General features: G+C 43.7%; 3 protein-coding genes and 1 non-coding gene across 13 annotated transcripts in view; 1 reads left to right on the top strand and 3 right to left on the bottom strand.

The window, feature by feature from the left end:
* The window catches only part of LOC106591416 (A disintegrin and metalloproteinase with thrombospondin motifs 17), a 199,407-nt gene extending 194,954 nt beyond the window's left edge, over nucleotides 1–4,453 (bottom strand). For both annotated transcript variants that reach the window (XM_082957904.1, XM_082957903.1), the window contains exons 1-2: nucleotides 4,299–4,453; nucleotides 3,311–3,687 (exon numbers count right to left, since the gene is read on the bottom strand). In XM_082957904.1, the coding sequence (XP_082814030.1) occupies nucleotides 3,311–3,687; nucleotides 4,299–4,371 (450 nt within the window). In that variant the 5' untranslated portion in view covers nucleotides 4,372–4,453. The remainder of the gene's footprint in view (nucleotides 1–3,310; nucleotides 3,688–4,298) is intronic.
* Nucleotides 4,454–11,766: 7,313 nt separating this feature from the next.
* LOC106562609 (ceramide synthase 2) lies at nucleotides 11,767–32,813 on the bottom strand. Of its 4 annotated transcripts, none has more exons than XM_014127560.3 (12): nucleotides 32,303–32,813; nucleotides 31,976–32,064; nucleotides 27,493–27,666; nucleotides 25,450–25,567; nucleotides 23,760–23,878; nucleotides 23,590–23,647; nucleotides 23,006–23,056; nucleotides 19,608–19,700; nucleotides 18,949–19,077; nucleotides 18,058–18,164; nucleotides 16,867–17,020; nucleotides 11,767–12,616 (listed from the first exon to the last, which is right to left on the bottom strand). In XM_014127560.3, the coding sequence occupies exons 3-12, from the start codon at nucleotides 27,663–27,665 to the stop codon at nucleotides 12,422–12,424; spliced, it is 1,197 nt and encodes a 398-aa protein (XP_013983035.2). In that variant the 5' UTR covers nucleotide 27,666; nucleotides 31,976–32,064; nucleotides 32,303–32,813; the 3' UTR covers nucleotides 11,767–12,421. The 4 variants fall into 4 exon arrangements, with proteins under 4 accessions (XP_013983035.2, XP_013983034.2, XP_013983036.2 ...); XM_014127559.3 differs by having other exon boundaries at nucleotides 32,263–32,813; XM_014127561.3 differs by having other exon boundaries at nucleotides 32,223–32,813.
* A 494-nt stretch (nucleotides 32,814–33,307) lies between these two features.
* Nucleotides 33,308–39,060, bottom strand: LOC106562608 (uncharacterized). 6 transcript variants are annotated; one of them, XR_014379386.1, is made up of 5 exons: nucleotides 38,424–39,051; nucleotides 38,188–38,277; nucleotides 36,169–37,956; nucleotides 33,483–34,514; nucleotides 33,309–33,324 (listed from the first exon to the last, which is right to left on the bottom strand). It is a non-coding gene; the product is annotated as an uncharacterized LOC106562608 (transcript). The 6 variants fall into 6 exon arrangements; XR_014379385.1 differs by having other exon boundaries at nucleotides 36,169–38,277; nucleotides 38,424–38,574; nucleotides 38,923–39,048; XR_006757566.2 differs by having other exon boundaries at nucleotides 36,169–37,557; nucleotides 37,815–38,277; nucleotides 38,424–39,039.
* A 151-nt stretch (nucleotides 39,061–39,211) lies between these two features.
* On the top strand, nucleotides 39,212–46,572 carry LOC106562481 (ankyrin repeat and SOCS box protein 7). Its single transcript, XM_045689473.2, has 6 exons — nucleotides 39,212–39,492; nucleotides 40,414–40,524; nucleotides 40,981–41,085; nucleotides 41,203–41,356; nucleotides 43,379–43,984; nucleotides 46,108–46,572. Exons 3-6 carry the CDS (start codon nucleotides 40,999–41,001, stop codon nucleotides 46,245–46,247), a joined length of 987 nt encoding a protein of 328 aa, XP_045545429.1. The 5' UTR covers nucleotides 39,212–39,492; nucleotides 40,414–40,524; nucleotides 40,981–40,998; the 3' UTR covers nucleotides 46,248–46,572.
* The last annotated feature ends 11,469 nt before the right edge of the window (nucleotides 46,573–58,041 follow it).

Consider the following 58,041-nt stretch of genomic DNA (forward strand, 5'->3'; position numbering starts at 1 on the left):
TCAATGACATAAGATGCTGTGTGTAGTACAGGGTAGTTATTATGGTGTGTGTAGTTCAGGGTAGTTATTATGGTGTGTGTAGTACAGGGTAGTTACTATGCTGTGTGTAGTACAGGGTAGTTATTATTGTGTGTGTGTAGTACAGGGTAGTTATTATGGTGTGTGTAGTACAGGGTAGTTATTATGGTGTGTGTAGTTCAGGGTAGTTATTATGGTGTGTGTAGTACAGGGTAGTTATTATGGTGTGTGTAGTTCAGGGTAGTTATTATGGTGTGTGTAGTACAGGGTAGTTATTATGTTGTGTGTAGTACAGGGTAGTTATTATGGTGTGTGTAGTTCAGGGTAGTTATTATGGTGTGTGTAGTACAGGGTAGTTATTATGGTGTGTGTAGTACAGGGTAGTTATTATGGTGTGTGTAGTACAGGGTAGTTAGTATGGTGTGTGTAGTACAGGGTAGTTATTATGCTGTGTGTAGTACAGGGTAGTTATTATGGTGTGTGTAGTTCAGGGTAGTTATTATGGTGTGTGTAGTTCAGGGTAGTTATTATGGTGTGTGTAGTACAGGGCAGTTATTATGGTGTGTGTAGTTCAGGGTAGCTAGTATGGTGTGTGTAGTTCAGGGTAGTTACTAGCGGGTGCGGGGGGTGTGTGTAGTACAGGGCAGTTATTATGGTGTGTGTAGTTCAGGGTAGCTAGTATGGTGTGTGTAGTTCAGGGTAGTTATTATGGTGTGTGTGTAGAACAGGGTAGTTATATGGTGTGTGTCGTCCCTAGGCAGTTATTATGGTGTGTGTAGTACAGGGTAGTTATTATGGTGTGTGTAGTTCAGGGTAGTTATTATGGTGTGTGTAGTACAGGGTAGTTATTATGGTGTGTGTTGTTCAGGGTAGTTATTATGGTGTGTGTAGTTCAGGGTAGTTATTATGGTGTGTGTAGTTCAGGGTAGTTATTTTGGTGTGTGTAGTTCAGGGTAGTTATTATGGTGTGTGTAGTACAGGGCAGTTATTATGGTGTGTGTAGTTCAGGGTAGTTTTATGGTGTGTGTAGTTCAGGGTAGCTAGTATGGTGTGTGTAGTTCAGGGTAGTTATTTTGGTGTGTGTAGTTCAGGGTAGTTATTATGGTGTGTGTAGTTCAGGGTAGTTATTATGGTGTGTGTAGTTCAGGGTAGTTACTATGCTGTGTGTAGTACAGGGTAGTTATTATGGTGTGTGTAGTACAGGGTAGTTACTATGCTGTGTGTAGTACAGGGTAGTTATTATGGTGTGTGTAGTTCAGGGTAGTTATTATGGTGTGTGTAGTTCAGGGTAGTTATTATGGTGTGTGTAGTACAGGGTAGTTATTATGGTGTGTGTAGTTCAGGGTAGTTATTATGGTGTGTGTAGTACAGGGTAGTTACTATGCTGTGTGTAGTACAGGGTAGTTATTATGGTGTGTGTAGTTCAGGGTAGTTATTTTGGTGTGTGTAGTTCAGGGTAGTTATTATGGTGTGTGTAGTACAGGGCAGTTATTATGGTGTGTGTAGTACAGGGTAGTTATTATGGTGTGTGTAGTTCAGGGTAGTTATTATGGTGTGTGTAGTACAGGGTAGTTATTATGGTGTGTGTTGTTCAGGGTAGTTATTATGGTGTCTGTAGTCCAGGGTAGTTATTATGGTGTGTGTAGTTCAGGGTAGTTATTATGGTGTGTGTAATTCAGGGTAGTTATTATGCTGTGTGTGTGTAGTACAGGGTAGTTATTATGGTGTGTGTAGTACAGGGTAGTTATTACAGTGTGTAGTACAGGGTAGTTATTATGGTGTGTGTAGTTCAGGGTAGTTATTATGCTGTGTGTGTGTAGTACAGGGTAGTTATTATGGTGTGTGTAGTACAGGGTAGTTACTATGCTCTGTGTAGTACAGGGTAGTTTTTATGGTGTGTGTAGTTCAGGGTAGTTGTTATGGTGTGTGTAGTTCAGGGTAGTTATTATGGTGTGTGTAGTACAGGGTAGTTATTATGGTGTGTGTAGTTCAGGGTAGTTATTATGGTGTGTGTAGTTCAGGGTAGTTATTATGGTGTGTGTAGTTCAGGGTAGTTTTATGGTGTGTGTAGTTCAGGGTAGCTAGTATGGTGTGTGTAGTTCAGGGTAGTTATTTTGGTGTGTGTAGTTCAGGGTAGTTAGTATGGTGTGTGTAGTTCAGGGTAGTTATTATGGTGTGTGTAGTTCAGGGTAGTTACTATGCTGTGTGTAGTACAGGGTAGTTATTATGGTGTGTGTAGTACAGGGTAGTTACTATGCTGTGTGTAGTACAGGGTAGTTATTATGGTGTGTGTAGTTCAGGGTAGTTATTATGGTGTGTGTAGTTCAGGGTAGTTATTATGGTGTGTGTAGTACAGGGTAGTTATTATGGTGTGTGTAGTTCAGGGTAGTTATTATGGTGTGTGTAGTACAGGGTAGTTACTATGCTGTGTGTAGTACAGGGTAGTTATTATGCTGTGTGTGTGTAGTACAGGGTAGTTATTATGGTGTGTGTAGTACAGGGTAGTTATTACGGTGTGTGTAGTACAGGGTAGTTATTATGGTGTGTGTAGTACAGGGTAGTTATTATGGTGTGTGTAGTACAGGGTAGTTATTATGGTGTGTGTAGTTCAGGGTAGTTATTATGGTGTGTGTAGTACAGGGTAGTTATTATGGTGTGTGTAGTACAGGTTAGTTATTATGGTGTGTGTAGTACAGGGTAGTTATTATGGTGTGTGTAGTTCAGGGTAGTTATTATGCTGTGTGTGTGTTGTACAGGGTAGTTAGTATGGTGTGTGTAGTACAGGGTAGTTATTACGGTGTGTGTAGTACAGGGTAGTTATTATGTTGTGTGTAGTACAGGGTAGTTATTATGGTGTGTGTAGTTCAGGGTAGTTATTATGGTGTGTGTATTACAGGGTAGTTATTATGGTGTGTGTAGTACAGGGTAGTTATTATGGTGTGTGTAGTACAGGGTAGTTATTATGGTGTGTGTAGTTCAGGGTAGTTATTATGGTGTGTGTAGTTCAGGGTAGTTATTATGGTGTGTGTGTAGTACAGGGTAGTTATTATGGTGTGTGTAGTTCAGGGTAGTGTTATGAATGGAAGTGACAGTCATCTGTGTGTGTGTGTGTGTGTGTGTGTGTGTGTGTGTGTGTGTGTGTGTGTGTGTGTGTGTGTGTGTGTGTGTGTGTGCGTGCGTGCGTGCGTGTGCGTGTGTGCGTGTGTGTGTGTAACAATAGAAAGCTACGGTATGAATTCCTGAACACTTAAAACTTCCCAGAATAATATCAGGTGAAGGAGAAGTAGTTTACCAGACCGCCGCAGGTGTTGAGGGAGGCAAAAGAGTCGGTGTGGTTGACAATCCATCCCGAGTAGAAGCAGAGCTGGTCTCTGGCCAGGTGCGACAATTTAGGGGGGTCTCTTTCGCCTCCCCTCTCCTCGACCACAAACCCCTCAGACAGAAAAGCAGCATCCCTTTTCAGGCGTAAGTACAGGTCTTTTCCAAAAGCAGGTAAAGAGAAAAATAAGCTGTCCTCCACAGAGTTTAGTCCACCCCGGGAATCGACAGAGCGCTGGCCGCGTCGACGCGCGCTGCGCCTGGATGAGTCATGCAACAGGTGAGCTTCCTCTCCAGAGAGCTCCACGGGGACCACCATGTCCACTAAGTCCGTGTCATAACAGGAGTGATCTATGGGAAAGGAGAAGGGAATAACTTATTAAACATTGAGTGTAACTTTCAGAGCTTTCTGTGTCAACGTCTGTTAGAAAACAATATGCTATTGTTTTCATATTGCCAAGTCGCCTTGAGCTGTCTGTGGTGTGATGTAGGCTAGTTATTCAATGACATAGCAGCCTATTTCACAACAGATGGGGAGAATTGTACTATGTATTGGCCATTAAATAAGGTATATTTGGGGTCATCTAAGTTATTCAAGTCACTTATTCAACTCATCTCGCATTGTGCGTAACTTCGTTGTGAGAGGGGCGCTGGAAAACCGCAGAGAAAACGCAGCCAAAGCTGCAGCAAAGTTACTCTTGCAGAGCAGCACAGAACATTTTGAGAGAGAGATAGACGGAGAGAAAATAAAAGAGGGCGAGAGAGAGATTCCCCAAGCAAATAAAGCCCATTTAAATTGAATTGAGAGAGAGAGAGAGAGAGAGAGAGAGAGAGAGGAGAGAGAGAGAGAGAGAGAGAGAGAGAGAGAGAGAGAGAGAACCGACAACCGCTCCAGGCTCCCTGGCAAAACAATGATTCAAAGTTACAAAGTATCTACAACGCTGGTGTTACGTTGTACTTACCAGTCATCGCCTTCACTCCGAAACAGAAGAGGAATATAGACAGGAAAAGCTGCGGAGCATGGCTGTCATACATGATAAAGACTAGCTGAGTGACTGCAGAGGGTGTACGCGCCTGCAAAGCGAACCAGGACTGCAGGGAACTTCCACAAAGTTAATCGGAACTCCAGGCAAAGTGAATTTGAAGCGCTAGACACGCCTGTCGCACTTCGGCACTGCCTCTGTGACCACCGGATTGGTTAGGGTAGTTTAACCAAAACATCTATAACGTTTGATTGGACAGACACAACGTTAATCATCGGGGGGCTGCACCTTAACACGTGGTTTTAGTGTAGAGGAGAAAATATTTGGGAATGTTATATTTAGGAACGTTTTCTTTCATGGGTTGTGCAGTGCAGTTGCAATATAACCCACTGTTATTTGATATATGCTTGTTTATGAACTTGTGGGACAAAGTCCACATTAAATGTGTAGGGCCTGTAATAGCCTATCGACAGTATTTTCAGTCCAAGTGATAGGAATCAATAGGCAACTAAATGAAAGCTGTGAATGAATTCATGCAGTGCAATTGTAGCTTGTTCAGCCTGCATTTGCTAGACTGATTGAGATGACTGTAGGTCCAGCTGGCTACATGTCTGTTCACAGGCCAAGAAACATGTTGCTTCAATTCAAGCTCTTGGATAAAACAAAATGCACAAGAAGAAAAGCATGCAGAAAAACCACAGTACAAATCACATAAGGGGGCTTTAGCTGGGCTAGCTAATGGACTGTTAAAGTCTCTCATCAGCTTCTAATTGCAAATGGGAAGAAAATGTGTTTCAATTAGTGAGGGAGATATTACACATCAGTGGTTGGCCTCTGGCAATGTGTCCCAGTTTGATAAGTCAGGATGAAATTCCCAGCCGTCCTGAGTGTGCTTACATTGTCTAGTGTACCACAACAAGGGCCTCTGTGTGCCGGTCTGCCTCCCTGTCTGTCTGTCTGTCTGTCTGTCTGTCTGTCTGTCTGTCTGTCTGTCTGTCTGTCTGTCTGTCTGTCTGTCTGTCTGTCTGTCTGTCTGTCTGTCTGTCTGTCTGTCTGTCATGGTTCAATCTGTCTGTCTGTCTGCCGGTCTGCCTGTCTGTCTGCCTGTCTGTGTGCCTGCCTGCCTGTGGGCCTGTCTGTCTGTCTGTCTGTCTGTCTGTCTGTCTGTCTGTCTGTCTGTCTGTCTGTCTGTCTGTCTGTCTGTCTGTCTGTCTGTCTGTCTGTCTGTCTGTCTGTCTGTCTGTCTGTCTGTCTGTCTGTCTGTCTGTATGCGTGTCTGTGTGCCTCTCTGCCCATCTGTCTGCCTATCTGTCTGTCTGTCCGTCTGTTTGTCTGTGTGCACACACTGCTCTTTTCATCAACAACCAAACGGTTTTCTAGATGATATAGCCTACAGAGATAAAGGGTGTGGAGAGGGCAATCAGTTTGCCTCTGTCTCCAGCAGGCAGCACAGCCTCTGCATCAGCCACGATCGAACACTGCCACCAGATATGGATGCAGTCATTTACAATAGGCCAACCCGGTCTATCCTAACCCAGCCCAGAGCCAGCCCCACACACAAAAATACTATTCTGTCTATCCAACTACACTGGCAGTCATTTGATTGCCTTTACTGCTTCATTGGTTATGGGGTGTGCTTCAGAGCATCAATCACAAACAAATAGACTCAGCCCATTGGAAGACACTTTAACAGATCAGCACTGACCGGACAAAAGCTGATTGGTGGCACTACTGCCGACTCACGTTCCTGTTCATTCGAGTAGAAAAATGGCTGAAGTAACTGAATTGTGTGAAAGAAGCATGTGTGTGCGTGTGTGTGCGTGTGTGTGTGTGTGTGTGTGTGTGTGTGTGTGTGTGTGTGTGTGTGTGTGTGTGTGTGTGTGTGTGTGCGTGTGTGTGTGCGTGTGTGTGTGCGTGTGTGTGTGCGTGTGTGTGTGCGTGTGTGTGTGTGTGTGTGTGTGTGTGTGTGTGTGTGTGTGTGCGTGCGCACGCACGTGCTACACCAGGACTACATCCCAAATGGCACTCTCTTCCCTATATGGTGCCAGACTTTTGGACCGAAGTAGTACACTATAAGTGGCAATAGGGTTCCATTTGGGACGTGGCCATGGTTCAATCTAATTCCAGTGGTAGCCATGGTTCAATCTAATTCCAGTGGTAGCCATGGTTCAATCTAATTCCAGGAGTAGCCCTGGTTCAATCTAATTCCACAAGTAGCCATGGTTCAATCTAATTCCAATGGTAGCCAAGGTTCAATCTAATTCCAGTGGTAGCCGTGGTTCAATCTAATTCCAGTGGTAGCCATGGTTGAATCTAATTCCAGGTAGCCGTGGTTCAATCTAATTCCAGTGGTAGCCGTGGTTCAATCTAATTCCAGTGGTAGCCGTGGTTCAATCTAATTCCAGTGGTAGCCGTGGTTCAATCTAATTCCAGTGGTAGCCGTGGTTCAATCTAATTCCAGTGGTAGCCATGGTTGAATCTAATTCCTGTGGTAGCCGTGGTTCAATCTAATTCCAGTGGTAGCCTTTCTCATAACTCTCTCTCTTCCATCAATAGTCCATACATCATCCAGATCACAGGAGTCTGCTGGGGGAGGACCACTCATAATAATGCCCGGAACGGAGCGAATGGAATGGCATCAGAGAGTTATGAGAAAGGCTACAACTGGAATTTGATTGAACCATGGCTACCACTGGAATTAGATTGAACCATGGCTACCACTGGAATTAGATTGAATCAAATCAAATCAAATCAAAGGATATAACCCCACCCACTTTGCCAAAGCACAGCCCCCACACCACTAGAGGGATGTCTCCAACCACCAACTTACCGTCCTAAGACAAGGCCGAGTATAGCCCACAACGATCTCCGCCATGGCACAACCCAAGGGGGGGCGCCAACCCAGACAGGAAGACCACGTCAGTGACTCAACCCACTCAAGTGACGCACCCCTCCCATGGACGGCATGGAAGAACACCAGTAAGCCAGTGACTCAGCCCCTGTAAAAGGGTTAGAGGCAGAGAATCCCAGTGGAAAGAGGGGAACCGGCAAGGCAGAGACAGCAAGGGCGGTTCGTTGCTCCAGCCTTTCCGTTCACCTTCACACTCCTGGGCCAGACTATACTTAATCATAGGACCTACTGAAGAGATAAGTCTTCAGTGAACCATGGCTACCACTGGAATTAGATTGAACCATAGCTACCACTGGAATTTGATTGACCCACGGCTACCACTGGAATTAGATTGAACCACGGCTACCACTGGAATTAGATTGAACCATGGCTACCACTGGAATTTGATACCATTCCACCAATTCCGCTCCAGCCATTACCACGAGCCGGTCCTTCCCAATTGAAGTGTCACCAACCTCCTGTGATCCACACCCATATCAACACAGAGATTGTTTTATCATACCTCTGGTTTCCTATCCTGGTCCTATCTGTTTGTACTGCCTTGCCAACTCGTTCATTGTGACACCAAACAGACAGACTATAGGATCTGGCAGGGCAGCAAAGATCTAGGACCAGGCTATACTATTTTCCTCCGAGAGTGACTGAAAATCTTTTGTCATTGCAGTTTGGTTTTGTTTCATGGACCATGGTTAGACTGTGGGGTAGTGAGTCTGGCGACAGTACATTTCTTATTTTGCCCAAGTGGCTTGAGACCTGACAGACAAGCCCCAGAGTATCAGGACTGAAGGAAGCTAAGCTGTCTTTTCTAAGGAAGGAACAGGTCCTAGACTAATCCTCTATGGAGCCTGTCGTCTGTATAGACCCTCTGTGTGTGTGTGTGTGTGTGTGTGTGTGTGTGTGTGTATGTGTGTGTGTAACTCTGGAATGAGTCTCTAGAGTGAGTCTGTCTCAATAGACTCCGGCTTGTGTGTGTTTGAGTGCTTGTGTGTGGATTAATCCCAATTCCAGGGCTTTGATTTCTAACGTTCTAAAGCTAGGGGAACCTCCAAGGACCTCTGCTTTCTCTCCAGGACAAGCAGCCAGCCACCATGACGGTTGACCCTAAACACTGATCTGAAGTCCGTCAAACATTTTCCTTATAATGGTAAACGATAGGATTCAGGGAGGGTAAACTGATCCCATATCTGTGCTAACCAATAAAACAGAGCTATCCCACTATAGCAGACCCAGGGACCATCAACTAGATTCAGCCGCCGGCAGATTTTTTTCTTGAGCAGATGGTCGGGGGGCCGTAATGTAATTACAAATAAATTGTAGGCTGCAGATTGACCGCAAAAAGCTGAAACAGATACAATATTTGACAAAAACATAGTAATTTCAAACCTTGCTTACATTTGTATACAATCACGTGTCTACTATGCGTGGGAATATTTACAAACAGATTTTCTAAACTAAAATCACTTGGAGATGATTTCCAGGTGTTTTTACAGTCTTAAGTTTACTCAGAAAACTTGGGGGCCAAGTAAAATCACCCATGGGTCAAATTCGTCCCGCGAGCCGCCAGTTATGGAACCCTACAGTGTCGAGTGACTGGGAAGTGATTTTCATCACTGATAGACTAGGACAATGTGATCAACTTGACGCTTTCAAATGACTCCACATCAATCAAATCAAAATTATTGTTCACATACAGATATTTAGCAGATGTTATTGCATGTATAGCGAAATGCTTGTGCGATCACGCATACACACACACAATCTGTGCACCTCACTTTGACATTATAATCCCCAAGCCATAGGGCCCTGAAAAATAACTTATGTCATAGCAGGCAGTAAGTAGTGCATCCCAAATGACACCCTATTCCCTATAAAGTGCACAATAAAGTGCACTTCTATTGACCAGAACCCGATGCCATTTGGGACAAAGCCTCTTTCTCAGTCTTTTATCCAACATTTTCTTGCTGAATTCAGGGGTGTGTTCATTAGTGCACGTGACTGAAAAAAATTGAAACAAACTACTCAAATGTCTTATTGGACAAACCCGGGTAAGTCCCTCCCTGTTTCAGTTAGTTTTCTTCTGTTTGGTTGAACACGACCCAGGTAAACAGTCTCCACCTCTGACAGACTACGGCCAGCTTTCTATTCTCTCCGTCTCATCCAGGTTTGTGACTCACCATAGTTATACCTGGCTCGTATCAACAATCCTTTCAGCGATGTCCGTCTCTCTTGCCCACCAATGGAAAATGTGTAATTCAAAACTGTTAAAGAATCTCTCCACCTTGTAGATAAGTGTAAACAAGCCTGGCTTGAACCAATGACCATGCAGTTCCTATCAGAACAAGCACACTAACTCCTACGCCTTAAAGGTCCAGACCTGCACTCTTCCTACAACATAGTATTCTTTGTTCCAGCCCAGCACTAACACACCTGATTCAACCACCAATTCATTTAACATAGGTGTTTTAGCACTAGGATGCACCCCACCCCCATCCCTGTATGTGTCTTATTTGGGCTCCAGACAGTCAGGCGGTAAGACAGGCCAACGGATAGAGAGATGGAAATGGACAGACGGAGACGGACAGACAGATACAGACATACATATACAAACAGACACAGTACATGCAGACAGACAGAAACAGACAGACAGAAGCATCTCTCAGTCTGTGAGTCTGGCATTCCACACGGTGAAGTACAGTTGTGGCCCGTGTAATATTCATATGTGTAAACATACTGAATTATAATTGGATGCATTTTACCGCCGTATCATACTGTGCTATGATTGGTTAAGACCACCCAGATGGTTAGGTCATGGTCAGTTGATCATGGTTGGAGATAAGTGAACATGCCAGTTGTAGCTAGCTAATAAAGAGCTACATTAAGAAATATCCTGTTGTACTGCATTTTATTATTTTGCACAAAGCGTGCAAAACAAGACAGCCCGCATTTGCTGTTTTCAAGCCTGCTCATTCTGGTGGGAACAATCCTGGAAGCATTCGGTGTCAGTCAGGAGTGTGTGTGTGTGTGTGTGTGAGAGACTTTCAACCCAAGTATGAAAGCCATGACAGGGGAGGTGGAGTTTGAATTTAGTCACTGAATGTGTTGAGAATGATTTCTGCTTCTCAAAGAGGGCTGTCTTTGACTGAATGGGTTACCCTGGGAATCAGTGGTCTTGGATATACAACTCTTAAAACTGCAGAGCCAGCAATCTCCATCCAAGTTGGTTTGACTGAAGACTGTGGGGATCTACTCCCTCTAGAGGCCAGTTGTGGTAACACAGGACTGGTACTTCAAACAGATGAATGACACAGAAAAGACAAATGGCATGATAGTATATAAAATTAAAATAAAACATCAAAAAGATGGCGTCCAAAAATTGCACCTTACTCCCTATATAGTGCAGCAGGGTCCATAGGGCGCAGGGCAACATTATTGCACTATAGGGGATTGGGTACCCCCTGTATATAGCCTCATTATTGTTATTGTGTTACTTTTTTCACTTTAGTTAATTTAGTAAATATTTTCTTAACTGTTGGTTAAGGGCTTGTCAGTAAGCATTTCACGGTAAGGTCTACACCTGATGTATTCGGCACATTTGATTTGGGGAGACATTTGGGACACATCCCATAGATGTCATCAGATAGCATGGCTTTTGAGAATCTCTCAGGATATTCCCTACAGAGCCATTCCCTACAGAATCTCTATAGTATACAGCTCAATTCCTGTTAACACAGTGCACCTACTTCAATATGATCTTAACACCTTATAAATGTGTTGGGTTGTATAAATCAGATGAATAGGAAAGATTTGTTTTGGACCAGTAGAAAGATGTCACACACACACACACGGTGCTGGTCGAAGACAGGTTTATTGCAATACATAAAACACACGACACTAGACAGTTATAGTTTCAAGGTCACGTGCACAAGTACAGTGAAATGCCTTTCTTTCGAGCTCTAGTTACAGTGGGATGTTCACTATAACATCCCAATCTTCACCTTTTAGAAACCCGTTTTACAGTGCTTCATTAAAACAGTAACATTGTTTCATTGTTACGTAAATGTTTCTTCAGCATTCTGAACGACATAGGATTTTTCCTCTGGCTCACACGTTCTCATACAATCATATGATTAAATACTACATCAAATAAATGCACTTGTAAAATACAGACCATAGTTACTGTATGGGTCAATCAATTAGCCAAATATTGGCATGTTGTTCTTAAAAAATCTGAAGAAATGTACATAAAGTACTAAAAAGTGTTGATCGTATTCAATAAAAATGCTTGTGGCAAGAGATGGGGAGAAAGAAAGAAAGAAAGAAAGAAAGAAAGAAAGAAAGACCATAAACCTCACTCTTTCATCCTCTCTGACAGGTACAGACAGACACAAACTCCCTACAACATGAATCATGGTGGGAAAAGTAGAAGTGGAATGCTTAAAGGTTTTGTAAGGGAATAGGAGAATGAGAAGGAGAGAGGGATGAGAAGGACTTGTAGAGACACAAACCTACCCCCCCCCCCCCCCCACCCCACCCCCCACCCCTCTCCAAAACACACATGTCAATATCATCTGGAGGAGTCCATTGTGATATTGCCTCTCATTCATCTCCTGGTTGTCCATAACAAACCCCCATAGCCAGCAGAGGTTGAAGTAAAACATGTCGGCCGCTAGTGAATGAACACAGCCCATAAACTATAAACCCTTGCCAGGCCTTGATGGATGAAGGGCTCAGGCGGAGCGTCCGTGTGGCACCGTTTTACGGTGTGCTTGCGCACCACCTTTCTGCAACAATACTGAACAGATTAAATATGACGATGAACAAAAACACAAGGGTTTTAGTGTTTTTTGGTTTTGGTTTTCTGGTCTTTGTCTCATTGCTGTCTGAGGAGGGTTCCATGTGAAACTGTGCCATCGTCAACATTGTTTTCCTTGAAGATGAGAGGAGTTTGGACGTAGAAGAAACTACAGGCCAAGAAAAACGGTCTCTTTCTGTGTGTGATGTATTCATTTTTTGCCAGGCTACACTCCAATTTCTAGAGTCATAAATCTTAATCTAAATGTTTGTCTGCTTGCTGTTGTTTTTCCATATGGGATGGAATCTGTTTTGTGTTGTTCCAGCTTCTCCTATGACCTTGATCCCACCACTCCCTGCCTCTGGTGCAAGGGCTCCGCCAATCATGACGCGAGCTTGGTCAGTAGACGGTTTTTGATGGACAGACGTTCTCCGAGAGAGATAAGTGTCTGAAGCAGCCGTTGTTGCCCTCCTTTGTGCCCAGTCCAGAACCGTTGCCGTTGGTGTAACAATAACTGCCCTTCTCTTTTTCCTCTTCAGTCAGACTGCTTTCTTCACCATCCTCCTCAACATCACTTCTTTCATCTCTGGTCATCTGGAGTAGAGAGAAAGAGACACAGAGACACAGAGAGAAAGACACAGAGAGAGAGAAAAAGACAGACACAGAGAGAGACAGAGAGACAGAGAGAGAGAAAAACAATGTACTCAGAACATACATGGAGATATAATGCCACTTTCTACCTCAGAGACCATCATCATCATCATCTCTAACACAGTAGTTCCCATAGTTCTCTCTCTAAAGTCATTATTTGTGATCCAAGAAAATAAAACCAGTGTCTCAAGCCAGTACTCTGTCAAAAAATAAATCAGCTGTGCCCAACCATTTTGGAATCGCTGCTACTGCATCACATGCAACACAGTTCTGTGTAGCCCAATATCACTCAGAACAAAACATTCACCTAAAAGTAGCATTGAAACCTGGGGCTGCATGTATTGAGCATCTCAGAGCAGGAGTGCTGATCAAGGATGAGTTTAGCCTTTCAGATCACAATGAATAAGATTACATGGATAGCTGATCCTAGATCAACAGTCATACTCTGAGACGTTACATACATACAGCCCTGAGCTATTTCAACCAACGCTGAAACCCAATTGGCCGCCTTCGATCAATCAAAAACACCTGGAGTTTAATCCATGGTAGGTCAGGTCAGTCTTTCAGACTTACCATAATAGACTCTATTCTCTCTCCTTGAGCCGTCTGACCGCTCTGAGCCAGATTGTGTTTTCCAGAAATATAATTATGTTCGGCACAATGCTAAATCACCAATAATTAGGTCCCAATGGCAACCCACTGTTGTCTTGTGACCTCGTGGGGGTTGAGTAATTGCCTCTGGCACCTTAGCTGTTTTCTGACATTGCCGTAGTTGACAGGGATCGAGCACCTTGCCAAGCCCAACACAATTGCACACACACACACACACACACACACACACACACACACACACACACACACACACACACACACACACACACACACACACACACACACACACACACACACACACACACACACACACACACTGTTCTAACTGCTCAGTTACTAAGTCTACATGGACAGAACAAGAACAATGAAACAATGAAAAAAAGGAGCGTTGGGTCTTAGGCTAGATTCTAGACCACACTGACAGAGAACAGACACTGTAGTCATCTGACAGAGAACAGACACTGTAGTCATCTGACAGAGAACAGACACTGGTGGAGTCACCTGACAGAGAACAGATGCTGTAGTCACCTGACAGAGAACAGACGCTGTAGTCACCTGACAGAGAACAGACGCTGTAGTCATCTGACAGAGAACAGACGCTGTAGTCACCTGACAGAGAACAGACGCTGTAGTCACCTGACAGAGAACAGACGCTGTAGTCATCTGACAGAGAACAGACGCTGTAGTCACCTGACAGAGAACAGACGCTGTAGTCACCTGACAGAGAACAGACGCTGTAGTCATCTGACAGAGAACAGACGCTGTAGTCACCTGACAGAGAACAGACGCTGTAGTCACCTGACAGAGAACAGACGCTGTAGTCATCTGACAGAGAACAGACGCTGTAGTCACCTGACAGAGAACAGACGCTGGTGGAGTCATCAGACAGAGAACAGACACTGGTGTAGTCATCAGACAGAGAACAGACACTGGTGTAGTCATCAGACAGAGAACAGACACTGGTGTAGTCATCAGACAGAGAACAGACACTGGTGTAGTCATCAGACAGAGAACAGACACTGGTGTAGTCATCAGACAGAGAACAGACACTGGTGTAGTCATCAGACAGAGAACAGACACTGGTGTAGTCATCAGACAGAGAACAGACACTGGTGTAGTCATCAGACAGAGAACAGACACTGGTGTAGTCATCTGACAGAGAACAGACACTGGTGTAGTCATCAGACAGAGAACAGACACTGGTGTAGTCATCAGACAGAGAACAGACACTGGTGTAGTCATCAGACAGAGAACAGACACTGGTGTAGTCATCAGACAGAGAACAGACACTGTAGTCACCTGACAGAGAACAGACACTGTAGTCATCTGACAGAGAACAGACGCTGTAGTCACCTGACAGAGAACAGACACTGTAGTCACCTGACAGAGAACAGACACTGGTGGAGTCACCTGACAGAGAACAGACACTGGTGGAGTCACCTGACAGAGAACAGACACTGTAGTCATCAGACAGAGAACAGACGCTGGTGGAGTCACCTGACAGAGAACAGACACTGTAGTCACCTGACAGAGAACAGACACTGTAGTCATCTGACAGAGAACAGACACTGTAGTCATCTGACAGAGAACAGACACTGTAGTCACCTGACAGAGAACAGACACTGGTGGAGTCACCTGACAGAGAACAGACACTGGTGGAGTCACCTGACAGAGAACAGACACTGTAGTCATCTGACAGAGAACAGACACTGTAGTCATCTGACAGAGAACAGACACTGGTGGAGTCACCTGACAGAGAACAGACACTGGTGGAGTCATCTGACAGAGAACAGACACTGGTGGAGTCACCTGACAGAGAACAGACACTGTAGTCATCTGACAGAGAACAGACACTGTAGTCATCTGACAGAGAACAGACGCTGTAGTCACCTGACAGAGAACAGACACTGTAGTCACCTGACAGAGAACAGACACTGTAGTCACCTGACAGAGAACAGACACTGTAGTCATCTGACAGAGAACAGACACTGGTGGAGTCACCTGACAGAGAACAGACACTGGTGGAGTCACCTGACAGAGAACAGACACTGGTGGAGTCATCTGACAGAGAACAGACACTGGTGGAGTCACCTGACAGAGAACAGACACTGTAGTCATCAGACAGAGAACAGACACTGTAGTCATCAGACAGAGAACAGACGCTGTAGTCATCTGACAGAGAACAGACACTGTAGTCATCTGACAGAGAACAGATGCTGTAGTCATCTGACAGAGAACAGACACTGTAGTCATCTGACAGAGAACAGACACTGGTGGAGTCATCTGACAGTGAACAGACACTGGTGGAGTCATCTGCACCACAGCACCAATCAGAAGCTACTGACCCATAACACCACATGGACGTCAATGCAGGAGGGCTGAGGTCTCTGTTACCCTCCACCCACATCAGACAGCACTGAGTTTCAAAGAGACCACCTGTTGGCTCTGTATGATCTAGTCAGGCCAGTCAAGCAGCTGTAGGCTGGGGCTCTATGTGTGTTTAGAGCCATGTTTCCCAGACCTCTCCTATAGTAGGATCCACTTACATCTAACATTTTAGTCATTCAGTAACTTTAGTGCATTCATCTTCACATAGCTGGGTGAGACAACCACATCAAAATCAAATCACATTTTATTGGTTGAGTAAACATATTTTGCAGATGTTATTAGGGGTGTAGTGAAATGCTTATGTTCCTAGCTCCAACAGTGCAGTAATACCTAACAACACAAAACAATACATGCAAATCCCAAAAATAATTGAATCAAGAAATATTCAAATATAAATATATATATACTGTAAAGGATGGTGTGTAGAGACAGTATGGACAGTATATGAATAGAAAAAGTGTGTGCAGCAGTAGTTATACTAGTACACCCGTTTCATCTGGACAACCCCTCATCAACCTCTGGTCAACCCATCATCAACCTCTGGTCAACTCATCATCAACCTCTGGTCAACTCATCATCAACCTCTGGTCAACTCATCATGAAGTTGGTATTCTGTCAGTTTGTACCATCACAGTCGTAGCAAGATCATGTTCTGTCAATAAAGTAGTTATCAAAGTCAGTGCTAGTAGGAAAATACTTTTAAATACTTGATTCATTTAAGGTACTATTTGAAGAGGTAGGGTTTCAGGTGTTTTCAGAAGATAGCCAGGGACTCTGCTGTCCTAGCTTCAGGCGGAGGCTGGTTCCACCATTGGGGTGCCAGGAGAGAGAAGAGCATTGACAAGGCTGAGTGGTAGCTGACATCCCCCCCCGTAGGTTATTCCACTTATTTGTCTTATACAAAAACCAGCAAACCTAATTCCAACTAATCAAGAACGTGATGATGAGTGGACCAGATGAAACAGGTATGCTAGTACAGGGTAGATCAGTGGAAGACCACCTGTTGATGGAAGTAGAATGGCTGGGGGTACTCAGAGAGCGGTTTGGGGAACACTGGTTTGAGTGTCAGACTGGAATGATTCAGGCCTGCTTTAAGTGGTGACGTTGTGACCAAATGATGGCTGTCATAAAGGGAATGGATGAAGAATGGAAAAGAAAGAGTGAAATAAACCACTGCCAAAAAGATGACTCACTTTGCCAAAGAGGAACTTGTTGACCATGCGCAGGATGAGGTAGGCCCAGAAGATGTGCAGGAACAGGAGGACCACCAGCATGACGTTGAAGAAGTAGTAACCAAAGAACGGGGGGTACTGGAGTGTGGGGTATACCCACGTACAGTGGATCAGCCTGGAATGACATAACCAACACAATGATGGTGATGATAATGGTAATGCATTTTATTTGCAAGATACTTTTTCACAAACCCGAAGTGCTAAAATATAGATTTATATGATACATACTACTAGATATGATAAGCTCTGTTAAACATTTAAACTTGTCCTGGGTGGTGTTCAGTGTGCATGGAACGTGAGAAAACGACTTGAAGCAGAGGCAGTATAACCAGTAAGAATTCAATAAGATTATTTTTCCTATTCAAAAAATGTTTTGCTTTTCATGCCTATTAAACATAAGCCTTTGTGAAGGAAAATAACGGCTAATCTTTGCTTTATGGGGATTTTTCATTATTGAAATAAGTAGGTAAATACTATGTAACTATCTGTATAAAAATGATAGCTAAGAAATCTGGTAGTCAATTTGTAAGTAATGTCCATGAGAGAAAGGGGACATTGTTCAGCTTTCCAGCTTTCGTGCTCATTCAATGGTGTCCAACGCAGGAAAGATTAACCAGTTGCGGAAACACTGGGTCGTATTCAATAGGCACCAGACTGAAACAGGAAGGGAAAACCTGAGCCTGACCAAAAATAAACATTCGTTTTTTTGGGGGGGGGGGCTGACTACAGAAAAAAAAAAATCTAGAATTAAAATATGTGGGGGAAAAAAAATCAAACGTTTGTTTTCGCTTTCAGTTGCATAACCTTTTTCTACGGTGTGCACTAATGAACACGACCCTGGTTTATTTTCTCTGCAGAGAACAGAACATGATGTTTTGTGCTTTTGCAAAGTTCAACGTCTCTTTGTTTGGCCTTTCAGAGTGAAATGAGATGGTTGATTGTTTCTCACAGGAGAGGTAGACAGAACATAATTCAATAAATATTGGCTTCTGTATCACTGAGCGCTCATGAGACAAAGACATTCCCCTGACAATTACTCCTCCTGTGTGCCTACTGGTGAACATACAATAGAGAGAGAGACACACACACACACACACGCACGCACGCACGCACGCACGCACGCACACAGCTAGGGTTTGTTAGTTGCCTTACCAGAATGGGAAGATGATCAGTCTGGTTACCATGAACACAATGGCAAACACCACAAAGAGACTGTTGCAGGTTGTCTCCCATTTGGCGTAGTTAAACAACTTGGCAGACTGGGGTAGGAGAGAGAAGAGAGAAAAACACAGTGAGTCTCCCCGCTACCAGAAACACACGACACAGCTCACCCTATGGGGGTGTTCTATATGCACCCATTTCTCTTCAGTGCACTACTTTTAACATGAGCCCTATGTTTACCAGGGGGCCATTTGGGACGTAACCGTTGCTCTGGATAAAAGTGTCTGCCACTCTTGGCCTCTTGAGACTCATCTCATTGGCTCAGTGGTCTAAGGCTCTGCATCGCAGTGCTAGCTGTACTGCTAGAGATTCTGGGTTTGAGCCCAGGCTCTGTCGCAGCCGGCCGCGACCGGGAGACCCATGGGACGGCGCACAATTGGCCCAGCGTCATCCAGGTTAGGGAGGGTTTGGCCGGCAGGGATGTCCCTTTCCCATCGCGCACTAGCGACTCCTGTGGCGGGCCGGGCGCAGTGCACGCTGACACGGTGGCCAGGTGCACGGTGTTTCCTCCAACACATTGGTGCGGCTGGCTTCAGGGTGAAGTGGGCATTGTGTCAAGAAGCAGTGCGGCTTGGTTGGGTTGTGTTTAGGTGAACGCACGGCTCTCAACCTTCGCCTCTCCTGAGTCCGTACGGGAGTTTCAGTGATGAGACAAGACTTTATCTACCAATTGGATACCACAAAATTGGGGAGAAAAAGGGGTGAAATAAATAAATAGAAATTTAAAAAAGTATCTGCCACACACACAGAACACACACACCACACAGAACACACACACCACGCAGAACACACCACACAGAGACACTCCACATGGTAGCAGACCTCTAGCAGGACGTCGGAGGCATCGTGGATGAGCATCACCAGGGTTCCTATACGGATGTAGTTGACACACCAAGAGAAGGACAGCAGTGTCAGGGTGGCCAAATGGTGGATGATCTGTTCCTTAAAGTCCTAGAGGAGACAACACAACAAACATCTTCACCTGTTGTTTCTGTTGCTACTGTTGTTATTCTACTACGTGTCTTCAAAATCACTTGATAGTGTGACATGCATAACTAAGCAGGCAGATGGTCAATGTTAGGCATGTTGGAACAACTAATAAACGGCTAATAGTGTGTATCATATAGTGGAATATATAATTAACTGTAATTGCTTCTGAGTAGCCAACTGCAATTTACTTTGATAAAAAATACTTTGTTGATTTCCTGATATGATAATTTCTACATACTTTCTACTTTTCATCTCCATAAGACATTTAATGCTCTGGCCTGTCAGAGGTGGCAGGCAGGCCGCTATCTAATTAGGACTGCAGTAGGAAACTAATGTGAGAAAGCAGAGCTTCAGGACCTCTTGTTTTTCCATCTTATGAGAAGCAGCTAAACGGGTCAGAGAGTGGAAGATAATGCAGGTGTATGGGAAAGAAAGCAGAGCTTGAGAAAAGCCCATAGGGGCTGGCAGGGACTGGGATCCCCGACTCTCACCTTCCTCTTGACATCAAAGGTGACTCTGAAGAGAAGAGAACCATAGAAGCTCATCTCCAGGATGTAGTACCAGTACTGAGAATCCAGCATAGTCTATAGAGGGAGAGGGAGAGAGGGAGAGAGAGAAAGAGATAATGAGATGTGTATAGCGAGAGGGAGAAAGAGAAATACCAGTAACAGGTAACAATCTTACAGTGCCATGAATGAATCACAGTACAACAGAACGGACTCAAAACAAAGAGCTCTCCTTTGTCTGAGTGTTTGCGTCTGAAATGGCACCGTATTCCCTATATAGTGCAAATGCCTCTGTTCAAAAGTAGTGCACTAAATAGGGAGCCATTTCGAACGGAGACAGTGTCTCTAGCTGGGGCAAAGAAATCAGGGGCTGTGTAGCCATCAAGCATCTTAGAGTAGAGTGATGATTTAAGATCAGTTTTGACTTTTAGATCACAATGAATAAGACAACATGGACAGAGGACAACTGGTCCTAGATCAGCACTCCTACTTAGAGACCCCTGTTTCAAGGACAGATTTTTCCATCTACGTAACATTGCAAAAATCTTAAACTTTCTGTCCAAAAATGATGCCAAAAAATGAATCTATGCTTTTGTCACTTCTAGATTAGACTACTGCAACGCTCTCCTTTCCAGATACCCGGATAAAGCACTAAATAAACTTCAGTTAGTGCTAACCACGGCTGCTAGAATCTTGACTAGAACCAAAAAAATGTATCATATTACTCCAGTGCTAGCCTCTCTACACTGGCTTCCTGTTAAAGCAAGGGCTGATTTCAAGGTTTTACTGCTCACCTACAAAGCATTACATGGCCTTGCTCCTATCGATCTTACCGATTTGGTCCGATCCATGTGAGAGACGCAGACTCGGTCTCGACCTTTAAGTCTTTATTGAAGACTCATCTCATTAGGTCCTATGATTGAGTGTAGTCTGGCCCAGGAGTGTGAAGGTGAACGGAAAGGCACTGCTGTCTCTGCCTGGCCGGTTCCCCTCTCTCCACTGGGATTCTCTGCCTCAAACCATTTTACGGGGGCTGAGTCACTGGCTTACTGGTGCTCTTCCACCTAGGAGGGGTGCGTCACTTGAGTGGGTTGAGTCTCTGACGTGATCTTCCTTTCCGGGTTGGTGCCCCCTCGGGTTGGTGCTGGGGGGAGATCTTCGTGGGCTATACTCTGCCTTTTCTCATGGTAGTAAGTTGGTGGTTGAAGATATCCCTCTAGCGGTGTGGGCACTGTGCTTTGGCAAAATGGGTGGGGTTATATCCTGCTTGGTTGGCCCTGTCCGGAGGTATAGTCGGATGGGCCCACAGTGTCTCCCGCCCGCTCCTGTCTCAGCCGCCAGTATTTATGCTGCAATAGTTTATGTGTCGGGGGGCTAGGGTCAGTCTGTTATATCTGGAGTATTTCTCCTGTCTTATCCGGTGTCCTGTGTAAATTTAAGTATGCTCCCTCTAACTCTCGCTCTCTCTCGGAGGACCTGAGCCCTAGGACCATGCCTCAGGACTACCTGGCCTGATGGCTCCTTGCTGTCCCCAGTCCACCTGGTCGTACTGCTGCTCCAGTTTCAACTGTTCTGCCTGCGGCTATGGAACCCTGACCTGTTCACCGGACGTGCTACCTTGTCCAGGACCTGCTGTTTTCGACTCTCTCTCTTTACCGCACCTGTTGTCTCCATCTCTGAATGCCCGGCTATGAAAAGCCAACTGACATTTACTCCTGAGGTGCTGACCTGTTGCACCCTGTACAACCACTGTGATTATTATTATTTGACCCTGCTGGTCATCTATGAACGTTTGAACATCTTGGCCATGCACTGTTATAATCTCCACCCGGCACAGCCAAAAGAGGACTGGCCACCCCTCAGAATGTGGTTCCTCTCTAGGTTTCTTCCTAGGTTCCTGCCTTTCTAGGGAGTTTTTCCTGGCCACCGTGATTCTACATCTGCATTGCTTGCTGTTTGGGGTTTTAGGTTGGGTTTCTGTATAGCACTTGTGACATCGGCTGATGTAAAAAGTGCTTTATAAATACATTTGATTGATTGAATTTGATTGATATATATACGGCCCCAGAGCTACATGGTGTTTTATACTATGCTACACCTGGTTTTTACTTAGCAACTACAAGGTTAAAATTGCAATTGCATAATAATTAGTCTATCTAATACCACTTTTTATTTTGGGGATTCATCAAAATGATAGGCCAACAAGTTGGATACCAAGTAGTTACCAACTGTGTTGAATTCTTTGTTGCAAATACGATCACATAAAAAACATCCAAAATCTCTCTACAAACTATGCCTTCATCCCAAATGGCCCTCTAGTCCTGATGTAGTGCACTACGTTTGACCAGGGCCAATAGGAGGCGCCATCTGGGACGTGACCTGTATATACTTAGACCTGCTTTAAACACCAAGCAACATTGTTAGGTATGGAGCCTGGTCAAACATAATCCTAGCCTCGTCGTTCCAGTTTGGGTGACATCATCATTCCTTTGATTAGGACTTGGCACCCAGTAAAGACTGAACAGCAATCTAAGCCATACACACATTCCCCCACTTGTTAAAAATAAATACAAAAATTGTCTCACTACTAAATATGGACCTGTGTATGTGTATTTTGGACCTGAGAATAAGTATTATCAACAAGCTTTATGTTTTATGTGTGAGCAAACTCGTAAATCTGGACATGGTTTGAAAATGTTAGCCAAGTTGCGGCTGTTCAAGTATGATATGTTGTTGTTCTTCCTGGTTGGTTATACTAGTGTGGAGACACGTGAGAAGAGTCTTCAAAATCTCCCTGGTAAATGACCAGTAGTGCTGAGCAATTAACCGAAAACATTTAACAACTAATTGACCAACGTCAGTTCAATTATTTGAATTTTTTCTGTGAGCTCAATGCGCAGTTTCTCTAGAGAGAAATCAGATCAAGCCTGAACTGTGCGATGTAGTAGGGAGTTGTAGTTTCCAACCCACTAATATTCTATATGCCTACTTGTCCGGTCGGTGTGGGCAGAGATCTGTATATAACAACGAGATGATCATGTCTCCGTCACAACAATGGGAGTCTTTGTCCCAAAGGCGGGAAGGCAGGCGACAAGCTTAGGTCCAAAATAAGCCCCAAAAATATTTTATTAAAGTAAAGTAATGTGAATAATAAGCAGTAATGGGCGGTCACTACCATCACGGCACTGTTATTCACTGTTTTATTCTGTCTTGTTTCAGCATTCAATCCACATAATGCATACAGAAACCAAAAATCCTGATCATTTGATTAATAATCGAACAGACCTCAAAAAGCACTAATCGCTCAGTACAAGGCCCAATGACTAGAACACACACACACACACACACACACACACACACTATTCACACGCACACATACACACCTGTTTTGGAAATCCATTCCACACTTCCCGCGTATCATAAAACCATTCTTTCTGAAATACAAAACAAAAGGAGAAACATGCAGTGAAATCTTTAAAGAACATTACAGGACAATCTCATCATGATGCTTTCAATTTCAACTGGCATTGCCTTCCAGGCCTTCAGACACTTGCTGAAGCCATCACCGTCAAATTCCCATAGAGCTCACCGCTCTGTCCTCTCCTCCCCTCTTCCCCTCATCCGCCTCTCCCCTCCTTCACTTCAGGGCAGAAGGACTGAAAAGAAGTTCAGCTCAGCTCAGATAATATTTTTATCCAGCAATTGAGTCTTCCATTTTGACCTCCTCCCTGCTTTTGCCCGGGACAACCAGTTAAAGTTCTACTTTGAGGATGTTAATTTGATGTGTATAACATATCATAAAGTGTTAGGAATTTGTAGCCGGTGTGTGTTTTGGTGGTACTGAATGTAACAGAGTTAAGATACAGTAACCTCACTCCACATCTTGAAATCTCTCCACACGCGCTGAATTGTTATCTTGTAAACACTTGTGTTTGTGAAGCAGAGGATCACTAGAGTCACTACTCACATCATACAGGGACACAACTCCTCCAATTAACGCCAACAGATAGAACACAAACCTCCAACTGCAAGACAGAGACAGACAAGGGACACTAATATAAGAAGAAGAATAACACTACTGAGTGAAAGGTGAAAATGTGGAATAAGCATACTCTCACACACAGCACACCGTTTTACCTCGCCTCTCTGAACTTCTTCAGTACTCCGGGACGATCCTGGTTTCTTCTCTTTCTGAACCAGCGCTCCACCTGCCTAACGCACCAGCCGCTCTTCTTAGAGAGACCATCTAAACCTGCCTGGGACACACACACACACACACACACACACACGAGTTCAGAACCAAGTGTGTTTGATTAGTGCCAGCTGCCAGCTAAACAGAGGACTACTAACCCCTATGCTAAGTTGACTTCAATAAATTGGGGTAAATCAGATGTCACCAAATTCGCTTTAGTAGGGCAAATTTGTCCCCCACTAGCTGGCTACCTTGTTTCATTACGCTGGCTACTTGTTTCATTACGCTGGCTACTTGTTTCATCACGCTGGCTACTTGTTCTCATCACGCTGGCTACTTGTTTCATCACGCTGGCTACTTGTTTCATCACGCTGGCTACTTGCTTTCATCACGCTGGCTACTTGAGATTTCGGTAAGACACTGGACCATGAGTGCTGTGTAGCAGCCATCAGCAGACAGTTATTAGCAGATAGAGGAGCTGATAATCTCTCCCTGGAGATCATCTCCATTCAGCAAAACAACCATCAGGATATTTAGATCTGAGAGGTCTCGTGGTGTGAGGTTTCACTAATCCCTTCAAAGACTGTCGAGACCGTCTGACGATATACACACACATCAGGAGGCTCACACACACACGCACACGCACATGCAGATGCGTGGAAATTCACACGCACAAGCACACATAGCCGCACAAATGTGTGCGTGTACACACACAAGCGCACATAGATGCATTGACACACACACACACCACACTTACACACACACACACCTCATGTGGAGAGATGGGTAAAGGGCAAAAGTCATGTGGATAAACATTAACATCCCTCATGACCACATGGTGAGTCATGGACCAAAACATTTGGCCTGGAGCATAGCATCTGCATTAAAGGTTGGTTAGCTGGACATTTGGGTGATGTACACGATCACAGGTCTGAACAGGAGATATACTGTATGATAGTACCCCTGTCTGAGCCAGAATGGCCCATAGGGCCGGAGCCCATCTCCTATAACTGTAGCCTGCGGCAGCTGGACAAGTACACCCCCTGGACAGGTGAATTAACTTGAATCCAACCAAATTTACTTGAATTTCTATCACAGGGCCATATGCTACAATCCAGCTCCTTAATGCTGACTCCCTAGCAGAGCAGTGTCAGGAAATATTTGTCGTCTTTGGTATGACTAGACCAGGGATCAAACCCCCCAACCTTCCAATCTCAGGGCTGACACTCTAACCACAAGGCCACTGAGTTGGTCAGAGCATCAGCATCCTCCAACCAGGATTTCATGAGTGACAGATTGGTCAAACCCTGCCATCTGGCACCCTGCCTGAGTGCCAGATGGGCAGGGGTTTGACCAGAGTGCCAGATGGGCAGGGTTTGACCAGAGTGCCAGATGGGCAGGGTTTGACCAGAGTGCCAGATGGGCAGGGTTTGACCAGAGTGCCAGATGGGCAGGGTTTGACCAGAGTGCCAGATGGGCAGGGTTTGACCAGAGTGCCAGATGGGCAGGGTTTGTACTATTCAGGCTATTAGAATGTCTATGATCTCATAGTGCAATGACATTTGATATTGACACTAATATTTAGGTCTATATGTAAAAGGTGTAAGTGTGATTTCTAATATGTAGGGTTAATACCTGGCCAGGGTTTCTGGAGTGAGAGAGATAGTAGAGTTCGAGGATGGGGTTGTCTGCTACTCTCAGTCTGGCCTTCTCCCGGATCCCCACTGAGGCTGCTAGAGGCGTGGCTATCAACCTGGGGGACAACATACAGATGCAGTCAAATATATTGGACTTTACAATGGGCAGAATGTTCAGATTCTTCTCAAAACTGGTTGAATTTTGACCTTGTAGGCACATGCAAGTTACCACAGGTGAGATTAACTACACAGCAAACGAGAATCATTGCCTCCAACTAAATTAACTTGAATAAAGACACGCACGCACGCACGCACAAACAGTAGAAAAGCAGGTTAAATTGTAACTTAACATCTACTTCCCTGTAGCAACCTATAAAAGGGGCTTTTTTTGTTCAGCAAGCTCTCCTTTCAAACTGGTATCTGATGAGTAGGAATTCTATGGTGTAGGGAGACAGTGAGGTAGAGGTTTGAACTAAAGGTTTGATCTAAACATGGTTTAGTAGTATATAAACAGCACAGAGTATAAGCCGGTTCTCTGGACACAGCACAGTCCTGGACTAGAAACCATTTCAATGGAAAATCTCCATTGAACAAAATATAATATTATACAGTGTTGTGAAAAGGTATTTGCCCCCTTTCTAATTTTCTCTACTTTCACATATTGTTTACACTGAATGTTACCAGATATTCAACCAAATCTTAAAATTAGATAAAGGAACCTGAGTGAACAAATAACACAACAATTACATACTTATTTCATAAACAAAGTTATACAACACACAATGCCCCTGTGTGAAAAAGTAATGCCCCCTTAGACTCAACAAGTGGTTGTGCCACCTTTAGCTGCAATGTGTGGCAGGTAGCCTAGTGGTTAGAGCATTGGGCCAGCAACTTAAAGGCTGCTGGTACGAATCCCCAAGCCTGAAAAGGCTCTGTCAACGTGCCCTTAAGTAAGGCACTCAAACCTAATTGACCCATGAAGTCCAAAATGTTATACTTTTGACTCATTGGTCCATAGAACATTCTTCCAAGAGTCTTGATGATCATCCAGGTGTTTCCAGGTGCTTTTTGGCAAACTAGAGTCAACTTTTTAGACGACTTGGTTCCCATTATGTCTGGAGAAAAGCAAACACTGCATTCCACAGTAAGAACCTCATACCAACACTCAAGCATGGTGGTGGTAGTGTGATGGTTTGGGGATGCTTTGCTGCTACAGGAGTCAGGACCTGGACGACTTGCCTTAATAGAAGGACCCATGAATATTGCTCTGTATCACAGAATTCTACAGGAGAATGTCAGGCCATCCGTCTGTGAGCTGAAACTGAGCTGAGTCATGCTGCAAGACAATGATCCAAAACACAGCATCAAGTTTACATGAAAATGGCTAAAAAGCAACACATTTAAATTTTTGGAATGGCCTGGCCAAAGTCCAGACCTAATCCCAATTGAGATGTTGTGGCAGGACTTGAAACGAGCAGTTCATGCTTGAAAACCCACAAATGTCGCTGAGTTAAAGCAGTCCTGCATGCAAGAGTGGGACAAAATTCCTCCACAACAATGTGAGAGACTGATCAACAACTACAGGTGTTTGCTTGCGGTCATTACAGCTAAAGGTGGCACAACCAGTTATTAAGTGTAAGGGGGCAATTACTTTTCACACAGGAGAATTGGGTGTTGGATAACTTTGTTAATTAAATAAATCAAACAAGAATTAATTTTTTGTGTTATTTGTAAACACAGGTTGCCTTTATCTAATATTAGGTTTAGGTTGCAGATCTGATAACATTCCGTATCAAAAATCAGGAAAATACTTTTTCACTGCACTGTACATGCCATTTAGCAGACTTTTATCCAAAGCCACATACAGTCAAGAGTGCATACATTTTATATATGGGTGGTCCCGGGAATCAAACCCTCAATCCTGGCAATGCAAGCGCCATGCTCTACTAACTGAGCCATACAGGACTACAGGAGAACATGTTCCTTAGTCAAGACTTAATCTTTGTCTGGGAAACTGCCCCTATATGTTCAGCAAGCTCACCTTTCGAACAGGTATCTGACCAGTAGGAAGGCTATGGCGCATGGCAACGTCACATAGAGGTCAGACGCTTTGGCGTAGACACGCCCATCTCGGTCCTCTAGGTCCGCCCAGGTCAGGTTGACTGGCAGCCAGAAGCGGTCCCACCAGATCCACTCGTATAGGGTGTCAATCATCCTGACGACACAGGGGTGGAAGAGGAGGGTTATGTTAGAAAACACATGTCAATAGGTATCACGTTACCGAACAGAGGAGGCTGGTGAGGAGAGGACGGCTCATAGTAATGACTAAAATGGTGTGAATGGAATGCTTACAAAAACATGCAACAAGTGTTTGATACCATTCCATTTATTCCGTTCCAGCCGTACTAAGCTCTCGTCTTCCGATTTAATGTGCCACCAGCCACCACTGTTATCAAGTGAGGCCTGAGGAAGACCTAAAGTAAAGTGGAAACGATGTCGCTAATTAACCACATGGGAACAAGATTGCAGTGTGCAGAGTCTCTTTCAATCATTTGCTGAATAGATGTTTTTATATCCAGACATTGTACCATCTAAACCGCTGTGAAATATATTTAACAACCAAAAAACATCGTATTTTCAGCAGTTTGAACCTGGTGTACGAAACGCTAAGTAAAAAAAACGCAAAAAGGAAACTTCGAGAGGGGAAGCATAGAAATAGTGCACATGGAATTGCTTCAATGACAGATCTATAACTCCCATTTATATCTGAATTGTGTCAGGTTGCGCACAAAGCGATGCAGCTTTAACCATGTTTTGAAGCAATGCAGTTTGTTTTCAAGTACACTGTTAACAAACAACAGAGTAAAACAAACAAGCTAATATGTTGGGTTCTGATGGGGTTAGGCAATTGAACTAAGCTGATTAGGCATTTATAAAAGTTATATTCTTCAAGAAACAATGTGTATATACCGTTAATTTATAAGTCCAAAAATAGAAGTATCAAATCGCAGATTGACCCTTAAAGATGGAATCCGCAGTAGAGGAAACAGAGTCAGTGTCCGCCCCATGGCCGCTGTTATTGTTTGTTTTGTCAACGAAGGTGAGTGTCGCAAAGTAAAATTGCAGTACACTATTCTGCTGTTCTATTACGTGTGCAATGATGTCCAAGAAAAAAACAAATGTTGGTATGTGTTCTAATCTGGCAAACTGACATGGCAGTTGAACCAATAAGGATTCCAGTTAAGGGGTTGAACTTAGAATTGGGTAAAGTAGCAACTTCATTTGCATGTACTTTATTTATTAACCAGGAATTGATAATGATATATTGCTCATAAATCACAGGTTCCGGATTTCAAGAGTGCATTCATTCACTATCAGTCAGATTTGATACCATTTTACAACATGAGTTGATGAGTTCATTGGACACCAGTGCTATAGGTTGTGTAGATAGTGTGGGTGTGTATAACCTAGGTCACTCCAGTCAAGTGCACATGCAGTTCTTTATTTCCAATTCAAATATTGACACAACAGCCTTCGCCTCTTTCTCAAGATGCTTCCCCACACCTAGTCCAACACACACACACGTCAGCAGAGAAAACATCACTGGCTGCGGTAGACAATGAAATCCAGGGCTGCAGTCTAGCAACATATATCCCAGTAAATCACAGACTAGACTTTTTTCTTTGTAGTTTTTTCTAAACCAAGGTCAACGCTGAAACGGATCACAACCCCTAGTGGTCAAGTCATGGTTAAATAGTTATGAGTTCTTCGAATCCCAGATGGCAGTGAGTTGACATACAGCAGGGTTCCCCCAATGGGTGGTTTTATTAGGCCCCCCAAGTTTTCAGCCCAATTATTTATTTATTGTTGGACATAAGACTGTAAAAACACCTGGAAATCAGCTCCAAGTGATTTTAATTTTGCAAATCTGTTCCAAAGTATTCCCACGCATAGTAGAGAGATGTGGCGTATACAAATGTAAGCAAGGATTGAAATGACTATGTCTTAGTCAAATATTATATCTGTTTGGGCTTCTTGCGGTCAATTTGCAGTCTACACCCCGACCATCCACTCAAGAAAGAAATCGTCTCTAGGCTGAATCTAGTTGATGATCCCTAACGGACAGACTGATTAATGTGAAGGGAAAACAAACTACTACTGAATAATGTCAACAATATCAATAGGGGGCCTCTATGGCCCTGGGCAGATTCTGATGACACACACACCCCTAAACAAGCGCAGACTATTTATTCTTCTTGTCATTTAGTCTTTCACACAGATGTGTGTGTGTGTGTGTGTGTGTGTGTGTGTGTGTGTGTGTGTGTGTGTGTGTGTGTGTGTGTGTGTGTGTGTGTGTGTGTGTGTGTGTGTGTGTGTGTGTGTGTGTGTGTGACGTGCTCTCGTTTTTGTGTGAGACTCGTTGCCCCCATGGGGACCATTTTGATGACATCACTGCTGATGTCAGCACATCCCGGGGCTCTCTGTAGTGTTCTGTATAGTCAGTGTGTAACTCAGCACATTTCACTGCCCTGCAAAAACATAACAACAACGCCACATCACAATGACTTTGCGGAGACAATGGAACCACCAACCAAACACATCTACAGGTCGAAATGGAACAACAAAACAACCTTTTAACCACAGAAATGGAATACTAGTTAAATTGCTGTGGTCTGATGGGCAATGTCCTTTCTAGTAATTCTATGTCTACGTGTTTAACCTTATCTTGCACTGATTACACATCTGTGACGCTATTGCATTATGATTCAAAGATAATATCATGGCACCAAGCGTATTACATACTGGCGCTACCTAGCCTGAGCACCTGTATGTTTCTTTGTTTTACAACATCAGATACAAACTACCTATCAAAGACCTGTCTATCAAGTACCTTTCTATCAACACCTAAACAGCAATAAGTCCAACTGAGCTGTGTTAGTATGCCACAGAGAACATTCTGGAATGGCAGTGTGCAATATGTATTGTGTATGTTGCTGTATGAGACGAGTTCAATGTGTATGACATGGGAAATATTCAATGTACAGTATGTATTATGTTGAGGGTGTAATGTACAGTGTTTATCATGTATACAACAGTACTGTGTGTCTAAGACCATTTTCACCTGGGGGAACATTACCGTTTCTCCTATACTAGCAGCCATGCTAGACAACCTAGTCACGGCGGACTGGTCCATAGAGCGATGAGCAGTGTGTATTAGCGGTGTACTGCCAGAACACAGCCGATAAGGAAGGCCTTTTGTATTGTTAGCGTTCTGATGTTGAAGATCTGGGGATTCAGACATTCAGTCAATGAAGAACATGACAAAGCACACTCTGTCTGCATATTGTAAGGGGATGTTTCCTTCTCTTTCTCCTCTCCCTCCCTGGTCTCGCTCGGTCTCTCTCTCTCTCTCTCGCTCTCTCTCTCTCTCTCTCTCTCCATCCCACATACAGGGGCACAGGGTTCAACTGTACTGGTATCGTACATTTTCATCAACTTTCTCAGGCATGAAAAATGTTTTTCGGTAGGGAAGCATACCAGAACTAGGGAGTGATTTATTATCTTTGACGTGCATGATGAGATAAAATACATACATCACGCAAAGGAGGTTTGCAGAATATGACTTAGTGGGAAAGACGTTATACGTGAATACAGAGACATGATTAAGACAGAACCTAGAACAGACTGTATGCTCAACTCACATAGTATTTTAATGATTGAAAAACAATGTCTCCAATGTATCAAAGATGATCTTTAGATTTTAACCCTGAAAATGACTGTTCAGTCCAAAACGTACAACTAAGTGCAGAATAGGAGGCCAAAAGGTGAAAGGGAGGATAAATAGAGTGTTTTCCTCATTCCACCCACACACACACACACCACTAGATATCCCAAAGAACTGTGACAGGCACTGTTAACTGTAAAGCAATCCATTTCCATGAGTACATGCTCTCCAAACACAAACATCTTTAGAGTACAGTAAACCCAGTCAAGATTTATCTTAAAACTCTGATTACATTTGGAGATATTTTTTTATAGTTCCATTTAAACCAAAATGGTAATTACACTTCACTGGTTAAATGCTTATGACTTCACGTTTTATTTTATTTCACCTTTATTTAACCAGGTAGGCTAGTTAAGAACAAGTTCTCATTTGCAACTGCGACCTGGCCAAGATAAAGCATAGCAATTCGACACAAACAACAACACAGAGTTACACATGGAATAAACAAAACATACAGTCAATAATACAGTAGAACAAAAGAAAACTAAAAGTCTATATACAGTGAGTGCAAATGAGGTAACCCTTTGGGCTATCCAGGTAAAGTGCCAGAGATCCTTCATAGTTTGAGTTTAGGCCGGTTATAAAACTATAAATCAATCAACCTCGAGAGCGTTCAGAAAAGCCTTAGGTGGAGGATCTCTATACACTCACTGACCTACTAAGAAAACAGAGGGTCTATTCAGTCCAATCCTAACATGTAAGATAGAGCTTAGCTCCTCTAACAGGGGGACATGCTCACCTGAAGAGACGATTCCACGTCAACCTCACTCATACAACTCCCACCGGTTGCTTCGGACAGACTCGAGTTGAAACCCGCTCCTCCGTTAACTAAGACAGGTGTAAAACAAAAGAAAATCAGCGCTAGCTATTTACATCCCAGGTAGAAGACCCCAGACAACACTACTACAGCACATTCCCTGAAACCATCCAATGAATCCAAGGTCATAGGGAAACAGAATATATCACTCAGCTTCCCACCGTTCCACCCTCAATATGCAAACCAGGTAATGTAGGTCCTGTCCTCACCCTCAGTAGGGAAACCAGGTAATGTAGGTCCTGTCCTCACCCTCAGTAGGGAAACCAGGTAAGGTAGGTCCTGTCCTCACCCTCAGTAGGGAAACCAGGTAAGGTAGGTCCTGTCCTCACCCTCAGTAGGGAAACCAGGTAAGGTAGGTCCTGTCCTCACCCTCAGTAGGGAAACCAGGTAAGGTAGGTCCTGTCCTCACCCTCAGTAGGGAAACCAGGTAATGTAGGTCCTGTCCTCACCCTCAGTAGGGAAACCAGGTAATGTAGGTCCTGTCCTCACCCTCAGTAGGGAAACCAGGTAGGTCCTGTCCTCACCCTCAGTAGGGAAACCAGGTAAGGTAGGTCCTGTCCTCACCCTCAGTAGGGAAACCAGGTAAAGTAGGTCCTGTCCTCACTAGAGCTGTTGATGTAATGTTGACTGTGGGAAACCAACAGGCGTGACAGTCCCTCCATTCAGTAGGCAGACTCTCTCCCTTGCTACCTCTCCCTGTCTTTGTTTGACATTCTTTAAAGGGTCACACCCAGCTCAGGCACAATTGGACAGGAGTTTTTTCCTTCCCCTCCAGGTACGTTGTCGTAGAGGGACAATAATGGAGAAGTATCACGACGCAACACACACACACACAGAGAGAGAGATAGAGTGAGAGGCACACACACGAACAGCCCCACTACCTGCAGCCATTGGTGCCCTCAGGTGATAATCTGTGGCTTGTTTGCATTGTTCTCCAGATAACGCAGACAGGAGCTACTCCTCTACACAATAGTCTCTCTAGTAAAACATAGAACGAGGTGAAAACAGGAGTAAGGAGAGGATCAGCAGACAGGTGGGAAAAATAGTGCTGTTTTGTTGACTTGTTTAATTGATGTTTGGATGGACTGAAGGGAGGGAGCCTAAAGGAAATATACATAGTTGAAAGAGGTGTGTGTTTACTTATGATGGTCATGTAAACAGGACATGTGTTGCTTTTGGAACGTCTTTATGATTCAAATGTAGTTGAAAATAAAAGGAAGTGGTTATCATAACCATCCCTTCATAAACAATCATCCCCGCTCCTCCGTTAACTAGGACAGGTGTAAAACAAAAGAAAATCAGCGCTAGCTATTTACATCCCAGGTAGAAGACCCCAGACAACACTACTACAGCACATTCCCTGAAACCATCCAATGAATCCAAGGTCATAGGGAAACAGAATATATCACTCAGCTTCCCACCGTTCCACCCTCAATATGCAAACCAGGTAATGTAGGTCCTGTCCTCACCCTCAGTAGGGAAACCAGGCAAGGTAGGTCCTGTCCTCACCCTCAGTAGGGAAACCAGGTAAGGTAGGTCCTGTCCTCACCCTCAGTAGGGAAACCAGGTAAGGTAGGTCCTGTCCTCACCCTCAGTAGGGAAACCAGGTAAGGTAGGTCCTGTCCTCACCCTCAGTAGGGAAACCAGGTAAGGTAGGTCCTGTCCTCACCCTCAGTAGGGAAACCAGGTAAGGTAGGTCCTGTCCTCACCCTCAGTAGGGAAACCAGGTAAGGTAGGTCCTGTCCTCACCCTCAGTAGGGAAACCAGGTAAGGTAGGTCCTGTCCTCACCCTCAGTAGGGAAACCAGGTAAGGTAGGTCCTGTCCTCACCCTCAGTAGGGAAACCAGGTAAGGTAGGTCCTGTCCTCACCCTCAGTAGGGAAACCAGGTAAGGTAGGTCCTGTCCTCACCCTCAGTAGGAAAACCAGGTAAGGTAGGTCCTGTCCTCACCCTCAATATGCAAACCAGGTAAGGTAGGTCCTGTCCTCACCCTCAGTAGGGAAACCAGGTAATGTAGGTCCTGTCCTCACCCTCAGTAGGGAAACCAGGTAAGGTCCCCAAAAAGAGCATCCATTCACAAATAGGATACCATGGAAAATGTAAAAGTATTAAAATATACATTTAAGAAATCTAGAAGCCACTGTTGAAGGATTCCCACAATTCATGCTTATTACATCCTGATTCCAGGAATCTTCCAAAAGCAATTTATTTCTGTCAAACTGGGAATTTTGGTAAAGTTATAGGAATTCTACAACACTCAAAATATTACAAATGAGACCAAATGCATTTACCACCATGTAACATTTATTTAGTCATTATGGAATTCAACGCTGTGAACAACTTCTCTTCGCTTCAGGAGAATGCTGTGGTCAAAGGAGATGCTGCAGAGGAGGAAGAGAAAGTGACAGTGGGGGTTGCCGCCGACAACACACGCAGCATCAGGTTCCAGGTCAGAGGACACTCTGTAGGAAGACAGACAGAAGAGTCAGACATCTCTAGGACATAATAGGCTTGTTTCCCGGACACAAAATAAGACTAATCCTGGACTTGCCAGCATCTGCATTGAGCATTGTTTTTAGTCCAGTGTCCGGGAAATTGGTCCAATCAGGTTCTCAACCTACTACTTTATGTGGGTGACTGATCTCAGATAATCAGAGATTTCAAAATCAAAATGTCAGATTTTCATGAGCAGAATCAAACCAACCACTGACAACACTACAATTCAGAATTCATCCAAAAGAAAGCCACCCAGAAATACTGCCTTTTGGCCATCAGCCAGTGTTTCATTATTATAAACCAGCCATTCTACTCTTACTGTTCATCCATGTTGTCCGGACCTCTGGCAGTCTCTATGGGGGTACCACAGGGTTCAATTCTTGGGCTGACTCTTTTCTGTATATATCAACGATGTCGCTCTTGCTGCGGGTGATTCCTTGATCCACCTCTACGCAGACGACACCATTCTGTATACATCTGGCCCTTCTTTGGACACTGTGTTAACAAACCTCCAAACGAGCTTCAGTGCCATACAACTCTCCTTCCGTGGCCTCCAACTGCTCTTAAAACGCTAGTAAAACTAAATGCATGCTCTTCAACCGATCGCTGCCCACACCGGTCCGCCCGACTAGCATCACTACTCTGGACGGTTCTGACTTAATATGTGGTCAACTACAAATACCTAAGTGTCTGGCTAGACTGTAAACTCTCCTTCCAGACTCATTAAGCATCTCCAATCCAAAATGAAATCTAGAATCGGCTTCCTATTTCGCAACAAAGCCTACTTCACTCACGCTTCCAAACCTACCCTCATAGAACTGACTATCCTACCGATCCTCGACTTCGGCGATGTCATTTACAAAATAGCCTCCAACCTACTCAGCAAACTGGATGCAGTCTATCACAGTGCCATCCGTTTTGTCACCAAAGCCCCATATACCACCCACCACTGTGACCTGTACGCTCTCGTCGGCTGGCCCTCGCTACATATTCGTCGCCAGACACACTGGCTCCAGGTCATCTATAAGTCTTTGCTAGGTAAAGCTCCGCCTTATCTCACTGGTCAGCATAACACCCAACCGTAGCACGTGCTCCAGCAGGTCATCCCCAAAGCCAACACCTACTTTGGCCGCCTTTCCTTCCAGTTCTCTGCTGCCAACGACTGGAACGAATTGCAAAAATCGCAGAAGCTGGAGACATATCTCCCTCACTAACCTTAAGTATCAGCTATCTGAGCAGCTTACCGATCGCTGCAGCTGTATACAGCCCATCTGTAAATAGCCCATCCAACTACCTACCTCATCCCCATATTGTTTTTATATACTTTTTTTGCACACCAGTATTTCTACTTGCACATCATCTGCACATCTGTCACTCCAGTGTTAATTTGCTAAATTGGAATTACTTCGCTACTATGGCCTATTTATTGTAGATTTTTGTATTGTGTTATTGACTGTAGGTTTGTTTATGTGTAACTCTGTGTTGTTTTTTGTCGCACTGCTTTGCTTTATCTTGGCCAGGTCACAGTTGTAAATGAGAACTTGTTCTCAACTGGCCTACCTGGTTAAATAAAGGTGAAATTAAAAAAATAATGAAGGTATGTATTAGGTGGTATGGTACTTGTGATGGAGGTATAGTAGGAGTAAAGCCTTTGCTGCTTCCATCATGTCGTCGTCCTGCTCTCCAAACACCAAGGACACCCAGCAGCAGGAGTGAGATCCCTGCTTCAGCTGGACCCCATGCTGGCTCAGGAACAGCAGCAATGCACTTAAATAGCCATGGATGCCAATGGTATTACATACACCTGTGGGACCAGAGACAAGTGGATGGACAGAGTGGGTAGAAGTTGCCTCTACCCACTGATTCCAGATCAGATATTTCACAGCCATAATGGATCTGGGTAGGGTAATCTGATTCTAGACCTATGGTTAGGGGTCCTGAGGAACTTTTGCCTTGAGAGAGACAATACTTTGTGAAATACTGTTCTTGTGTGTTATGTGTTGGGAGACATTGCCCCCTATTGTATACATCTGTCTGAATTATCGTTCCTGTCATCATGATGTTTTTATCCTTCTGATTATTTGAGCTTTAGAAACTAGTCATGTTAAAGTTAGACTCAGCGATATGACATATGCAGAAAGTAAACAGCATAGTGGGTCGATTTCTGCAACAACTTCCACGAGGCTCAACATAGCTGTTTTGGTACCGTGGCTACCACACTCAAACAGAGCAAAGCGAACACGTGCACATGCGCAGATACTGTGTATGACTGTGTGAGAGAGAATTCTTGCATGTCTCTCTTCTCAATATCTGTGGTGCTGCTCGTGGCAACGTCATTTCGCTGAGTCTAACTTTAAGGTAGAATAAACATTGCGCCTAACGTAGATATGGTTAATAACAATTACAAATAGTCCTATATTACCTTTCCCACCAGCGGATTGGATTTTGTATTCCAGTGACTTGAGCACAACTAGACTAACAGCCCTCAGCATCACATGATCAAACGCATCACTGCTCCCGCCACACAATTGGCCGCCGACTCCACTGGAACACACTGTAACCAATCAGTGTGCACTGCCTGCAACACATCATCTGCCAGTGTAAAAATGTCACTGGTCATGTGATCATCTCCATGCGTTAGGGAGGACGCCTCACCAAAACCCATGTCCTCGCCTGCCTTCTGAAGGAGAATCCTCTTTAAAAGCAGAAGCACTTGCTTCTTCACAAAGTAGTGGACATGAGAGTCGACTATCCGCAGTAGCGCTGATGCCTGTACGAGGGAGAGCCTTGAGCTGGTGAAACAGACCCTAGTGGTGCTTAGTTTGAACCTGGCTGCAGTGAGCACTTCCAGTAAGTCTAGGAGGTTAGTCAGAGTTGTAGCCCAGTCTGCCGTGTTACTACTGGGGTATGATGCAGAGTTCCCATGGCCCAGACTCTCTACAGGGACAAGCTGGGAGTAAACAGCAGTGAGAGCTGTGTCGAATGTGGCAAGAAGTTTCTCCAAAGTCCCTCAGGGGAAAAGAAAGAGAAGGCCCCACTGTGGCTAAAACCAATGTACATTGTATTTACATGGAAGATGCATAGGTAGGTAGAATACAATGTCAATACATTCATAGCCACACTGTAGTTACACTATTCCAGCCTATGTGGCCTAACTACCACGTAAATACATGGTAAATACATAGGATTTGGCACCAACTGGAACTTATTTGGAGTAAAATAAAAGATACATGTTGGTACAATTGATGGATTAATTGTTTCAATACCAGGTTTATATTGTGATGTTTCTTTTAGAACTGCTTTCAGGACAGTGGTAAGTGACCATGTGCATGCATCCAGTGCGTTGCCAGAGCAAGGGTTCTGGAGCACTTGCAAGCACTTCCATTCCCAAATCTGGTTGACTGTATTCTAGTCAGAAAAAAAGAGAACTGAATGTAAGAATCTGCTTAAATAAAGCCTGGTAGGCCTGTGTGTGAATAGGATTTTACAGTATCGGGTGACAGATTTGGGTTCTCTAATGTGAGACTGTCTGATGCACACAGAACTCCAAGAGTTACTTGACTAGTATTCAATATAATTTACATGACAATGCAATACAATATAGTCATAAATCACACAGGACGCAATCAGAAAACTCACAAAGCAACGCAGCTCAAAAATAACATAGGAGGATACACTCTTTGCAGCTAGATGAGACAGCAATCTGTCCTTGCAGCAGGCAAGGTGAACCTGTGAGAGGTGGGAACAAAAATGTTATTACTATAAACAAACCCAAACAAAGGACAATAAAATTATATATTCCAATCATATGCAGGAAACCAAACGCACAAGTTTGGACATAAAATCCATATACTGGAATAATACTGTAGAAACACCTTTGAATTAAAGGCTGGTTTCATGAGACAGTTGTTGAGATGTCAGCTTGGAGCTTATTTTCTCCACCAGAGTCAACACAAGACAAGCCAGCTCAGTTCCATTTGGGTTTGGAGAATATTTGAAGGACGTTATGGGATCTCTGGACTGGTCCTGAGAATGAGAACCATCACTGGCATCAAGAGTCAGTTCACATACACATGTGAACATGGAGGATGCCAACTCATGGCTACTCATTTTGCTGGGTGATGTTCTCGACAATAAACATCTGTAAGCATCATTTAGGACATGGAATTGTTCATTCATGTTGACACAGCGTTTGGGTTTTCAATGATCACGAGGGTCTTGGCAGTGGTCAGATTTTGATTAGATTTCTGCCACGCGAACAACGTTCTACACTTTACTAAGCGCGCATAAAATAAATTGCAAGGATGTTTTCTCTACACTTTTGCATAACGCAACACTGAATATTAAAATGTTATGCCGCCGCAATTAATTTACCTTTTGAAAAATAAGCATTCTTCGACTTTACGCCGACCACCTCGAAACAATCGATAACATCTCTTCCTGTTTGGTTTGCGTTGCATGCTGTGACTTGTAGTGCGATTTATAATGTACAGTTAAATCACTTTAAATGTTGTCGTACACCCTAACGTTTCTGGACCGAAATGATCCATTTAGTCTATATTGTCTTTAAAATATCAATTTGTCATTGTCTTTTTTTAAAGTATTATCTTAATTTTAAATTCTGGCTGTGTTGTATACGGACAGTGCACCACGTGACTGAACACGGAAGTATAGCGTGCGATAACATTTAGTAGAAAATTGGAAAGGAGTTCACTCATTCTATTGTGTCAACAATGAGAAGAATTATAGCCATACAAACCGTTGGCCTACTTTGTTAGAAATCGAGCTAAACAGACTGAAGTTTATAAAGTTTTGCAGAAGGATGCTGATTTGACAGCTCAAATTCCTCGCTTCTTGTGCCTGATTGGCTAAAACAAGTCCGTTGAAATTGGGGGTTCGCATCGGTGGAGAATGGCTAGCAAGCCTGCTAGCTTCGTATTTTAAGTAAGAATAATGCATTAATTCATCAAAGCTAGCTAACACCTACCTTGTGTAGTTGAAGTATGGTTTCCTTCTCGAGTCGTGCACATGTTCACATAGCTATTAAATTGTTACAAATGTTTTAAAACTCTGAAATCCAATGCAGTCCTAGTAGCTTGAAAACTGGGTAACGATTTAGGCTAATTGCTAACCAGCAGTAGTTGATCGATTAATTTCTTCCTTAAAAGGGAATTGTGTGTGTATATATAGCAATATATCAGCACAATGTAACGTAGTATCATGCCGTAGTTTGTGGGCAAGTAGATATATAATTAAAATAAGTCAGAAAGGGGTGGAACAAGTTGGGGTCGCAGTGCTAGCTAGGTAACGTTAGCTAACTAGCTAACATTCCATTGTTTGAGTGCATAGTTATCTAACTATTAGCTGGCCAGTGGCTACTTAGCTAGATAGGTTGCTGTGAATTATTTTAACTACAACTTTGTCTGAAATGCATTGTCTAGTCTAGCTTTAAAGAACACCGCTATAGCTATAACATTGCCCTAATTTGGAAAACAAAAGGCAGCAGCAGCCGACCTTCCAATACAGGTAGCTATCTAACTGTTAGCAAGTAAGCTAGCTACCACTACTAGCTAGCTTTTGTTAGTGTCGTATTATAAGCAATTAGCCTACTACCTTGCTTGTTTTTACATTGAACATTGTTATCTAGGTAGTGAAAAAGCTATCATACCGCCATCCCATTTGGATAGAAGCTAGCTGCAGGTATAGCTAACATTACATTTATGTAAAATGTTTAGCTATTCCCATTTCTCAGTTGCTGTCATAATGTTATGACTGTGTCAATGCAGTGTTTTTTTTAATGCCTTCTAGTGGATAATATAAACTGATGAATTTGAATACTCATTAAATTGTCTTTGTTTTTTTCAGAGTCAGTGCTAGCCCACAATCCATTTGAGCGGAGTTCTTATCTGTCTGTCCTACTGTTGCAAGAGAGACACATGAAAATTGGCTTGACTACATAATCAAGCTTGACAAAAGGTGAACATCTGCTGCTGCTCAGTATGGAATACCATAGGGTCCATAAAGTATACAAGTGTTCTGCACACCTAGAAGTGGTGCTGCGGTGGTCACCAACCCTGGTTCCTGCCAAGCATCAAATAGCCTACCTGTTTCAACTGATCACCGGAGCTGGTGACCACTGTGGTATAGTGCAGTGGGGACCCCCAGTTGTCTAACAGATTACCTCTATTCCACCCGAGCACCCCTCAAGCCCTTGGTTAGTTGAATGAGATGTGCTAGAAGTAAAATGTGCAACGGCTTTTGATCCCAGCGGAACAGTTGGATTAGAAAACCTGCTAATGTCAGCTGATTTATACCAATAACAAAAATGTATCCATGACGATGTACTGTTATCAAAACGTAGGCCTAGCTGTTTTTGACTAATAACCCAAATTAAGTGATGCAGCTTACGTGTTTACTGTCTCAACTCTCCAGACAGAGGACTAGGTGTGAATGACCCCTCCCCTTACGAGATGTAACAGGATGCTGAACCATCACTGTAGAAGGAACCCCGAGCTTCAAGAGGAGCTGCAGATACAGGCAAAGACACTTAATACTAAGACGGTCTACTCTACCGTTAGCACTTCCCACTGGTAAATGACTGCTTATGCTAGAGATGAATGCTAATGCTCTTGGTTTGTTCTGTCTTTGCTCCAGGCTGCAGTGGCAGCGGGGGATGTGTACACTGTCAGGAAGATGCTGGAGCAAGGCTACTCTCCGAAGATTCGTGATGCCAACGGGTGGACCCTGCTCCACTTCTCCGCTGCCAAGGGGAAGGAGAGATGTGTCCGGGTCTTCCTGGAGCACGGAGGTGAATACGAGGGTCTGGTGTTTTGGTCCACAGGATGTTGGGCGCACCTTAATTGGATAGGACGGGCTCCTAGTAATGGCTGGAGGGGAATCAGGGGAATTGTATCAAACACATGGTTTCCAAGTGTTGGATTCCATTTGCTCCGTTCCAGCCTTTATTATTTATTATTATGAGCCGTCCTCCCCTTAGCAGCCTCCTGTGCTGTTGTCACATGTTGAATGCAGTGTTCTGCCTTCTTTCTTTTTCCTTAGCAGAGCTCTAAAAGCCCCCAAGGTTATAGTCACGGCTAAATTGAAACCAATGGAGGCCAAGTGTTAGTAGAGATGGGTGCTAGAGAAACACTTTTCACAATTGGCCTGGTGACAAGGTCGGTGAAAGGATTTGTGAGGTCCCCTGTCAGAATCCATGTTCACAAAGAAAAGGAGACTAGCAGAGGAAATGGTTGTTACACATCAAGGGTCTGCCATATGATGCTACATGCATCCATTCAGTGGCTTTATATCAGTAATCTAATCACATATTTGTTCATAATGATTATCCTTTCACATGTGTTGTTTGTTTGAGATATATTTCATATTGGTGCACCATGACAGTGCAACCTGAATCAAATTCCACCTTTGAATTGGTGGTCTATAGATGGCAGTATATAACCAGTCTGGGAATGGCAGCAGCTAATCTTCTCCACAGCTTCACTCCCAGGTCATTCTAACACGGTATGTAGGGTGAAGTTGCCCCTAGATGCTGATCTTGGGTCGGTTTTACATTTTCCCCACTAATGGTTAAGGCTAGGACAGGGGAGGGGGAAGCTCATCCTAGATCTGTACCTAGGGGAAACTTTACCCTATAGCAGTCTAACAGTATGCTTCTGAGCAGAGTGAAAAATCATGTTCATTTTAGGAAATTATGATGGAATAGTGTTGCAGTCATTTATTGTTTTTATTTTTTGCTATTAAAATGTGTACAGATTTTGATTCCAAATCATGTAGATGCAGTGATCATGACATCAAGTCCAGAGGGCGCTGTAGACCGTCTCTCAGTAACTGTTTTTCTCTGAACAGCTCATTGGACGAGTCAGGGATTTATTTTGGATTATGCGCAGAAAAAATTGAGACCGTTGAAATATATGCATAACCAACAAAGCAAGAGAGTATGTTGTTACCCTTGACTTAATTGTCTAAAATAATTTAACGATACTCTAAAAATAATCTCTTTGCTAGTCAGTCATATAGCCTACCTAATGGATTTATGTTGGATAAGAGGGGAGCCAGCCATTTTTAACAAGGCTGTTTGAATGGAAAATTCCCCTCTAGGCCCTAGCGGACACTGACGTGGTCATTACCAGCACTCTCGGCCTTGGCTAATTGAAATAGCAGGACTTTAACCCCTGACCCTGCTTTCACACTCTGTCTCACTGATGCTAATTGTTCTAATGCTCCAGCATCTGTCGGCCCACTCTTTCCATTCACACCACAGCAGGCTTTAAAGTGGCAATCAGCAGATGAAATAATAACACAGTGGAATCTCCGCTCCTGTTTTGGTAAAAAGCTGAGAGATGGGACTGTTGAACTGTAACCACCCTCAAATTCATAGACAGAGCTATGGATGCAAGGACTGACCATCCATGATATCAAAGTGTAGTTTAAACCATTTTTTGAGTCTGTGTAGTGATTGTTTACATTTACTTTGTTTACAAACATTGGAGTAAAACAAGCTTATATTATTGGTTCTGATGGGGTATGATAGTTGAACTGAGCTCATGAGGCATTTATAAGTTATATTCTTCAAAAATCACTGGAAACATGTAAGTTCAGAAATGTATGTAGTAATTGCAGATTGTCCCTTTAATGTTTTACACTGCTGTCACTCAATCATCCATCCTCTCTCCTCTCTCTCGGAGTCTCGGAGTCTGTTTGATATTTGTTAGTGTTTTAACTGAATGGGTCTTTTTGTTGTTGTAATAAAGAGCCTGTAGAAGACAGTTCCCCTCACCCCCCCATTGTCCCCTGTCTATCTCCCGCACAGCTGACCCCACAGTAAAGGACTTCATCGGCGGCTTCACGGCGCTCCACTATGCCGCCATGCACGGCCGCGCACGCATCGCCCGCCTCATGCTGGAGTCGGACTTCCGCAGCGACATCATCAATGCCAAGAGCAACGACGGCTGGACGCCGCTGCATGTGGCCGCCCACTACGGCCGCGACTCTTTCGTGCGGCTCCTCCTTGAGTTCCGCGCCGAGGTGGATCCCCTCAGCGACAAGGGCACCACGCCCCTCCAACTCGCCATCATCCGCGAGCGCTCCAGCTGCGTGAGAATCCTGCTGGACCACAGCGCCAATATCGACATTCAAAATGGCTTCCTGCTGCGCTACGCCGTCATCAAGGGGAATCATTCCTACTGTCGTATGTTCCTGCAGCGGGGTGCGGACACTAACCTGGGTCGCCTCGAGGACGGGCAGACTCCGTTGCACCTATCGGCACTAAGAGACGACGTGCTGTGTGCCCAGATGCTCTACAAGTACGGTGCCGAAACCAACACAAGGAACTATGAGGGCCAGACTCCTGTGGCGGTGTCGTCGAGCATGTCGGGCATTAGCCGGCCCTGCCTGGACTTCCTACAGGAGGTCACCAGTAAGTCTTGGGCAGGGAGGGGCACCGTCTGGGGACACTAGGCTGTTAGTAGTACTAGTACCGTATCGCTAGTGGATATAAACACTGTTTTAATATAATGTCATGGCTTGACTGGGACTCAGCGTTTCCCCTAGATTGCTTTATCAGACAGACGGAACGATGACGCCCTAAAATTAACATCCAAAGTTGTGTTAAATATAACTGCCAATGTATCAATACAACTTAACATATTCGTTGTTGGTTGTCAAAAACATTTGTGCAGATCAGACTAGTAAAGTAAATGAGAACTTTCTATGAACCTGAACAGAAACCTGAAGTCAAAACAGGACAGGGCGATGGAAACGCTACAAGTCTGGTTCAGAAAGTGTTGGCGCAAGATTGTAAGTTGAGAGGAGAAAAAGAACCTCCAGAAACATAGGGACAGGGAGCGTTGCCATGGTTTTATAATGACCAGTGTTCTGTTGGGGGGGGCACGACGTTACCTGAAGCAGAAATGATTTTAGAGGCACAATGCCCTGCTGCATTCCTCTGTGTTTCTCACTGAACTTTGATATGGAGATATCAAAGAGCTCTGGGCTGCTCCCAAATGGCACCCTATCCCCATACTGTATATTCCCCATAGGGCTCTGGTCAAAAGTAGTGCACTATGTAGTGAATGGGGTGGCCATTTGGGACGAAGACCTGCTGTGCTATTTCAGACTGACAGCCATGTGAAGTCAGACCCCTCTATTCATTCAGACCTTAGCAAACGATCAGCCAGATCACATATCCCCCTTATTGATTACACTGACTACCTCAGTGGATGAACCCATCTGCTGCGGCTAGCAGGGCCTTGTTGAAGGATGAATGGCACCCAGCTCTTATGAAGCTCATTGTATATTATGCCATAGATGTATCAGTGTTTCCCTTAGGTTGTTTCTCAGGTGGGTTGGGTGGGGAGCAGAGCGTCGGCCCCCTAGCTACATCCAGCGCTGCCGCTGCCAACACTGAAATCTCAACTAGATAGATGTAGAGAGATGAAATGGAAACGAGAATGTCTTTTAAAAGTTGAAATACAACCAAACATGATTTAACACTTACCTTGGCTGAAGTTGGTTCACCAACATTGATATTTCACCTGTAGTCTATAAATGATTGTCTTGAAGCCTTTGGTTTGTAAAGGAGAACTGCGACTCATCTTCCGTATGATTTCTCTTTATTTAGACAGTGTTGATGAAGGGGTAGCCTATAGTTGAAGAGTGGAGAAAGCATTACCACTGTGCCACGCTGTCACACATGTCTGAGATTTTTAAACCAAACCTTTAGTTCAGTTTCACCTGGAGAAAGGAAAGGACAGCTTAGTTCTGGAGACTGCAGACAGACACAGAGGACAGTATGGTTGTGGTGACTAGGGAGAAAAGAGGACAGTATGGTTGTGGTGACAGTAGACGGGGAGAGACGAGGACGGTATGGTTGTGGTGACAGGGAGAGGAGGACAGTATGGTGACAGACTGGAGAGACGAGGACGGTATGGTTGTGGTTACAGTAGACGGGGAGAGGCCATCCAGCTGGGTTGGGTCCTGCCCTTGTGTTTTTTCCAGCTGGCTTTGGTTGTGGTTGCTTCCTATGGCAGAGAGAACGAGAGACTGGGAGAGAGGGAATGTGAGGAAGAGGGATTTTTCTCTTGCCACATTAGACTGATAACACTCCAGTGCTAGCTTCCTGGATGCTAATAGATTTTTCCTCCAGTTTCCTAAACATTTTAAAACTGCCAATAAGAGGGTGTTTGGCCTTGAAAGGCTCATTGTTGTCCCATTTGAAGTGTGGAATAATCTAAAGTCACAGTGCGAGGGAGCTTACTGACCAGCTGCTTGTTTCACTTTGATTCAGAGTCAAATGTCATGAATCAAAGTGAAACAAGCAAATTGACACCACTAGACATGCTTGTCTGACTCACCCTGGCTCACCTGTAACAGCGTGACTTCCAGTCTTCTGTTCACCTTTTACATCCTCAGTCTTTTGTGCAAGATTAGTTATCAAAACACGCTTAACTTCAACCTTTTATTTCATACACACGATTGTAGAATGACCAGTTCAAGGGCAATCTCTTTGATATTGTTAACAGATGTGTTGTATCTTTTCAGGACAACCCAGGACTTTGCAGGACATGTGTCGGATAAACATCCGAAATCGCATAGGCCTCCAGAGCTTGAAGTTTCTGGAGGACCTGCCCATTGCCAAGGTCATGAAAGACTACCTAAAACACAAGTTTGACAATGTGTGATGACAAGAGTTTTTTTTTTTTTATATACCCCACCCCCCCCGAACCAGGCAGACAGAGAACGTCGTTCTCTCCTTTCATCAGACTATGCAAGCATTGTGCTACCTTCCGTTGTCTGAAGCCTGGAGGAGGTGGAGGACCAGGTTTTTGTACAACCTCCAGAGGTCACTTTGTAACCTCAGTTAAACACGCTGTCGGATGGTGGAGACGGAGTATCTTTCTCTCTCGGGCGTGTTTCCAACCACGTTATCAGCGTTACGCCTTTGGATGGACGGGAACAGGTGGCAGTGTTTCAAGTAGGGCTTTCTTTCAATCATGATGAATGGTTGATGAAGTGGTGCAGTCCTAATTCATGTTGTGGAATAAAGCTTGTTTTGATAGAAATTAGATGACCGTCGATTCGTTGCTGTCATGTTACCTGTCATGTTACCCATAATGTATGTCACATGTCAGATTTCAGTCCACATCGTGCCAATGATTTTCTTTGTGGATATTAAGTGTTCCTATTAGTTTTCATGAAGATGCCCATGTTTCTTTGCTGTGGTAAATCTGGGGAAGTTGAGCGCGAGAGAGACTGACCCTTTTTTTTTTTTTTGTTAAGTGGAAAACTTGTTGCAGAATGGGTCAATCTTGTGATACAACATTTCAAATAATCAAGTTATCGAAACCCCTTAATTATTCAAGTATTACAAAAGCTCAGTGCTGAGTTACCTCAAGCTTGAGTTGGCTAAAGTAGACCCGTTTTGACTTGATTTATTGATTGAAGGATTCACAAGTGAGCGATACCGAGGAAGGTTTTCAGTAGAGGGAAGGCCAGAGTTTTCCACATTTACAGTAGGTGTTCACAAGATGAGTCATCCAGCATAGCTCGGTGAAGTCTGTCTGCAATGGTTACCATGTACAGACATAAACATCATAAAAAAAAAAAAGTGTAAATAATTGTCATATATGTACAGCAGATATTTTTGTAGAATTATTTAAGCGATGATCTCCTGTATTCTTAATGTATTTGTAATTTGTTGGATGGTATTGTGTGTTGATGTGACCCATGTATTGTTTTTCTATGTTTATGCGTGTCTTTTAAGAGTTTTACAAGACACGCACCTGTATTTTTTAAACTAAATATTTAGTTAAAATACGTTCAAATTATTTTTACTTTGTGGGAGATGGAACGAGTATTGGGTTAAGAATAAAATAAGTGAATTTGTGTTTAAATGTCAATGCCCCTGTTTTTAAATCATATTTGTTCACATTTGTGTGAATTTAAGGTTAATCCAGATTTTTTCCCCCCATCACTTTGATTGTCACTGATACTAATGAATGGTGTTTACATAGATTTAGATGCATGATTTCAAAGACAGTATTTGCATAGTTTTTTGCCCAACATTTCAAAGTGCAGTGATGTCTGCGTTGTAATTCTGAACAGACATAAAGAGGTGGTAGAGGTCTTCCTCTTGCTGGTGCAATGTTTTGTTTAATTTGCATCTGGCCTGTGGTCAAACGGCAGTACTCTGCTCCCTACCTTAGATTTGAATTATAAGCGCAGACTTTTCTAATTCACTTTGAATACTTTTAGACAGCACATTATTCAGTTGCATAGACTTTAAAACAGGGGTTGGCAACAGGTGGCCCGCGGGCCCTCAGGAATTTCCTTTTTGGTCAAAAAAAGACAAATCAACAGGAATTCAGCTAAAAACTAATTTAATTTAGGAAATCTGTTCAAGTATTTCCATAAATAAATGATGATCATGTCTCAATGTAATCAAGGTAGGAAATTGTACTTGAAAATGACAATCTCTTTTTGGGATTAGTTGTGTTCAATTTGCAGTGCACAAATGATTAGAAATATGTTCTGGTGACAAACATCAGCCGGTGGTTTGAGTTGCCTACCCCTACCTTAACCAACTGTTAGAAATGTTGAAATGCAGGTTGATCCTCCATCCTTAGTTAATGAAAGTTTTTATTTTTATATATATATATTTTAGTAGCAGTCAAAAGTTTGGACTCCTACTCATTCCAGGGTTTTTCTTTATTTGTACTATTTTCTACATTGTAGAATGATAGTGAAGACATCAAAACTATGAAATGACACATGGAATCATGTAGTAACCAGAAGTGTTAAAAAAATGTAAATATATTTGAGATTCTTCCAAGTAGCCACCCTTTGCCTTGATGACAGCTTCGCATTCTCCTCAGCCAGCTTCATGAGGTAGTGACCTGGAATGCATTTCAACAAGGCATTGCCTTGTTCATTTGTGGAATTTCTTTCCTTAATATGTTTGAGCCAATCAGTTGTGTTGTGACAAGGTAGGGTTGGTATACAGAAGGTTTCTTCAAGTGCAGTCGCAAAAACCATCAAGCGCTATGATGAAACTGTTTCTCATGAGGACCGCCACAGGAAAGGAAGAACCAGAGTTACCTCTGCTGCAGAGGATAAGGTCATTAGAGTTATGTGATGGTGTGGAGGTGCTTTGCTGGTGACACTGATTTATTTAGAATTCAAGGCACACTTAACCAGCATGGCTACCACAGTATTCGGCAGTGATATGCTATCCCATCTGGTTTGCGCTTAGTGGGACTTTCATTTTATTTTTCCACAGGACAATGACCCCAAAACACACCTCCAGACTGTGTAAGGGCTATTTGACCAAGGAGAGTAATGGAGTGCTGTATCAGATGACCTGGCCTCCACAATAACCCAACCTCAACCCAATTGAGATGGTTTGGGAGGAGTCGGACTGCTGAGTGAAGAAAAAGCAGCCAACAAGTTCTCAGCATAGTTGGGAACTCCTTTGACTGTTGGAAAAGCATTCCAGGTGAAGCTGGTTGAGAGAATGCCAAGCGTGTGCAAAGCTGTCATCAAGGCAAAGGGTGGCTACTTTGAAGAATCTCAAATATATTTTGATTTTAACACTTTTTTGGTTACTAAATGATTTCATATGTGTTATTTCATAGTTTTGATGTCTTCACTATTATTCTACAATGTAGAAAATAGTAAAATAAAGAAACTCTTGAATGAGTAGGTGTCTAAACTTTTGATTGGTACTGTATGTATGTATGTATGTATGTATGTGTGTGTTTGCCATTGATCAGCATCATAGATATGGTCAAGTGTTTTTCCGACCGTCTGCCTGACAAGGAAAAACCATGGGCTGGGGTGTATTCATTATGCCGATTCTGTTGCAAAAAGGAACAAAACGGGGCGGGACCAAGCTGAATTTGTTCAATAGAAACTCTGGTTTTAACTGTTTGGTCTAATGATTACACCCCTGATATCGGTGCCCATAACTAGGGCCCCAAGTTTTTCCTGGCCAGGTCATGTAGTCAGGAAAAACTGGGCCAAATCACAGAATATAAGCTGACAGGTAGACTAATTCAAGAGTTAGTTTTTAATTCTGTCACTAGTTATTCCTCCCACAACCACACTTCAGTTACATTTCCTGTGGTTTAATGTCCTCTGTCTGATTTTGGATATAAAACTATTTTGTATGACGGACTGTTTATATACAGTGAGCAGAGAGAGAGAGATTGTTGTATGTGATTCACAGCATATCCTGGGTATTGTTCATTAGTGCATGCAATGGAAAGCTTTTTAAAATGATTTCTGACAGAAACCAAAAATGTGTGTTTCTTATTGGACAACTCCAAGTAGTCCTTCCCTGTTTGAGTCCATTTTCTTCAGTTTGGTGCATAATGAACACCACCCTGCATTGTGTGCCTTCACAAGCCTCGGGGGGGGGGGGTTCAATAGACTCTGGGTCTTTACAGTTAGGGAACAGTTCATACATGTGTTGTGTTGGGAGTAGGGTGTAGTCACTGCCCCTAGTCACTGATCAGTTTTACATTTGGCCCAGTATTGGTTACGGTTAGGATTGGAAGAGGGGAAGCTGATCCTAGATCTGTACTTAGAGGAAACATCACCACGAAGCAATATGTTGCAGGGCTAGGAGTTTTACCTGGACAATGGGATCTGACCAGGAAGATACTCAAGGCCCCTGAGTTTTTCCCAGCCAGGTTACATGGTCAATGGCCCTCAAACTCAACTCTGGACCTCGAAGCCAGTTCCACTGCTTTTTTTCCATTGTTCCCTTCATATCAGGGACTGATTTAGATCTGGGACACCAGGTGGGTGCAATTAATTATCAGGTAGAACAGAAAACCAGCAGGCTCTTGACATCGTAGGGTAACAGTTGAATACCCTGGTCTATGGGATCTGACCAGGAAGATACCCCCCCCCCCCCCCCCCCCCGAGTTCTTCCCAGTCAGGAGAAACTACTGGTCCCTCCTATGTAGCTCTCTAATGGATATGTCTTCCACAACATCAACTACTGAATGTACATAATATGCAGATTTGTAAATGTAAAAATGTGTGAATAAACAAACGTCATAATATACTAGTCGTTGTGTTGTCTCCAGAATGGGAGAAAGCCAGCTGATACTAAATTAAATTATAGACTGGTTTTGTAATTGTGAAATATCATTGATGATACTGTTTTTTATCTTTGGGGTCTGTGAAAAAGGAACACATTTTAAGATGCCAGAAATGCACATTAATGCTACTTGAAATCCTGTGCCTTGACTTTCTGCATCGTGGAGATTTTTTGTTTTTATGTGCATTTGTATATAGAAGCATCTTTTGTAATTTTGACTATAGAATATGCCTATACAGTGCAGCTTGTCAAACTATTTTCAACATGAAGCATCAATGGAGAACGTAATTGCAGCCAGGGCATTTAATAGTTTGAATGGCAGAAGTGGTAATGTCCACTCAATCATGTGTTTGTTGCTCTATCATGACCACCGTCTCTTCCTGACTGTTTCCAGGCTGTAAGAGGAAAACATTCTGTCCTGTCTGCCATGTCTAAGCCTGTTTCAGGTGAGGCTTTCCTACTGCTTATTTTCAGATTGAGGTGTGTGTGTGCGTGCGTGTGCGTGCGTGCGTGTGCACGCAAGAGGGGAGATTTATAATATCATCGGTCCCTTTCTATTTGACCACACATTCAAAAAAACAAGCAGATTATCAGAAACAACCAAATCCTAATAGCTGCATATAGATTTCTAAGAGGGAACACCTGGAATCACACATCTTGGCATTTTTTGTCAGCACTCTGCTGAGACATGAATCACTTACTTTACGACGGGTGTTTTTCTCCCTTCATAACCCCATTCCCTCGTTCTCCTTTTCTCCCAGAATTATGTCTTAAGTAAAGTGGTTTCTACTTTGGTCCCGCTGTCCTCGCGTCAGGACGCAGGCCAACATTGACTGGCGCGGGTGGCCTAATAGCATTTGTGATATATTTATGTCTAACTTTACCAAACATGGAGTGCTATCGTTGATCAGATCACAGGTAGCATTACAGGATAACACAATGCCATCCCTCTTTAGCCAAGCAGGCCCACAGACAACAGGAACAATGCTGCCTTTGTAAGGAAACCTATACGGTCTGCAGGAAAACCTAGTGTCCTTGTCATGTCTACAAAATACTAATCCCTCTTTCCACTCCTCTGCTATCTCATGTCCTTTCTTCCTGTTCTCTCTCCCTCCTCACCTCTTTCCTCTCCTCTCTTCCCTCTCCCTCACCTCTTTCCTCTCTGCTTTCTCTCCTCTCTTCCCTCTCCTCTCTCCCTCTCTCCTCACCTCTTTCCTCTCCTTTCCCTCCTCTCCTTTCCCTCCTCTCCTCTCTTCCCTCTTCTCTCCCTCGTCACCTCTTTCCTCTCCTTTCCCTCCTCTCCTCTCTTCCCTCTCTCTCCCTCTTCACCTCTTTCCTCCCTCCTTTCCTCTCTCTTCCCTCTCTCTCTCCCTCCTCACATCTTTCCTCCTCTCTTCTCCTCTCAGGTAGGGTAACTCGGACCGTTCTTTCCGCTCTTTGCTCCCTCTACCTCTGTGGAAAAGGAAAAACCCAGGAGATAAAACATGAGTCTTTTTCCATGAGGCACTCTGCAGAACAGACTCCCCGACAGATTTGTAGAAGTTCTATTGTGCTATCTTAGATAACAGATATTCAGAGCTGCTGCTAAAATCACTGTCCTCTGCAGCTCCAATACAGTCCTGTGTCCAGGCCATTTTAGGTCATCTGTGCCGAGATGACCGTATGGGGTATCTCTCTTTACTGAAATACATTATTACTTCCCACAAGCTTAACTCAATTCAGTGCCTTGCATAGAGGATGAGACGTATGGACCATTCATTCACTAACATGCTCTGCTACTCTACAACAACAAATAAAAGAGTCAATTCAATGCAGAATTTACTGACTGTATGGCACAGAGATCTTTATTTTTTGCCATTAATCTTCCCCCGTAGGGTCTTCTCTAGTAGGTAGTAACAGCTATGAAAGAAAACAAATACCATTACTGATTTCCCAGTAAATCCCAAGTTGAACTGCAGTTACGTGCTTCGTCTTTGGTCTCCTAAGCCACTCCGATGTCTTGAATTAATTTCATCCGAGCATTTTTTTCCCTTGATTTCACCCTTTATTTTGTCTGTTACTTAATGTGATTACAAGCTTTAGGAGAAATCCAATATGTGATTTAGAAACAGGCCCCATTTACGTCCTGGAAGGGTGCCGACACGCCAGAGAGAGGAGGAGGAAGAGAATACAGTATGTTTATTGTGCCGCTCGTTAGATCCTGGGAATAACACCCTTTTGGTTCAGCTTCCATTTTGGCGAGAACTGACAGCCGAATTCCTCTGAAATTTGATCAAATGGATATTTATTTATCAATATATAATAACAAAGCAGAGATCAGTTAACAAAGTTGCATGGGCAGAAGTGTAGAAGGGAGTCATAGGCTAACAGTTGTACACAGAAAAACCATAAGTGTTAAATCAACACTTAAAAAGTGTCTATATTGTCCTGTTGCAGCTTAGCTTTTCAACCATTTAGTTTAACACTGTAAATACTAGAAAATTGGCCAATACTGGTGATTACATTTTTAACTCGTATTAGTTGACTACCATTGTGTAGGCTGTCATTGTAAATAAGAATTTGTTGTTAAATAAATAAATAAAAGGTGTTAAAGCTGACATCTGCATAAGGGGAAACAGCACCACTGCTCGCACAGCACGTTTGTTATTGTTGTGATGTTGAAACAGAGGAGAGGAGCATCCTGCATCGTGCAATGTTTTTTGTTGCTTTACATACAAATTGCAGTAAATAAAAATTGCAGTATATACGGATGTGGCAGTTTCACCGTACATATCCCATCCAGTTTTAAGTAATGTTTTGCAAAATCAACATATAGAGTTGATTATCTTTTAACACTGTATGGTGTAAACTTAAATTAGTAGTAAGCCTAGATGCAATTGTAGTTTATGTAGAAAAGGTTGTAGTAGTCTTAGTAATGTATAGCCTAATCTGTAGCCTACAGTATTATAGTAGTTGGTGGTGGTGAAAACCTCAATCCTCTCTTTCCCTTAATTGGTGTCGACACTATCCCTTTCAGCTGTGTAGAAAGGAAGTCATTACGCAGTCATCACACTTACTCAGTGTATCTTATCTGTTTTTAACTTGTTAAATCCTCTAACAGAACGTCAAGAGAATGCCTAGTTCAGGGCCTACGTGCTGTGGAGTGATGCATTGTTGTCGGTCTCGATGAATGAAACGCACACTCGTATTCCAGGAAATGAGAAGGCATTCCGCAGGGGCGCAGGATTGGCCCTTTTCCATATTGGCCGTTCTCAAGGGACTCTTTATCTTATTGCCTCAATCCAGGAGACATCAGAGTATCAACTGGGTCAGTGATGTGACATTGGGCCGCCCTGCGCTGCTCTGTCGCAAGTTCGCAAAAACAAAGAGTCCCTTCTTGACGGCCACTGTTCCTCTGTTACGGTAAGCAGCTGTTAGGAGCTACATTTTTTCTCAAGTCTTCATTTGGTCGGTGAAAGCTCCCGGCTTGACAGACAGATGCACAGGTTACTGGGGCAGAACGGAGGAGCGAGAGAGGCCAGGGAAGGAATGCCCTCCTGCTGGGACAATCTCACATGAGAGCCTTGACACTGCCCAACCCTGTCCCAGTCCAACCCAGGCCTGCTCAGGTTCAGGTTCAGCTTGACCAAGACATAGTCCTAGAACCAGACCCGGACATTCATGTTCATAGACAGGAGTTGTTTTAATTTGCATTGACCTTTATCCAGGTATTTTTTTATTTACAATCTTGTGTCTTGAGAATGAACCATAGTCATTAATGGACATAGTTCAGTGGTCTGTACAGGTGCAGTAAACCAGGAGGTGGAGTCTGCTCTGGATAACATGCTTCTGTAGCATAACAAATAGTATACAAATGTCTTCCCTTTAGAAGAACAATGCTAAGCGTTTCACTGAAAGTAGATCATACAAGTAGCATCACTTGTTAATACACATTTGAAATAAACGTCTGAAGAAGAGTGGTGGTGGTGGGGGTTAAAACATTAACATCTACCCCTCAGTAGTCTACAGGTGCACCACCACACCAGCAGCCAGAGAACCATAAGGCTGAGTGGCCTGTCATTAACAGGGGGAGACAGACCTCCCGTCCTGGGCACACAGATGTGGGATTCCAACTGGCACTGGGCCCCTGGTGGTACGATGTTAACGGCCGCTGTGTAATGAGAAGGTCAACTGCTCGCACTAAAATAATTAAGTGTAAACAGCTTAAGTCAATTAAGAAAATACCTGAGTGCTTTCAATTGAATAACGCTTTTGTTCCAGAGGGGATCCTTTGTTTTGGTGGCTTATTATGGAATCATTTCCCCCCCTCCTTTGTTTTTAAATTTTTCTCGATCTCTCTTTCAATTTTGTCCCATCATAGTGGACCAATCATAACCTCGATACGTGAAGTCTTCTGAAGGAGAGTTCAGCTGTTGACATCAACCTACAACGCATTGGGAAAGTATTCAGACCTCTTCCCTTTTTCCACATTTTGTTACGTTACAGCCGTATTCTAAAATTGATTAAATAAAAAAAAATCTAAATCAATCTACACACAATACCCCACAATGACAAAGCCAAAACTGGAGGGGAGTGGGGGGGGGGGGGGGGGGGGGAGCACTGGACTAACACAAAAACAACCCTTTAATACAGTTGAGGGTTTGCTTAATTACCTCGACCACAATCCAACCCCGTTTAACTCCTGCCTCTTGACCGCAGGAACCAGTTTCTCCACCTAATGGAACAAAAACAACTGTTTGCCTGTGAGGGGGGAAGTAAATAGAGGGGACACAACAGAGGTAGAAGTAGTGGCATACGCTAAGACTTGCCCCGGCTTCCTCTGGGCACAAATGGCCCTGTTCAATCAAGGATCATTTGCTGTGTGCGATGTAACAATGCCTTGTGCATGTGTTTCGAATCAAGTGTTTCCACTGGCATTCCTATCTTCGTCTCTTGACCTCCTCTCCACGAGAACTCTCCCCTTCTCTTTTTCTATCCCTCTCTGAGTAATAGAATGTGATTTCCCCAATTCCTATTGAAGAGATTACCTGACGGGTTCTTTTTTTAGCTCTCCTCTGAGTTTCCCATGCTGGGCCAAGTGCTTTTATTCATGCTTTCTCCTACTTTTACATGACATCTATTTGCAAGCCACTACATTCCTACACAGAAAAATACATGTGCTTGATTATTCCCCTGTCCGCACAAGTGTGTTTTGTTTTGCCTCGCCAAGCGGGCCCTGATTAAATATCCAGTGACATTCAAATGTGATGGCCTCTAATAAAAGACCCTGCATGGCACTGGGGTTGATGGGGTCTGGACCTGGGAGAAAGGGGGAGGGGAAGGGAGAACAGGGGAGAATTAACTCCCGTGGGGGTGGGGGTGGGGGGCAGCACAGTCCAGCCTGTGTGTCTGACTGAGGAAGACTATTGGCCCTGGTCTGACAGAGGGAGAGAGAGAGGGAGAGAGAGAGCGAGGGAGACAGAGAGAGAGGTAGAGGGCGAGAGAGGGAGGTAGAGGGCGAGAGAGGGAGGTAGAGAGAGGGGGAGAGAGACAGGTAGAGGGGGAGAGAGGGAAAGAAAGAGAGGGGGAAGAGAGATACAATCCAGAACAAAAAGAGGGAGAGAGAGAGTAAGAGTGAGAGATGGAGAGAGTTAAGCAAGAGAAAGCGCAAAAGAAAGAGGGAGGGAGGGAGAAAGAGAGGTAGGGAAGGAGAGTTGGATGGCTGTCCTGGGAGTCCTGGGAGCTGTACGACCGGTCAGACAGACCACACTACGAGCAATTATCCAGGACACTCACTCATGCAAGCAGAACGCTTCTTGCTGCACAGCCGGGCGAGGAGAACAGGCCGGCCATACTTGACGGTGAACCAGCCCCTGAGATAGCCCCGGTTTGGGGTTTCCACAATCCACACAATAGGGCGTATTGATTCCGGATGCATGGAAAAAACAGTGTTTTTTTGATGGAACGGTGTATTTCTAGTAGCCTCTGAGATATACCAAAATGGAAGGGGAGAGAAGTTGATATGGTGCTCTGTGTTTGTGAAGTGTGGCTATGCTATTAAGGCATAGTGTTTCTCAGCAGTAATTGACACCCGTGAGGTGTGTGTGTGTGTGTGTGTGTGTGTGTGTGTGTGTGTGTGTGTGTGTGTGTGTGTGTGTGTGTGTGTGTGTGTGTGTGTGTGTATGTGTGTGTGTGTCCTAAAACAGTTCCACATTAAATAAGTGTAGGCCGTCATTGTAAATAACAATTTCTTCTTAATAACTGACTTGCCTAGTTAAATAAAGGTTAAATAAAAAATAAATAAATAAAAATTTAAAAATTAAAAATGAATTATCCACTATTAAACCCTGGAATGATTTGGCATTTGAATACTCCGACAGAGGTAGAAAATCTAAAGTGTTAACTCTCTTGTTTTTCACAGAGGACATTTCAATCCCCTCGGGACGTGACCCATAAGTGAATATTGTGTTTGCTGTACCAGCTCTTTCTATTTGATCTTCATCTCATTTTACACTGCAAGGCTCTGTGCTTTGATCTGCTGAGTTGTCACAGGCAATGTTTGCAGCCCAAAGGGCACCCTATTCCCTAGATAGTGGGCCCTGGTCTCTATGGGCCCTGGATAAAAGTAGTGCACTATATATGGAATAGGATGCCATTGGGGATGCAGACAATGCCTGTTGTTTTATTTATCAGGTTGTCTTGCTCTCTACACAGCGGTTTGATAGTTAGCTGTATATCAAACCGAATCATGCTTTATTCAGGATGGAGATACACCAAAGTGTAAATCATTTGTAGGCAATTGTGTTTAAAGACCGGGTTGTAAAGACAAAGCCTGGCAGACATTTAGCCTGTTGGTGCGATCTGATTCCACTGTGTGAACGCAGCCTGTCTTGACTTGAGGATCTTGTTTTGTTTTAATTAGTGACTGATTATTATGGTCTTGGTGCTGTACTAGGTTCTGAAGTATTTATTGGGTATTTACTTACAACAATACCTACATTTTTTTCCACAGTGTCAGCAACTATAGTACTCACTGTTCCTGTGTCATTGTAATCCAATAATCCACTTGAGGTGTGTGGTTGACTGAATTATATTCATAGTTATGGTTCGCGTTTATGGTTTAGAAATGATGAACCAAGAGGCAGGTTCTTGGCACGCACAATAGAAGCTGTCACGTAAAATACATTGAGTATCTCTATCTCTCTATCACTCTCTCTATCTCTCTCTATCTCTATCTCTATCTCTCTATCTAACTCTCTCGTGGCTCTGCCACAAGAGAAGGTCATCACGATAAAGATTGGGGTCTAACTTGAATGACATCATGAAATGTCTTTCTCTCGGTATCTGTCTGTCTCTCTGTGCCATAACTTTATAAATGGTCCTAACCT

This window comes from Salmo salar, chromosome 11, assembly GCF_965601325.2.
Source record: "Salmo salar chromosome 11, fSalSal1, whole genome shotgun sequence".
Taxonomy (NCBI): Eukaryota; Metazoa; Chordata; class Actinopteri; order Salmoniformes; family Salmonidae; genus Salmo; species Salmo salar.

What these genes read in the sequence shown, in the direction of transcription:
- LOC106562609 (XM_014127560.3), bottom strand. Translation starts at nt 27,665, where the DNA reads ATGATTGACACCCTATACGAGTGGATCTGGTGGGACCGCTTCTGGCTG. An exon ending in CCTTTGATGTCAAGAGGAAG is followed by an intron (nt 19,078 to 19,607) that starts GTGAGAGTCGGG and finishes TGTCTCCTCTAG; the next exon opens with GACTTTAAGGAACAGATCAT. An exon ending in CTGATCATCTTCCCATTCTG is followed by an intron (nt 17,021 to 18,057) that starts GTAAGGCAACTA and finishes ATGTCATTCCAG; the next exon opens with GCTGATCCACTGTACGTGGG.
- LOC106562481 (XM_045689473.2), top strand. Translation starts at nt 40,999, where the DNA reads ATGACCCCTCCCCTTACGAGATGTAACAGGATGCTGAACCATCACTGT. An exon ending in AAGAGGAGCTGCAGATACAG is followed by an intron (nt 41,086 to 41,202) that starts GCAAAGACACTT and finishes TCTTTGCTCCAG; the next exon opens with GCTGCAGTGGCAGCGGGGGA. An exon ending in GGTCTTCCTGGAGCACGGAG is followed by an intron (nt 41,357 to 43,378) that starts GTGAATACGAGG and finishes TCTCCCGCACAG; the next exon opens with CTGACCCCACAGTAAAGGAC.